Source organism: Peromyscus californicus, unplaced genomic scaffold (genome assembly GCF_007827085.1).
Source record: "Peromyscus californicus insignis strain IS unplaced genomic scaffold, ASM782708v3 Scaffold_20__1_contigs__length_68692818, whole genome shotgun sequence".
Classification (NCBI taxonomy): domain Eukaryota; kingdom Metazoa; phylum Chordata; class Mammalia; order Rodentia; family Cricetidae; genus Peromyscus; species Peromyscus californicus.
The window spans coordinates 43,497,481-43,567,888 of NW_026294503.1; the positions used below are offsets into that span (position 1 = coordinate 43,497,481).

The 70,408-nt window shown below is 56.7% G+C and overlaps 1 protein-coding gene and 1 long non-coding RNA gene across 7 annotated transcripts; one reads left to right on the forward strand and one right to left on the reverse strand.

The window, feature by feature from the left end:
• Positions 1-6,465: 6,465 nt before the first annotated feature.
• Elfn2 (extracellular leucine rich repeat and fibronectin type III domain containing 2) lies at positions 6,466-59,419 on the reverse strand. 6 transcript variants are annotated; one of them, XM_052748285.1, is made up of 2 exons: positions 58,957-59,419; positions 6,466-13,916 (listed from the first exon to the last, which is right to left on the reverse strand). In XM_052748285.1, exon 2 carries the CDS (start codon positions 13,497-13,499, stop codon positions 11,007-11,009), a length of 2,493 nt encoding a protein of 830 aa, XP_052604245.1. In that variant the 5' UTR covers positions 13,500-13,916; positions 58,957-59,419; the 3' UTR covers positions 6,466-11,006. The 6 variants fall into 6 exon arrangements, with proteins under 6 accessions (XP_052604245.1, XP_052604248.1, XP_052604249.1 ...); XM_052748288.1 differs by lacking the exon at positions 58,957-59,419 and adding an exon at positions 58,535-58,698; XM_052748289.1 differs by lacking the exon at positions 58,957-59,419 and adding an exon at positions 57,828-57,850.
• On the forward strand, positions 22,360-35,798 carry LOC128116728 (uncharacterized). Its single transcript, XR_008220577.1, has 2 exons — positions 22,360-22,470; positions 28,747-35,798. It is a non-coding gene; the product is annotated as an uncharacterized LOC128116728 (long non-coding RNA).
• Positions 59,420-70,408: the final 10,989 nt, after the last annotated feature.

A 70,408-nucleotide genomic window follows, 5' to 3' on the forward strand; every position in this document is an offset into this window, starting at 1 on the left:
CTGGGATGTACAGGGAGAAATAGAGGGTTCAGGGAACCCCCCTGGGAGAAGAACAGGTACCCAGAGGCTATGAAGACAAGCAGATGAAGAATATAGCCAAGCCATGCCCGGTAGTGCCCATTGGGCCATGGAGACTGACTTAGTGTCTGGGATGGTTCAGAAGGCAGTTGGGGGCTGTCACAGCCACCTAGGGAAAGGTGGTGTGGTTTGTAGCCTGGGGCCAGGGGTTCCCAGAGGGGTCAGGTGGACTCTAGAGGGGTCGCTCTTCTGGGAGAATTTCCTGGGAGGTGCTGCGGCATAAGATTTGGGGAACAAAAACAGAGACAAGGATGGCCCTCAGCGGCTGCTGGAACTTCTGATAGAGGAGCACGCAGAGGCTCAAGGCCACTCTGGCCTGGCGACCTGAGAGCTGTCAGCCTGTGGGTGGTATTTAGAACCCAGAGACTTTAGAAAGCCAAAGAGTGGCAGCAGCTCCTGCAGGCATCCGAATGCCAGCTGCACGGAGGCCGTGAAAGCAAATAGTGCAACTTCGAGGCCCGAGCCATGCAGGAGGAGGGAGGGAGTCCATTGGGTTCAGAGCTCAGAAAGGACAGGTGGGAGCAGGGATGTCCTTCCAGGACATCTCCCTGACTAGGCAACAGAGTCCCCTCCCCATCTCCCTGTATTACTTGTTAGTACTTTGTTTCATTTTGGCAAACTAGCCTAACCCTAACGTGGGCAGTGCCCTCGGCCGGCTTTTGGAACTGCCTGGTGAGCCGTGCCTAGGGGACAGGCACCTTGGCTCTCAGGTCTTCACTTCCACACTACAACTTGGCCAGAGGACGTAGCTGGCTCCATTTCACAGATGTGCAAACAGAGGCTCTGGAGCTCAAATGGGCAATCCCAATCCTCACCCTTCCCTTTGCAGGTCATCCGGGTGGGTCAGCCAAACCCTTGGTTCATAAACCAGTGGGCAGCTCCATCTGTTTATGGGAGTGGATACAGGAGGGGCAGTCAGGCCTGAAGAGGTCTAGTGTGGTGGAAGTCAGGAAACCCAGCACTCTGCTTGGACCCTCAGCCAGCATGGCTAAGCCCAGGGTCCCTAGGGAAGAATCAAAGAGTGAAGTGCCCTGGAGACACTGCAGGGAGTCTGGTAGCTACCAACACAGGGCCCCGCCTCAGGAGCCCCATTGCAAGCTGAGCCCTCCAAGCAACCAGCATTGGGCCTGAGTGGAGAAGCTTTTTTTTTTTTATCTTTTTTTTTTTTTTTTTATCTTTCGGTTGTAGCCCCAAAAAGGTCCTTAGACCATAGAGACTGGGAGACCAGGGCTGGGGTGGAGGGTTGGGTGTGGGGAAAGGGGAGTGGAGTAAAAGAGGCCTAGGCCAGCCCAAAGGTGCCCCGAATCCTGCTCTAACCCAGATTTCCTATGGTTCCCAGGAGACTGGGCTGTGTGTCCCCCAATGGCATTCTCAGCAGAGCCTGGGCCACAAGAGGCCTGCTCGGGGCTCCAGGCATCAATCTTGAAGTGTGTGGGAGGGCTTGACAAAGAGCTCAGAGGTAGCCACAGAAAAGCCATTCCTGGGGCTGGGGAGGCAAAGTCCCGCCTGTCTCCTTTAGGTTTCTCCATTTCAGAGGTCAGCTAGGATGGATGCCTGGAGAGCACACAGAACAAGGTTCAGTCTCGTCTTAGAAAGCCAAGGAGCCTCTGAGCTGTGTACCTACCTCACCTTAGCAGGAGGTCGTGCTCTTTATTCCACTGGGAAAGGCAGGGGGAAGGTGTCTCACAGGCTAAGGGACTGCCTACCTGGGCTTCCCACTCTCTCACCCCTCCCCAACTCCTGGACTCAGAGGCTGGTCTCATCCAGCTCCTGGGTCCTAGTACTATCCGTTCTCCTAGGAACCCACTCTCCTCCACCGGGGGCATGGCTTTTAAAGCCATCTGCTCCTGACCAGACATCTAAAGGCAAAAGGAGGCTCCCAGCCTATGGCCATATCCACTTCCAATGTGTGGACCACCCACTTCATCCCACTGAAGTCTCCTCACCCCAGGTCTAGCCCCAAGGTGGCTACATATCACGGTAGAAAGTATTGAGAAGATAGAAACCACACTAATAGATAGCACCCGCCGTCCCCCCCACCCCCACCCCACCCCACCCTCTTGATAAATACACCTCGGCAGGGCCTGAAAAACCTCAAGTTCAAATTGGCAGACTCCCTGATGCAGTGGTCAGGGGAAGGTAAGCCCCATTCCTTAGCCTGTAGCACACCCCTTTTCTGCTCTCCGGACACATCCCACAACTTAGGGGACAAGTGTTTGCACACACATAGTGCTAAGTTCTGTCGGCAGTTCTCTGTGCAGCTGCCCCGGGCCATTACACCCGCTGAGGACACCCCACACACATGGGCACAGGCCATCCTCGGGAGGATAGACCCTGGATGTGGACCTGAGGCCAACTGAGAGACTGTCCTGGGGTCCCGGGTCTTTCAAGAACGGTCAAGTGTGGAGGCTCTGAGAACACGCATGTTAGTGCCGTGGTGAAGAGCTGGGGTGGGATTGGGCCCATGCAATCCCTTCTTGTGTACACAGCCTGGGTGAGGGCCATGCTTGACCCAGGAGACCCGATGCCTCCTGCTTTTCCCATCTCAGGATCATGGTGCCATGTCTGGACACATTGAAAACTGAAGAAGCCACCTACCTCCTTGTGGTGCTTTCTAGAACCCAGGGTGGACCTCTCAACCCATAGTTCTCTGCCTCATTCTTTTCATCTTTGGATGAAGAACTTATCCCAAGAATTTAATCTTAGAAAAATTTTAAGCAGCTTGAATCAAGGTCCAGAATCCAAGACCCAGGGCTGTCACAGACTAGTACCCTTCGACTTGTTGCTGGCCTCCAGATTGGCGCATTCTGTAAGGACGTCCCCACTGAAGGGATGTCAGAATGAAATTATATAGAAGAACAAAAAAGCCTTGGGGTCAGATGAGGTGGACTAGCTCAAGGAAGCAACCTCTGACCTTGTGTAGCCTCTCTCCTCCCCCTCTCAAGGCACAGCAGAGCTGAAGGACAGGAGGCCTTGCCCCATCCTGCAAGGGCCCCTGGTAGGCCCAAAGCAGGTCCAAAAACTTGCTCACACCTGTCATATTCCTCATAAGGCCAGGGTTGGGGCTTCTTTGTGGTGGTATTTTATGTTAATAAATAAAGTTGCCTGGGGTCAGAGCTATTAGAGCCATAGCAAGTGCGTGACAGTGGTGGCGTACGCCTTTAAGGACCTGGAGGGCGGTACATACAGGCAGTGACGAGGCAGTCACATGATTGGGTTTACAACCAATGAGAAGGCACAACAAAGAAAGTACGGAGACAGACACACAGGAAGTAGGGCTCTCTTTCGGAGAGCTCTCTTGGCTGGGGAGGATCCCTGAATCAGGAAGGGTGAGGCTCTTGCCTCTGACCTCTTGGCTTTCTTCTCTGAATCGGCTCTGTGTTTTTTATTTGATAAAACCGTTGGCTACATCTACACTGAATTACATCTACACTTCTTGTCTATAGATCAGGTAGCCTTTGAAAGACCTGCACTGTTTGGTTCTACCCTAGGTCTCTAAGCCACGTAGCTTCCAGGCCCTGGCCATCTAGGCAGTGTCAGGCATGGACTCCCTCTTGAGTTTGGGCCTCAAGTTAGACCAGTCATTGGTTGGCCACTCCCCCCAGCTCTGAGCCACCATTGTCCCAGCGCATCTTGCAGGCAAAACAGGAAAACATGGCCCACAGAATTAACTAAGCAGGGCTCAGAGGGGCAACCACGAAGCCTGTATGGCGCTCTGTGTATGTGATGTGGTTGTTCCGCTTGGGGTTTTTGTTGGACTCCAAATAGTGGGAGTGTGTGTGTTGGGGGGGTGTCTCTGACCCTTCTGCCTGCTCGTGGGACCCTTTTCCTCCTACTGGAGGAAACTCCAGCCTCCAGTCTAACCTTGATACGCGTTTGTACCTAGTCTTATTGCATCTTGTGATGCCATGTTCAGCTGATATCCCTGGGATGTCTGTTCTTTTCTGAAAAGGAGAGAAATGGAGGAGCAGTGGATTTGGGGAAGAGGGGAAGTGGGGGCAGCGACTAGGAGGAGGGGAGGGAGAGGAGGCTGTGGTCCGGATGTACTGTATGAGAGAAGAGCTTTTTTTTAAAAAAAAAAGTATCCTCTTCTGAAATGCAAGGCCCAAGGACACATGAGTGAGAGTGAGCCAGGAGTGGGGGGGGGGGCGCTAGAGGGCAACCCGCCCACAAAGGCAGGGGTGGAAGTCCAGATCCTTCCTCATTCTGGCCCAGGCTCACCTTCCCGTGGTTAAAGGGCCTAGGAGGAACTGGGTGCTACCTCCGAGAGAGAGCAGGCCTCAGGAGCTGCAGACAAGGAGGGAGGGAGAGGGCAGGGCCTGAAATTCCCAGAGGCCCAGGAGAAGGGCCAGACCCCACAATGAGGAAGAATCTGAAGAAAATGTGAACTGGCAGGTCACCCATAAAGCCATTGTGGAGGAGCAAAATGCTAGGCCCTTTCCTGAAGGAGAGAGCCTTTGGACCCCTGCTCATGGATGGGCCAGAAGGAACCCCAAGGCATTCAACAGGGCAGGCAGCTTGCAGCTGGAGAAAGCTCGGCCCAGGGGGGAGTTCCGAGGACCATGGACTTTGGCAGGACCCCAGCAACTCGAGGGCCAGGAAGCAGAGATGGTCAGACCAAGATCTTCCCATAACCGCCTACAAACGGCTTCCCCAGGATGTGTGAGGTCGCTCAGAGGGGGATATGAGCCGGCAGGGCTCAGGGCCCTGAGGCAGGAAGGACAGGTGAGATGGATAAAGCCAGGAAAGGTGAGATGGATAAAGGATATTCAAAAAAGAAGGGAGCCCCTCGCCCTCTGAGCGAAGCCTCTCACCAGCTGAAACAGGAATTTGACACAATAGAATTTACTGTGAGGCTCGCCCATATAGAGACGATGTTGCTCTCACATACACTTCAAATAAAAACTCTTAGAACAGGCACGCACGTGGTGCACAGACATATATGCAGACAAGCACCCACACACGAAATGATCCTAACACAGGAGCAAACCGCGCGTAAGGCCAAAGGCCCTCCCTCTCCCCACTCTGAGAATGGCTTGAGATTCACACAAGCTGTGTCAGCTTTCTCGTGAACTAGCCTGGTAAGGGTTCCCTTGACCCTCGTGACCCATGGCTTCACCGTATCAGCCTCCTGTCCTATACAGCGTCCCTCAGAAACCACCCGAGGACCTCATTTACTAAGAGAAGAAAGGTCCTTGGAAACCCCTTGAACAATGTAACTCCAGAACTCACCAAAACCGTGTTCATGGTTATTGTTAAGACTTTAAGTGAGACTGTTGTCGGAAGCTCAGAATGTATGTACTCTCCTTTTCTGGACTCTCTCCCTCAATGCCCATGCTTAAATTGATACTAAAACCTTTTTCTTTTTCTTCTTTGATCTCATCTATCCCAGGCTGGCCTTGAACTTCCCAGATAGCCAAGGCCTCCCCCTTACAGAGTGCTGGGATTACAGGCATGCACTGTCACGCCCGGTGTGAGCGATTGAACCCAGGGATTCGTGTGTGCTAGGCAAGCACTCTACCAACTGAGCTACATCCCCAGGCCTTCCAACCTTAATAAACTCCAGCTCCGCTTTGTACTGACACACCCTGAAGTTCTTTTCTGCAGTGAAGTCGAGAATCTGGGCCACACCTGAGTGGAGGTCTCTAAGAGGAAATGTCGCAGCCTCTAGGCAGCAATTCTGGACTGTCTGCTCTAACAAGAGTACTGTAATGCGGCATCCCTCACAGGAACTAGCTCAGTCCCGGGAGCCCACTTAAAAAGGTCTTTGATGATCCAGCCCAAGTGGGGTGGGGCACACTTCTGACAGGGGGAGTCAGAAGTGCCTCTGGGAGGCAGGGGCTTGAGCGGTGGTTACCCTGGCCCCAAAGGTTTCACAGTTGAGCCTGAGGCTCCACCGAGCATGGTAACCCAGGTTCTGCCTGGCCACCGGAACCCATAAGGAAGTCTTAGTTCTTCAAGGCAGGGATGGTCCACAGCTATTAGTGAAAAGCAGCAAATGGTAAAGGATGTCAGGGTCCAGGGATGGGTGCCCAGGCCAGTCTAGAGGTCCCATCTTGGCAGGAGCAGGGAAAGTGGCCTGGAACAAACCGGGCTTTATGACCACTGTCTAGGGCAATTTTCCTTCTGCTGCCCACGTGCCTCCCCAGGGGTGTGCCTGAGGGAGGCCAGAACTACAGGTTAAGGCACCAGGTCACCGTGCTGAGTGACCTCCAGGTTCTTGTGACAGGGTGGGGTGGCGGGAATGCATGGCATCCCGACATTCCCTGCTAGGCACTCGATGAGGGCACCACCACTCAGCTCTGTTTGCCAGGAAAAGAGGACGTGAGCAAGGGACACCAGGAACTTGAGACGCTGGGGATGCATTCAATGCAAAGCTTGGCCCTGTTGCTTTAAATAAGAAATTTATTGCAAATATAGAAATTGGTTCTCTCCATACAGGAATCTCCAAGGTGAGGAAAACGATTTCGTGCCATTCGGTTTAAAACAGGAAGGTTGGGGGAGGGGCAGATGGAAGGAGGAGAAATAAATGAAGTTACCCCCCGAAAGAAGAAAAGGAGAGGGTCCAAGGCCCCCAGGAGGAGGCAAGTTCCGTACACAGCGAGGGGTCACAGGTTCAGAGTCCAGGGCCCCCGAGCCCAGCTCCGCAGGGCTCAAACCAGGTGCCAGGCTGCCGTGCCCCGGGGGGGGGGGGGGCTGGCAGCTCCTGAGGAGGGTGGAGGGTGGGGGGCAGGGAGGGTGGTCATCATTGCCTGGACCTCCACCACAGCCCTGTGCTTGCCTGGCAGAAGAGGAAGGAACAGGAGGACACCCCTGTGGATCCCTCTATTCTCCCTGCTGTTGAGCAGAGGGCAGCCGGCAGCCGGGGGGAGGGGCACACTGAGGCAAGCTGGGGGAGACACTGGTTCTTAGAGGTGGATGTAGGTCATGGAAGATGTCAGCGTGTGACATGAGCCGGATGACTGGGAAAGACACCGTCTCCTGGGGCTGAGGGGGATCCCAGAGAGCAAGCTTTATCAAGAGGGACAAACATCTAAGGGATGAGGTCACCCTACAGGTAGCTAGACACCCCATAGCGTCCCCCCAATACCTTTTCCCACCCACCCACACCCTGGAGAAGAGGCCCCCAGGCGTGTCAGGACTTGCTGGGGGCTGAGTGATAGGGTGGCCAGTGAAGAGGCTTGGGGACAGCCAGCAGGTCCAACACCTCTCCCTCCTAGTTCATTTTCAAAGCATTGGCTCTTCTTGTCTGTCACCTGTTCGTCTCCTTGAAGGGACGAAAGACCACCTGCCCGCCGCCCCCTCCCCCCCCCCATCCCTCATTTCATTCTCTGCAGGGGCCTAGCACTCCCGGGAAGCCTGCAACTTCTCCTCAGCTTCGGCCCCCCTCGTGAACTGGGAGGGTGGGAGAGTTGTCGCTTCTGTCCCAGTCTGTCCCCCTCTGGGCCTGTCTAGAGGTTTCCCTGTGCTTCTGCCCATGTCAGCTCCTTACATTTTCTGGATTGTGGGCACAGGTGACTTCTAATCAGGACCACGAGAGCCGTGCACCAGCCCCAGGCATCACTACCTGCCTCCCCTGCGCCACCCAAGGCCTCCTGAGGCGGCCAGGGCTTTCCTTGACAGGCCCTCCGGCCCTGCATTGTGCTCGAGGGAGTACAGCGTGGAAGGGCCGTTGGTGACAGAAGGGCCCTTTCCTAGGAAGTGGCCAGCTGACACAGGCTCCCTGAACCTGCTGAGATGACGCTTTTTATTTCTGGGAGGCCACACACTCCGAGAAAGGAGGCTTCACAGGTTGTTCTCTACCAGGACGGGAAAAGCCCGTTGTGACTTCCAACTGTGTCCCCCCGAGATGACTCCATGAAACCCCTGAGTTCCTCCTCTTTCTGTGCCCCTAATCATGGCCTGCCCTCAAGCTTCAGCCCAAACCTCATTGCTATTACAAAGCCAGGGGATTTGCTTGGACCCAGGGAGTAAGTATGCACTGGTCTTTCTCCACTACTCTACTTCTGCCCAGGGACAAGCCATCCTAGATAGTACACAGGACATGCCAGAGGGAAACTCCAAGGGCCTACCCTGGAGGACTGGCCAGGGCAGCTGGAGGGCCGGACAGTGGAAGTGCCTATGCCTTGGACCCTTGCTCTGTCTCAAAGATCCCTATGGCCTGGGCCCCACTGTTGAAATGGACCCTCTCTTCTTTGAAGTCCCCCTGAGTGGCCTCTGAGGTTTATAAGTTGTCTTCAATGAGGAATGACGGCCAATTGTGAGGACAGAGCCCAGTCCACTGTGGGGATCCTCCCTGGGCACGGCAAGGCCCACTCCCCTCCTGCAGGGCCCCGAGCTTCTCCATGAAGCTCCAAGCTCTTGGCCTCCTGGACTCAGTATGGCGGACAACCTTCCCCATCCCGGGTGGCTGAGCTGCCTGCCAGACAAGGTGCCTCTTCAGAGGGCCCCAGGTTCATTTCCAAATGGGAACAGGTCGACAAGGATCCTCCCACAGCCCCTTCTACGAGAACATGGCCTTGAGAACACTCTTCTGAGACTGCCTTGCCTGGTGGAGAGGAGGGAAAAGGACCAGCAGGGACAGAATGGGACTGAGATAGGAAGGGGCGGGTAAAGCAGACAGCAGGCAACCCCACGGGCCGAGGTCGGTGCCCAGAAAGATGGGAGAAGGGGATGGGGGCGGGGGCGGGGAGAGCAGGGCTATGTTGGTGGCACCTGTTTTGGGTCTTCTGCAGAGCTGGCCCTCCCTGGGTTTCAAGAGCTGCTCGGATCACATGGAGGGGATGGGGGTGGGGAGGGGAGTCTGGACAAACTGGCACATACACGACAGATGTTTGCTCAGAAAAATACAGTAAAATCGTCATGCAAAGAAAACAGGGGTCTGCTTGCTCACACCCCTGGCCTCTCGGCCTGCCTGCTGTTCTCAGGGTGGTGGGTATAAGGTGGGGTGAGGGCAGGTTTGTGGCTGGGGGAGCTCTGCTCTTCACATCCAGGCTGGCCAGTCCCCTCTTCTCCCCCAGGGGAACAGTCTTTCTTCTTCTTCTTTTTTTTTTTTTTTTTTTTTTTTTTTTTGCAAATGTCACCCCTGAGTGAGCCCTGGGCTCGGCCCACCCCAAAAGTCGATGTGATAGAGGCATTCAGTCAAGTCTCCCCACCCCAGTCCTTCCCTGTACCCCACCCCCAAGGATAGCCCTAGCTTTCCTGGTCAGAGCCCTCACAGGTAGAATGAGACGCCACCCCCATTCCCGCCCATCCCTCACTCCACAGTTGCACGGTCCCATCTCAAGAAGCCCAGAAGAGTGACAGGAGTGAGGGGGTCTCTGGAAGGGTTGGAGTAGAGCCAAGAAGGTGCCTCCCTATCTCAAGGACAAGTCAAAGGGCAACACAGGCGGGGAGCAGAACTGCCTAGAACAGCTGCCCCCGTGGCCCACAGGCCCACTGCCTACTCAAAGGCAAAGACAATGCCTTAGCCGAGTCTCAGGACTCCAGAGTAGCCCCCAGAGCTTGTCCCTGGAAGCTCCTGGATCTTGAGAGCTCTGCCGCCCGGCCAGGCCTCCTCCACCACCCTCTGCTGCCAACCACACTGAGAGAACTCCAGAGCCCAACGGTTGGTCAGTTGGTCGCTCTGGGCACCAACTGCCAGGCACTGGGTTGCCCGTGGCAACAAACTGGCTAGGGAAGAGGAGGGGCCAGGAACCTGGCCCGCTCTCTGACCAGGGCAGTAGGGGGCACCTCCCTGTTTGTGCTTTGATTGGTGTTGGGAGTGGGTCAGAAAGAGGACTTGTGGCCATCTCCATGGAAACATGAGAGCCCCTCTAGCCAAGGGGTCAGACAGGGTGGGGTGGGGCAGATGCCCTCCTGGGCAGGCCAAGATGCTGCACACAGCAGGGGCCAAGCAAGTGTGGGTGCAGGGTGCAGGGGAGGACTCCCTACATTCCTTACCATCTCCACACCGGCCCCAGGCCTTGACATTCACTTTTGCCTCTCTGTCGTGGGTAGGGGACCCGGAGACCCAGAGAAACTAGGGGCTGTGGCTTGGGGGCCTGCACCTGAGATACCAGCGGGGAGCGGGTCTACCCACCACCCCACCCCCAGGCAGCTCCCCGGGGCTACTTGGAAGACACTTGAAGGGGGTTGGTGGCACCCTTGCCTCTGCTACTCTCTGGTCAGCAGGACATTCCTCACGCCTGACCACCCAGGGCTAGGGACCATAGCCTTTCACCTTGTGGGTGCCCATGGACTTTCTAGAGAAGAGAAGCACCTGCCTACCTCAGTCCCTAGACCCCTGAGACCACAGCTTTGGAAGGGGTAGTGGGCGGAGGGGGTGGGGCCCAGAGGAGCAGCTGGAGGCAGGGCCAGCGCTGGGCCAGGAAGCTGGGAGACAGAGCTGTAACCTGTTGGGTGATACCCCCCGGGGGGGGGGGCTTCTTTTCCTCCTCCTGGGCCATCCATAAAGTGGGAGGAGAGGATGCCCAATGTCCACATGTTGCCAGATCTCCAAGGGAAATGTCTCCCCCCAGCTTGGAGGATACCCTCTCTGAGCAAGAGGGCTCTCTATGGTTTGCGTCTATTCCAGTGAGTCCCAGGCCCCACACCCTCTCTGGCCTCTTTCCCCAGCCCAGTGAGTCCCTTGGGCAGCACAGTAGAAGACAACTGGTTTCAGTAGCAGGTTGTAAACTTTAAGGAAAATGTTTGTTTTCCTGTCCGTTATTGTTGGGTGTTGGTTGCTTCACAGTCAGGTGGTGGTCAAGTGTGTGTGTGTGGGTGTGTGTGTGCGGGTGTGCGTGTACGTCCACTCCTAGGCCCGGGGCCCCTCGGGCCCGGACCCCTTGGCCTGTCCCCCGCCTCCCGGCCACCCTTGGCGGGGCCCGTCCCCCCCCCAGTGCCCCTGCCCCTCCCCCTCACCTCACCGGTGGGGGAGGAGAGGGTCACAGCTTCTGCTGGGCTGAGACCCCCTTCCAGTAATCAAGGATGTCATGCAGGTCCTCATCCTTGGCGAACTGGACCTTCTTGCGCAGGGCATGGCCGGCAGCCATGTACACCTCCTCGCGGTGGTGCTTCTTGTAGGGCCGGAAGCGCTCCCAGATCTTATGTGTGCTCTCAGACGAGTACTCGGGGCTGGAGGAATACCCTGAGTAGTAATGTCTTGGGGAGAGCTGCGAATAGGCGGAGTCGCGCTTGGAACGGGTCAGTGGCTTGAGGAAGGACACACGCTGGCTCAGGCTGTCGGTGCCCTCCTCATAGTAGAGAGCAGGGAAGCTGTGCCGGTGTTCGCTGCAGTGGTAGGCCGGCTTCACCTCCAGGTGGTGAATGCCACCACCACCACCACCACCAACACTACCACCACCACCACCACCGCTGCTACCACTGCTGCTTGTGGGCACCAGTGGAAGCCGGTCCAGCGGGCTGTTGAGGGGGCTGCCTTTCTCTATGTACTTGGAGTCGCCCTTGGCCAGCCCGGTGGGGGTTGGATGGTCTGGCACGTCCAGGCTGAAGACCTTGGCGCTCTTGATGGAACCACTGGATGACACACTGCAGGTCTTGCGGGTTACCGCAGCATCCGCGCTCAGCTGGCGCTGCAGCGGGTGGTGGGAACTCTCCTTGAAGGGGGGTGACAGGAAGCTGGGCAGCTCTAGCGCCCCAGGGGTGGCAGCTGAGGAGGCGACAGTAGCTGCAGGGAGGGACTGGCACTCGAAGGCCAGCTCAGAGTCCCCGCCCCCACTGCCACCCCCTAGGAAAGAGGCCGAGTCTAGCTTGAGGGCATCGATACAATTGTTAATGATCTGGTTGACCTTGTCCACTTCCTTGGCAATGGTGGAGATCTCTGCAGCCGAGCCCTGGCCGTTTTCGATGTCTGGGAGCTCTTCCTCGGGCCGGGCCAGGCCGTCCCCTGCAGCACCTGTGCGCACCTCAATATAGTTGCCTTTAGTAGCGACCTTGGGCGTGTCTAGCCCGGCCTCCAGCCCCTTGGAGGCCGGCAGCTTCTCCCCGATTATGGAGGGAATAGAGGACATGCGGGCCACAGGCAGTACAGGAGGCTCGACCAACTTCTGGGCCGCGTGCACAATGGAACCGGCATCCACATCGGCACCATAGCGCATCTCCAAGATAGTCTTCTTGACATTGACGGACTTCTGCTTCTCCTCTTGCATGCGCCGCTTGCGCAGGCAGTAGTAGACGGCCCCCAGCACAATGACCATGCCGAACAGGCAGCCCAGGATGGTCATGATGTAGTGCGTGGTGGTGGAGGTGCTGGGGGCCAGGTCCCCGGGCACAGGGTCCCTCGTGGTGAAGGTCAGGCAGGTGTGGTTGAAGCGGCGGCTGTTACGTAGCGAGGTGACGCAGAAGGTGTACTCGGTGTGCGCCCGCAGCTTGTCCAGCGTCACGATCTCCTTCTTGTTCTTGAGCGTCATGACGTCGGAGAAGTAGCTGTTGTTGTACTGGACCAGCACGTACATCTTGCTGTAAGGGTGCGGAATGATGACAACCAGGGTGGCCGAGGTGAAGGTGACCTGGTGCAGCTTGATGGCAGGTCCCGCAGATGCATCTGTGGTAGATGAGGCCGGCGGCTCCACCGAGAGGATCTCGTCAGGATTGAAGCCTGAGTTCTCATCAGGCTCCCTCTGGGCATCCGTGGAGTAGGGTGTAGGGTGACTCACGGGCCGGGCAGGCATCGAGCCATTGCGGCACTTGGCCTGCAGGACGGTGATGGCATTGAGGCTATGGTAAGGTCGGGGCACAAGCAATGGGTAACCAGCAAACTCCCTCGGTGACTCACACTGCAGGCGGTCATAGTTCTTGGTGACATTGTTGAAGACCACGAGCCAGGCGAGGAAGCCGAAGAGGTCACACTCACAGTTGAAGGGGTTGCCGGCCAGCTCGCACACCATGAGGCTGGCGAGGCTGGCAAAGGTGGCGCCATCAAGACGGCTGAGGCGGTTGGAGGACAGGTCGATGCTGATGAGGCTGGGGCACTCTGAGAAGGCGGTGGGCGTCACCACCTCGATGAGGTTGTGCTGGACAAAGAGGAACTGCAGGCGGCTCATGCCACGCAGCATGCCCTCCGTCAGGTTGCTGAGCCGGTTGTAGCCCAGCTGAAGGACCTGCAGGCTCGTCTGGCCCAGGAAGGCACCGTCCTCAATGTAGGAGATCTCGTTCTTGGTGAGGTTGAGGTCCGTGAGGTTCCCGAAGCGATTGAGCGAGGAGTAGAGGACGGCCTTGAGCTTGTTTTCATTGAGCCGCAGGTCATGCACAGTGCTGTTGATGTGCTGGGGGATGGTCTCATAGGGTGGCTGGTTCTGGCTGCAGATGGCCAGCCACACGTAGCCCTTGTCTCCCTCAATGAGCCAGCAGTCGGCGTGCACGGCGCCCGGCTGGCACACACACAGCAGCGCGGCCGCGCACAGCCCCAGGCGCAGCATGGCCCAGGCTTCGACCCCTTGTGGACCCAGCTGGGGTGAAGGGCCAAAGAACGGAGGGGACCTAGCAGCCAGAGGATGGGGCCGGTAGCACAGTCCTCCCTGGAGCCACCACCATCTTGGGGGTGACCTCCAGCACAGGAGTGGGGGGGCGGGGCCTGGGCAGGATGGATACAGCTGGCGCCTGCTGCTGTTCTGAAGGGCTACAAGCAGGCACTAGGCGTTGCCGCGGCTCTAGGTTCCTGCCGGAAGCGCAGGCTCCCAGGCTTTGACTTCTTGCTCTTCTCCTCCTTCCCCTCGGGTTCCGGGATCAGAGCTTCAAGCAGTTCCCACGGGAGCCAGGAGCGCAACACGACGGCGGCGGCGGGACGGTGAGCGAGCTGGAGACAGGAAGGAAGAAGCCCATCTGCCACCTAGTTCCTGAAAGGTGGTATCAAGAGAAGTGAGAGATCAGTGTGAGGGCCCCCGACTCACCCCTTCAGATCCAGTGTAGGCCCCCCCACCCCTCTTTGACGCCCCTTTCGAACCAGGGACTCTGCACCAGCAAGCACCCCAGGGCCCCTGCTCCCTTAAAGCAAGGGAGGGCTGGGGTGTGGCAAGGTGGGAAAGAGAGAACCAGGGAAGAGTTACAGTGGGGGGCGGGGGTAGTCTGAGCACCAAGACAGAGAAGGAAACCCGGCGAGGAACGGGTGGGCACAAGTGCGTGGACACCCTCCTGGGCACACCCGGCACACTGTGTCCACAGGCCACTGCCGGCCTGCACAAAGCTCACAAAACCAAAAAAAAAAGCTCCATGGGATGCACATGGGAGGGACACACACACACCCCTAACATCTGTGTACATGACAGACATGTCCACACATCCAAGTGGGCACCCCCAAATCCGGATGAGAATTAAGAAGCCCGGCAAAACGCCTCATTCTCCATGCCCAAAGATAAATAATTCATTTGTTGTGTAACTGCTCTTTTTCCAAAAATAATTCCCTTGTCTCAGCTTCCGTGGGGGAGGGGAGCAGAACAGGCTGGCGGTGGGCCTCCCTTGTGGTGGAGCGCAAGGGCCAGGGTCTCTGCAGAAGGAGGGCTGGTCCTATGGGCATCACTGAGCTAAAAGAGGAGGGCCAGGAGTTTGGGACTCTAGACAAATTCCCTAGTAGAGTTCTCCCAAGGACAGCGTGCTGCCCAAAGGAGGCTCAGGACTTGGGACCAACATGGTTAAATCCTTATATCCTCTTCCAGAGTCAGAGGCTCAGAGAAGGACAGGGCTTTGCCCCAAGTAACACAGCAAAGCCTGGGTCAGGATCAAGGTTCCTGAGACACTCAGAGTCCCCATGGAGTCAGGAATCAGGAGGCCCTTCCTGCACAGCCTGACTAGCTGGGTAAATCATGGTGTCTCTTAGCTACTGCACTTCTGTGCCGAGTGGGGGAATCCAGCCCTTTCCTGGGCCATTTGATGGGAAGCAGCAAGGTGACTTGGCTGCTCACCCTGAGACACAGAGGACAGGACAGCAGCAGGGGGTCACAGCCCACAGCCCACAGCCCATCTGATTCATCCTTCACTTTCCCATGAGGAAACCAGGCCCCAAAGTTTGCCCTGGGGAGATTTGGCTGGGTCCCCTACAAGCTGCATACCGCCAGACCTGGCTCCGGCCCACACCCTGGGCTCCAGGCTCCAGAAACCATAAGGGCCCTAGACAGTTGTGTTCCGACAAGGACACAAGATGGTCAGAGAAATCCACATTTGTCCAAAGAAAGCCGGAACAGTGTCCACAAGTGCCACCTCCGCCCCTGCCCCTCCCCCGGGGAGACTCCAGGAAAGAGCACTTTGGAAAAAAAAAAAAAAAAATGTCTAGACTGTGTTAAAGGGAAGCCAATTTAAAGCTGTGAGCGGCAGAGGAGAAGAGGGAGGGAGCCAGGGGGACACACCGAGAGGAAGCTCTGGTGGCACGCGCTGAGGTGCCTGGTGATGAGGTCCAACCTGGGTCAAAGGCAGGATGGAGACCTTTGAGGCCAGACTTTGTCCCCACTGCAGGGCCAGTGTGGGTGTCACAAGGCTGCCTAGGCAGCCGACAGCTCTTCCGTCCCCACCTGCACCACACAAAGCTGTCACAGCTGGAGAGTTCGGCTCCTGTGACACATGGCCTCAGTTTCCCCTCCCACGGGCAGACAGACTGTCCCGGAGGGGGTAAAGTCCTCCCGCTGGCTGTCTTGAGAAGTGGGGACCAGCCCGTCCGAGAGCCCTCAGTCTGTAACGCAGGCCCTCCTCAGTCTGGGGACCACATTGGTATGCAGGTGCACACACAGGTGTGTGACTGGCTCCAGTGCGCAGATACAAGGGCTCTGACGCGTTCCCCAAGACAGCATGCAGGCAGGCACATAAGCACGAGCGTGTGTGCACCGGACAGGTGCAGCTGTGATCAGCCACAGGGACCCATGCCGAGGGGTGGCAGGCATGCACGTCTGGGGCCTTGGAAAGGAAGGCAATCACCCACCCCCTCTATGACGCTTAAGCACATGTGTGTTGCTCACACGTGTGTGTGCGCGCGCACACACAACCAGCCACACAGAGTCGCTTTCCCCTGCTCAGATCTGAGCTAAATCAGTGTCACCTTAGCCAGGAGCAGGCTGGCCGGAGCTGTGGAGGACACCGTCAGGCAGGGGATGGGAAGAGGCCAAGGGAGGGGGTGGAAGGGGGCCCTGGTTTGGAGAGGTGCCGATCCCACCTGGTCTTGCCCTTTCAAGATAGGCCAGGGTAGGTAGAGGCCCCGTGGTTCCCCCAAACCCACAAGGTGACCCTGCAGTGGCCCTCTCCTCTGCTCCCCAGGACGGCTTGGGCTGAGGCCCAGCTCCTACTCTCCCTGTGACGCACAGTGGGGCGGAGACTCCCATCACTGTGTCCCGCATGCGTCAGTTGCCCTGTCCCCACGCTGGGCTGTCTGCCCACCACCCGTGGAGGCCCAGTACTGGCAGGGAGAGGACAAGGCCACAGAGATGCTGACAGTAGCACTCCCCCCCCCTCAACCCCCACCCAGCTGCTCGCCCGATCAAGGTGCAGGTGTGCGGGGGGTGGGTGTGAGGGTCTCAGGGGTCAAACAGACAGGCCACCCTCCCCTGCTCCCACGAGGGTGCTCTACACACACACACACACACACACACACACACACACACACACACACACACCCCTGGGACGAAGGAGAAATAAAACCACAGTGACGGGTGAGCAGGGAGACAAAACAGAGAGCGCCTCTGCCAGAGGACTGACCACGGGGACAGAGGGGACAGGCTCGGGTATGACAATGTGGCACAGGTACCTGCTGCCTACCCCCAAGGCCCAAGGAGACACAGGAGACCGGACTCAGCTAAGCCCCGAAACACATCCTGCAGCATGTCAGAGGGAAGACGGAAGCATGCAGGACAGCCGGCCAGACCCTGAGATGGTGATGGTGCCGAGCCCCGGGGGCAGCTTGGGAGCCGTGCAGCAAAACGGGCAGGGAACGCATTCCAGATCTGGGCAGCACTAGCAAAGGGCAGTCTAGCCGGCTACAGGCCGAGTCCTCGGACAGAAAGGAGGAGAAGAGCCAGCAACACCAGCGGGCACAGGCTACTGGGGAGCAGAGAGGGCAGGTCAGAGCTGGAGAGAGAGAGACTTAGCCACCTGGGCAGTGTCCTCCTTCTGTCTCAGGCTTGGCTTCAATGGCCAGGTTAACCCAGCTGGGGTTATGCCCCTGCCCTTTCTCTCACAGACTCAGAATCCTAGCATCCCCCAAATGAAAAGACAAGCCCAGACTCAGCTGGATTCCAGGCTTCCCGTGAGGAAAACGGGGGCCACCACGACAAAAGCGGGAGCGTGGTCCAGGTCCCGCACAGCGCTGGAGCAGGTCAGACCCAGGACCCAGGGTGTCGAGCCCAAGGCTCCAGCAGGATCCTCTGCTCCTGGCAAGTGCTCACTCCCTGGAGTGCAGGCGTTGGCCTGAACCCTGGTTCCCTCACACATGAAGCTGAATGGATGCACCCCACAGGCCTGACAGGGGCAGCAGCGGGTTCCCACAGGGGGCAACCCAGGCCTAGTATTACGGTTGGTGTGGCTTCTAGCATGACATCAGCCTGTGGCGGTCTGGATGAGAATGGCCCACTCTGAGACTCTTGGTGAGCCACAGGCCTTCTCTGAGCCTCAGTTTCCCCTCTTATGTGGCAAGATAACCAGTGCCCGGGCTTCCAGGAACCTCCAGGACACAGCAGGGGGCATACCAGAGAGAAGAGTTGTCTCAGCTGTGCTGACCCAGGCTTCCACCCCCATGGGGACACCGCTTAGCTCAAGGGACCGGGACAGGACATGGAAACATGTGGCTGGCGTCACGGCCACCCATGAGCGACGAGGAAATCAGCCGGGACACATTGCTTGCAGCGGCTCAGCCCTGGCAGACTCTTTTTCAGGGCCAGGCTGGCCAAGCCTCCCCCAGCACCGTCATAACCACTTGTGTCCATGCCGTTGCCCCAGATGAGAAAGACAGGGTGCCTCAGGCCCAGCCAGAGCGCTCAGCCCTCACAGCAACATCACCACTCCTCTCCAGACGCTAGCGCAGGGCCACCCGGCCACTGCCCATCCGTTCACCTTCAGGGACAAAGCTGGCTACCTTCTGGGGCCAAGGGAATGGACACTAGAGCTTACTGCTGCCTTCACCTTCCAGGGTCTTCAGGGGGCACACTGCTTCCCCGGGCCTCTGTTCCTCCTCGGGGAAGCGGAGCATTGTGCCCCTGCCGCTAGGCCACCCAGTAAGTTGATAAGTTACCTGGGTTTCAGGGGTGACGTGTCTGCCCCAAGGGAGACAGGCAAAAGTGCAGGCGCTGGAAATAAGAGGTTCTGGGGTCAAACACAGGGCTGCGCCGACACAGGCAGGCTCACCACCCTCTGGGCTCCAGTCTCCTCCCCTCAGTCCTGTGTGACTAATGCCTCAGTCGGCAGATGACAAGACTGGAAAGCTGGACTCATGGTAGTGGGACACACACACACACACACACACACACACACACTGACCATCTTACGGGTTTTCTGACCCTGGTATACCCCCACCTGACAGAAGGAGCTGTCCCCAACCCCCGGGAGGCTAACTTATCAGTCAAGAAGTCCTTAGTCGACACCAGTTGTGCGTCTCAACCCCAGGACCTTTGCACATGATTCTGCCTGGTGTGTATTTCCTCAGCACCTCCGCAGCCCACTGCTTCACCTTAGGTCTCTCCTAAACTGCTCCCTACCTTCACCCCTGCTTTATCCCCAAACCTGAGAGAACCCCCTTGTCACCCAACCTAGCTTTTGTCCTCTCGCTGTGCTCAACCATGACATCTGACTCTCCCCTGCCACCTGCTCCCTCACTCCACCACCCAGCACAGCACAGTGGGGCTCTATCCTGTTCACTGGTGTAGCCCCCTACGCTTGCGGCAGGCTCAGACACACCGGGTGCTGGGGCTGCCGTGTGCAGGAGAGATGGGGGGGTGGGTAGCAGCAGGAAGAGGGTCTTCTCAGGGCCAAAGTATCAGAGGTCAGAACTCACTGCCAGTGGGGGCTCACAACACGGCAGGAAATGCCCTGAGCCTCCTGGCCGCATAACCCCTTACACTTCTCATTCCAGACAAGGAGACAGAGAGACTCAGAGAGGCGTAGCCCTCTGCCCAAGGTCACACAGCCAGGAACGGAGGCCAGCCTGAGTGCTTGCTAGGGTCTCTGCAGGTACTGCTTCCCACGCTTGCATGCGTCCACCACAGGACTCTCAGTGGGTGCCTGCTGCTGTATCCTCTCCATCTCTCCCTGATCCGTGATGCCAGCTCCTTCCTGCCCTGGGTTCAGCCACCCCAGGTCACTCCTACCATCGGGCATCCTGGAACCCAGCACGAAGACCAATGTTGTCCGAGCCGCCACCTCCACCAGGCTTGGCTTCCTGCTTCCTGCCCGTGCGGCGGCGGGAGCGTGCGTCAGTTGTCCTCACCTTGTCCTAGATGTCACCCGGGGGCCCCGGGGCCCCATGTGCACACTGTCAGACACCCTCAGAACGTCCAGGACACCTGGGGGCCATTCCGTCTCTGTCTCACCCGAGGTGCTGGGTTTCATCCACCCCATTCAATCACGTCTCATTAATCTCAGCCCACATGCCAGCTGCTCTGCGTCCCCGGGGAGCTGGCCTCTGCCCTCTGCCTCGGCACCCATGAGTTACCCCGTGCTGGGAGCCGCCATGGCTGTGCATGGCACAGGGAGGAGAGAGCAGGCCTGGGTGAGGAAGACACCATCCCTGCAGCTACACTCAGGCACCACACCTCCAACACCCCCTGCCGGGGGGCTCCTCTTGCATCTGCTCTGCCGCGGTAGATACAGCTTGCCATCTCTGAGCTTTGGTGGGCCTCCAGAGCCTAAGAAGACCCACACACACATATGGAACGTGGAACTCTTTGGCCAGAGACACAACCAAGAAGGGCCTGCCATAGGCAGAGCCTTGGCATGGAAGAGTACCAGCTCTGAGGCAATGAGGCCTGCCAGGCTGGTTCCTCATGTGAGCCCTACAATCCAGGGCGTTTTGTCTCTGGGCCTCAATTCCTCCTGGGTTCAGAGAACAGCAGCGTGCACGGGTCTCCCGGTCTCTGCCCGCTGTATCAACCTTCCCAGCTCATGGGTCCTCTACGTCCCTGTCCCCAAGGCACCCCAGCACTAACCACAACTAATCCTCCACGCAGGAAGTCAAGGACCTCGATAAGGCCTTGAACCTGGCTACTGCCCACAGCCTGCCAGGGAGGCCCAGCCCTGGTTTTGTTAAGCAGTTCTGCAACACCTGGCCTGGCCCAGCTCCTGCCCACCCCAGCCCCAACCAACCTAAGACACCAGGCACAGGGGCCCTTGGGGGCCCACCTTCAAGGAAGCTCTGAAAGGAGGTCCATCCTAGCACCACTGACTCTTGCAGAGCCCCCCCTGCTCAGGGAACTGTCTTCCTCCCCCATCCTCACAGAATCTCTCCTCCCCTGGAACCCGTATCTAGTACTGACTCTCCTCCCCCCCCACCCCTGCCGCCCCCACTGTATAATACCCTCCCCCCACCCGACCCTGTCCTTTCTCTGCCTGACCTCTCCCCCTCCAGCCTCCTCTCTCCCCACCTGGTCTCTTCCCCTCTATGACTCCTGCCCTCTCCTGCCTGGCCTCTCCTCCCCCTCTTGGCTCAGCGGCAGCCCCTGGGCGCTACTCACCGGTCTCCACTGGACCCGCTCTGTGCCTGCGCGCGCACGCTGCCTCTGCCTGCATGGCCTCCATTCATTCATTCAATAAACATTTATGGAACACCTACTATGTACCAGGCACCGGCTAGGCCCACCCTCTTGGTTCTGCCTGCTCCTCTTCCCGGGTCCCAAGGGTGGGCATTTTCCTGCCTCCCAGTATCCTTAAGGGTCATCCCCAGGCAGGGCAGTGTGTCAGGGGACCTCTGGGGAGAAGCGGAGGCTCCAGGTCTGAGCATGCAGCCCACTGGAGCAGCCTGGCCTGTCGGGGGGGGGGGGGGGGGGGATACATGGGCAGAAAAGGCATCAGTTGGGCCTGGCAGCTTCCTGGGAAGCAGCCTTTGAGCCAGTGCCCTTCTGATCACTACTATACACAGGGAGGGACTAGTCTCCAGCTGCTCTGCAGTGGCTTTCTCCTCCTCGGCCTCAGGCTCTGACTCATGCAATGCCAAGGGACCCTGCTTCATCTGGACAGTAATTAAATTTTTGTTTTTTAGCTAGCTGGCAATGTGGAAAGCTTGGGAGCTTTTGTCTTTAAAGCATCCCTGTTTCTGGAACCCAGGAGCACCCCCAGACAACGGGGTAGCCATGGCACTGCCCTCCCTGACCCCTGGGCAGCGAAGTTTATGAGGCAAACAAGACAGGGACTCTCGGGGGGTGGGGTGGGGGAGAGGGCAGTTCCGCCAGCTTTCGTGGAGACCCACCAGCAGGCTGCTCCTGGCCCACACACTCAACCCTTGCCTCCAGCCGCACCCCACACCACCCTGCCCTGCACTGGTTCTGGGTCTCAGAATGCTGGGACATTAGCAGCATGGGTCTGTCCGTTTTGGAGTCTCCAATGATGACTCTAGGATTGTGGCTCTTTGGTCCCATCAGTCTGCAGCTTCTAGGCCTGGGCTAGGAGTCATCCATTCTCCAGGACTTTAAACTCCTCCCCTGGCTTCTCCTTGGCTTTTAGCAGGGGAACCCTCATAGAGTTCCCCCCCCCATACCTGCTGCCCCTCTGAGGACCCCCAACTTCTCGCCTGCCCTCCAACTGTGCTCCCTGGATCTCTGGGTCACACTAGGAGTTCCAGCTGAATTTTCAGAACAAGCATCCTACCCTGCCAGCTGGCCTCTGCTGAATTCCTAGTCCAGGTTGCGTGGACATTAGGCCTAAGTCTGACTCCAAGTTTGGACCAAACGTATGTGGGGTCCTGGGCAGCCAGACTTCAGGGTACTGTCCCCTGACTTACTGCCTCCCACCTGCCTCTCCCAGGCCCCAGCACCCAAGGTTCCTGCTACAAAGCACCCCCCACCCCCACCCCCCCGCAAGGCTGGGCTGAGAAATTCCTCCCAGGACAGAGCCAGCTGTCTGTATCCTTCCTACCTCCAAGCAGGTGGTTGCAAAGACCAGCATGGGTGCCACCAGAGATAGTATGCAACGCCCTCTCCTGGCCCTGAGGGCAGTTGTTCTGGGGGTTGGGGGCCAGACTGAAGGCTGCCTTGGAGGCCGCAGGGGGCCTGCAGCTGCAGCCCAGAGAACAAGGAGGCTCTGTCCGCACCCAGGGCCCCGGAAACGCCACTGGGGGAGGGCCACCCGTGACCGTGGTGATGACATGCCTTAAACCATGGAAGCTCCTGTGTCTACCCCACTCAGTGGGTCCTGTCCCTCAGGCTACCCTGGAAGTTCAGAGCCATACTCAGATCACATGGGACTCTGCCAACTGCCTACCCGGTGGTCCTGGTAAGCTACCTTCCTGGGTGTTTCCTCTTCTGGAAAAAAGAGAGAGAGAGAGAGAGAGAGAGAGAGAGAGAGAGAGAGAGAGAGAGAGAGAGAGAGATGGAAGGGGTTCTGGCTATAGGTAGCAGCTAGAGGAAGCAGGGTCTGGCACATAGTAACTGCTCAATAAAGTTAACTGCTCTAGAAGGTTCCGGCAACCGGCTCCAGGAGCACTGTGCCAGCTGGCCTTGTCACCTCCATGCTGACGGTGGCTGTGCAGAGGCTGCGGCCTGGTCCCTGCCCTGCTCTTCCCTCTAGTCCTGAGAGCCCAGCACCCCTCTCGGCCTCTCTCCCTGCCCCCTCTCTGAGGTCCTGGGCCCTCCCTCAAAGGGCCACCCCACCCCAGCCTCAGCCTGTACCCAGCCTCGGTTTCTCTCCCATTGCCAAAGCACAATGGCTGTTATAATTAACGGATTATCTCAGCGCGACAGCTGTGCCCCTTTGAAAATTAGGTTGAATAACAAGATCCTGATGTATGGTAATTTCCTCTCCTCGCCCAGCCCTGTTACGCATGCAAATATTTTACTCCATTCCCAAACACCTTCCCTTGCACGGCAGCCTCCCCTTCCTAGGGCCCGGAGCTAGGCTTCTGCCTTCCCTGCCTCCTCAGGGCCCTCCTGCCACCCAAGACTTGACATCCACTATCTCACTCTGGGAAAACACCGTGGGCGGAAGGAAACACAGCCTTCCCAGCCTGAGGAACCGCACGGCTGGCTTTCCTCCCCTGTCCCTGTTCCTCAGAAGCCTTCCCGGGGTCCCATTCCAGCTCTCCGCTCCCCTTAAGCCTACTTCCTGCCCCCAGAGCACATCTTGGTCCTCTCCGTGGTTCCTAAGAGATGGCTTTGTGCTGACCACCATCACCCACGCCCTCTAGCCCTGTCCCAGCTGCCTGTCCCCTCCCTGGCACCTAGAAGGACTCTCTTTCCCACCTTACTCCCTGCCTGGCTTCTCTCCAGCTCCCCACCCTAGGGATATCCTGCCCAGCAGCCCCATTGGTCCTTCTCCTTCAGCGTCCTCTCTGATCTGCCTCCAGGTTTACCAACCTATCACATCTCTCCTCCACCCAGCAGAGGGAGAACTTGCTAGAACATTCATCTGAGAATGGCTTCTTCCCCTAATAGAAAGGCTTCCCTGGCTCCTGGCTGATCCGGGGAAATTCCAGCACAACCCAGAGCCCAGCCCCTGTGGTCCTTTGGGATCTGGAACCTACTCTCCTCACCTGGTTAGGGTGCTCCTTATGGGTCCCTACAGCCCCTGCCTGGGCTTTGTCCTTCTCCGTCCCTACCAGAATCCTAACCACCCCTGGCCTTCCCCTTAGACTCAATTTCCCAGGGAAGGCCCAATCCTGAGCCTCCCCACCAACCCAGCCGGCACCAGGCCTCAGTAGGTGCTCAATAAATATCTACCACTGCTAAATGGATAGGAAAGCCAGCCCTCCCAGAAACAAATAAAGAAACCGAGGCTCAGAGTGGCTAATGTTCTCTCACCATCACAGTCATGCAAGGCAACACCAGGACTTGAACCCAGATCTGAGATCTGAGTCCGTGGCACTCCCTGACGAGGCTGTCTGGAAGCAGCTCCTCCACAGTCAGGGTGGGGCAGCTTCAACATCCCCAAGGCCTCCGATGCCGCTAAAGAGATAGGATCTTAGCCCAGGCTGTCCCTCCCTGCGTCTAACCTCGGACCCGAGCCTCAGGCTGCTCACATGTGAAGCCAGGAAGGAGCCCCCTCTGGGCTGGGCTCTAAGGATGACTGCCAAACCCACAGTCTAACTAGTGGCTTCTGGGTGTCTTCCTGCCATGACTCTTGGGAATCCCTTGGGACACTGGGATAGACAAGATGGGAAAGGCCACACAGAGCACAGACCCCCTCAGTGAGAGGTAATAGTAGGAGCATAGGGGATTGAGGTCAGATCGCACCTCGGACAAGAAGTCTCCCTCTCTAGGCCTGGTGTGCTACCCTGTGACCTGGGCCCACGAATACCCACCTCCGGGGGCAGCAGTAAAGACTGACAGTGGCATGCCCAGCACAACACAGATGCCACACTAACTACATGGCTGCTGGGTCTATGGAAGTTCCAAGGACAGGAGGAGGAGAAGGGTGAGGCAAAACAAGACGTGTCCCTGACTCCCTCAACAGCCCATCACAGCTGCCACTGCCCCCAAACAGCTCATGCCCTCAAGCCTTCTCGCCTTCTCTGAGCTCACACCATACCGTGTCCCTTTCTAGACCCGCAGAGCGTCTGGGATGCCCACCCTCACCCCACCCCCACCGTGTCCTCCAGGTCTTTGTTCATGGTGTTCCTGAGTCTGGGAAACCGTTTCCGCCTGTCCCCCCGCCCCCAACACACCCTGGGGCCCAGAATTTTGCCCCGTCTCTGAGGAGCCTGCAGGAGAGGGATGGCCTCCCTGCTCTACCCCACCCTCAAGGAGTGGCCTGTGGAATCCTGGAAAAGCCTCGCCTCACCTTGCCCTCCCATGTTACGGGTGGGGAAACTGAGGCATAGATAAACAGTAGCCCTCCTGTGATGCACTTGATCCCCGGGCTCTGCTGCTCCAACCCTCCACAAGGCTTCTCTCTTGGTACCAGAACTATCTGAGAATAAAAGCCCCCACTCTCCTGTCTGTGCTCCCCAGTGCCTAGCCTAAGGCCTGGCGCATAGTAGGCACTCAGTAAATGTCTGTTGAATTGAATTGCACTCAGGGCGGCCAGTCGTCTCTGCTCTGGAAGAGAAGCATAGAGTTAGTGGAACTGTTTCCATGGCAACCAGGGGCCGGACCACGCTGTTGGGGGAGGAGTTCAGTCACCCCCCCCCCACACACACACACCAAGGACCCCACGGGCCCTGGAGAGGGGCCTGGGTAGAGGGAACATTCAGACTTAGGTGAGTCTGAATTCAAGTCATGCTGCCCCTAGGTTCTCACAGGTTCCATCTACAGGTGACACTTTGGTTCCTCCAAGCACGTGACAAGGCCTGCAAGAGATGCAGGAGGCATGCACATAGTGGCCTCCAGCTTAGGAGCTGTGACTGCTTGGCACCTGGTGCCTGGGAACTGCCTGGGAATCATGCTCATCCTACAGCTGCGAGGACTGAGGCTTGGGCCAGGGGCAGGGCTGCCCTGGATCCCAAGCTGTATAGGCAGTCTCCCCCGCAGAGCTGGAAGAAGCAAGGCACGACAGACAATCCTCAGGTGAAGATACCAACCCCACTCCCACCCCGCCGCCGAGGGTGGCCCCAGTCCAGCCCAAGCCGCGAAAGACTGTGCAAGCCAAGTCCCCAGCAGGAACCCCCAACCACAGAAGGGGAAGGTGAGAAGGGGGCTCACCCCTGTTCGCCTCTCCCCAGGGGATGAGCTCAGATACAGCAGCCCCCCCAGAGGGTTCAAAGCAGCCCTCAGATCCCAGGCTACCAAAGCCTGAGCAGGCCCAGAGTTAATATAGATCAGTGTGGTCTATAAATACACAGCCTGCAGGGCCCCAACCCCAGCCCTGCCCCATAGCTGCCTTCCTTCTGGGCCTTGGTTTCCGTGGATGTCACAGCAAGCTATATCAGGACAGGGACCACCAAGCTCAACAGAGTTCTACCCCAGCAGGGCTGGCTGGCAGAGGCCCTCGGGGCGCAGGCCAGAGCCCCAGGAAGCACAAGAGAGAAATGAGGTTTCCCTGAAGCCAAAGGTGTCCAGGCAGTGACCCGCTCATTGCCTAGGAGTGTGGAGCCAGAGTCGAAGAGGCCTAGCGGCCAGAGCTCCGGAGCTCGCTCTGACAGCCTCTACAGCCAGGAGCTGGTAGTCCCAAGAGCTAGCCTGGGTGGGCCAAGCCCTAGGCGCTCTTTGTCCTCTGGGTCCATCCTAGCTTCATGAGAAGGAGGCAGGGCTTTATTGGGAATGAAGCTGGGGGGACAGTCTGAACCACCCTGCAAATCTCAGAATGCAACAGTGCCCAATGTGGCCGCCATGCCCCCTCTGGATCCGAAGGATGAAACCACGGGCTCATTCCAAGGGTGCTGTGCCCACAGCCAGACGTGGGTCAGAGAAGGAGACATGCCCCCTGGCACCTCACTAGCACCGGGCCCTGAATGCTTAGGATATCACCATACTGGCAGGAAGGGTAAGACAAGCAAGGCTGAGAAGGGATTGTGAGGCCCGGCGCCCACTGCTCCTGGGATCTAAGACAAGCGCCCACGAACTCATAAACCCGGTTCTGAGCAGCAATGGCTGCTGAGTCTAGGAGCCACGCATGGGGAAGGAGCAGGGTCTCGTGAAAATCTCAACTCAGACGGACTCACACAACAGGCAGAGGAGCTGAGGAGCCCAAAGGCAATCCCACCCCCACCCCCGCCACCCCCTAGGGGCTCTGTCTTCATGTACTCTGAGTGAGTCACAGGATGAGAGCAGCAAGCCTGCTTCTCACTCGCTACCCCTCACTGCCTGGACAGTCACCAGACCTCCCTGAGCCTAGGCATTGCGGCATCCCCCAGGGCACCTTCTCAACTCCATGCAGCTGCTACAAGAAGCTAAGGGTAGACGGAGGGCCCCTGCCCACTTATAAACTGTAAAGTGCTGTTCTTCACTGGTTTCTATAATCCAGTCTTTTCCAGTCTTTTCTTATCTTTTCTCATCTACATCGCAACTCTCTTTTCTAGCTTCCCCTCGCTCAGGTTTGAACCCAGGGCCTCACAGGTGCCCGCCTAGCTCCCCTCACAAAATCCTGCACCAGTTTGGATCAGCTGGGCCCCCTGAGTCTGCCTCAGCCCACAAGGCTTGCACACTTGCTCTTCTGGGTCCCAGGAGCCAGCCACAAATTTGTCTGTCTCCTCCTGCTTCGAGGGCACAGAGGCCCCCCAAAAGTTAACTAACTTGCTCAAGACAACTATGCAAGAACGTGAGACTGCTTGGTCATGACCCGGAGGATCTGCCTGGGCGTCTCCAGTGCTCTGGCCACTGTGGTCCCCCCAATTCGTTCATGCCCACCTGCTCCCAGTCAATACAGCTTCCCAGATGTATGCAATATTCATGTTTCCACCAGAAACAGCTCAACACCTCCTCTCCAAGGCCTTTGGGAGCCCCATTAATCATTCAGACACACCTGCATATTCATTAACTTCTGAATTAATACAGGGTCCTTTATTACCTCGGGCCTGCTGCCTGCATTAGAGACACTTCGACTTCATTCATTATTAAACTCCCCTGATAAACGATCGCATCTCTTCTTCACAAAGGAGGGGGACAAAGCACCCCGACCCCCCCCCGTCGCCCCTCCCCACGAGCCAACAGGTCGGTTCCCATCACCAGCTGCTGTGTGACCTTGAACAAAACCCTTACCCTCTCTGGGCTTCCCACATGTTGACCTGGTAAAATCATACAGAGGTCAGCTCTGTCAAGGTGGGGTTGCCCCACAATGTGTCCCTGCTCTGTCGGTTTGGACACACTCATTCCTTGTCCTCGAGAAATGAAGTGACCCCACAGACCACCCCTAAGTGGGCTCTGTCACGTAATAATAATAACGGCAGAACTGATGGTCACCCCCAGCACCTCCTGAGCCCTTCCCAAGTCTTGTGCTAACCCCAGCACCCAGTCCCTATCCTCGCAACAGTGTATATACTTTGTTTTGTCGTGGGGAGGCAGATGTGGAGTGACAGAGGCCAGCGAGGTCACGGTCATCTCCCCAGAAAGGCAAGAGCTGGCTGTGAGCTCAGGTAGCCACAGACCACCTGGTGCAGGCCGGCTCCGTCCAGCGCCTCCCTCCCTCCCTCCCCAGCCGAGCCCCTCCCCAACCGAGCCCCTCCCCAGCCCAGCCCTTCCTTCCACATCCATGCTTGCCTGCTGGAGCTGCACGTCCACCGGTTCCTCGGCAGACATCACATTAGTCTCCATTATACCTGGTACCCAGTGAGCCCTCGAATGAAGCATGAGGATGCCTCCCTCGGGGCAGCGTCTCCCCCGCCCCACATCCCACTGGCTGCAACCCGCTCTCTGCCTCCACTGTGCTCCCCAGGCAGCTCCAGGCCGAGGGCCACCAACATCAGCAGGGCCAGCTGCCCTCGTCCTCCCACCCCCCCACCCGCCTCCGCCGCCCCTGCCCAAACTGAGATGCAGCCTGAAGCTTCGCACTCGCCCTCTGATTGTATCACCATGGGCTCCTTCCCAAAGCTCTGGGTGCCTCTGCTCCATCGTCATCCTCATGCCTGGCTCTGGCCTCTCCCTCATCCCTCATCTCCAATCTATCGTGACACCTGTCCAGGCCTCACACCTGCTGCCCCGCTGTTCAAACCAGAAGCAGCTCTTATGTGGATAGCAGCAGGACCTCTAGCATCCTCTGCTTCCTCCTCTCCCTCTGCTGGGCTGCCCAAGGACCACCCATCAGGGCTTCAGAGACCATCGGGAGCTGTCTCAGGTTGAAGCCAGAAGCCATCCTGAAGGTACTATCCCCAACCCCCAAGGGCCTGGCTGTATCTTCTGTTCCCCTGGATGACTCTACCCACCTTGTCCGAGTATGGGTTCATCACAGGCCTGTAGGGTCACGTGGCTAGCAGCCCCAACCCACAGCCCTGGTAATAGGCAGTGATGCACCTGGTACCCCATAAAGAAGCTTCCTGTGGTCAGGCAGCGGTGGCGCATGCCTTTAATCCCAGCACTTGGGAGGCAGAGCCAGGTGGATCTCTGTGAGTTCGAGGCCAGCCTGGGCTACAGAGTAAGATCCAGGAATGGCACCAAAACTACACAGAGAAACCTTGTCTCGAAAAAAACAAAAAAAAAAAAAAGAGAGAGAGAGAAAGAAAAGAAAGAAAGAACGGAAGGAAGGAAGGAAGGAAGGAAGGAAGGAAGGAAGGAAGGAAGGAAGGAAGAAAGAAAGAAAGCAAGAAAGAAAGAAAGAAAGAAAGAAAGAAAGAAAGAAAGAAAGAAAGAAAGAAAGAAAGAAAGAAAAAGAAAAAAAGAAGCTTCCTGTGGAGTCCCTGGGGCCACTCAGTGGGCCATCCACTGCCAACAGGACCCCTGCTTAACCAGACCACTTCTCAGATGAGATCAAGGCCCAAGACAAAGTGGCCTGGCCAGGACCAAGAATCTGGTTAGAATCTGGTTACGGCAAGATCAAAACCAGGCCCGGACCACATGCCAGATTGTTCATTCACTCACACCCTAAGGGGTAGGCCTGGCTGCCCTACCCATTGGAGAGATGAGGAAATAGGCCCAGAGCAGTGAAGCCACTTGCCCAATGACACACAGCTAAGAACAGGAACAGGAATGAGATTCCCGAGCTGGACCTCTACCCACCAGCTCTGCTGAGATTGCTGGTGTGCTTGGTGGTGGTGGTGGTGGTGGTGGTGGTGGTGGTGGTGGTGTGTGTGTGTGAAACATCCAGCAGCAGAGACCTGAGCATGGCCCTCCCTCAGCAGACATCAGCTTCCTTCTTCGTCAAAGAGACCTTCTCCTCCCACAGCCACAGACCCTGAGCAACAAAGACGCAGGGAAGAAATGGCGGAAGCATGCCGGCCATCGCCAAGGGATGGGAGACCTAGGGGACCAGCGACCAGGAGCTCGTGGGGCAGGCAAGGCACAGGCCCGGCACCACAGGGCCACCAGGAGACTAGAAAGACAGGCAGAAGCCAGGCACCTCAGAGGCCTGCGCTCTGCCAAGCAGACCGTCCACACACCACGGCACCTGCCGAGCTCAGTAGCTGCCTGGCCTAGGACACGGACAAACAGAAGAGAGGGACAAGGAGACGGGAGCTCGGGACACCCACGAGGCCCAGGCAAACCCAAACCCTCGCAAACGCGCCCAAGCTCTGGACGAGTCTAAGGATACCTTCCTGGAAGTTATTTTGTAAAGTAACTAGCTCCCAACTCCTCTTAGGAAAAGCCACATTTTCAGACTGGGCTTGCGTAAAGCGATGTGGCCCTCCTGGCTCTCTGGGTGCATCTGTGTCGTGCACCCGCTGTGAGCACCGCAGGGGTAGGGGGAGCTTGACTGCAGTTCCCCACCCCCCAGCACAAGGCAGGTAGGTATACAGTAGGTGGTCAGTAAATGCAGCAGTCAACGCCAACTGTCAGTGCTCACGTCCCCGGGTCCGTGATCAGGCAGCAGGCACCGGCTGCTGCCATCTTCAGGCCTTCTGAGGAACCTCCTCGGTGAAGGTCAGAGCCATCGGTGGCCACAGCCCTGAGAAGGGAAAACTGAAGCCAAAGAAGGCAATGGCCTGGACCGAGGCCTCAGCACACCCCATCGCCTTCTAGAGCGCCCCTTCTATCCAGACTCATTGACTGCTGCAGGTTCCCAGGCCCCTCATCAGGGTGCCATCCTCTGCCCCCTCCTCTCCACGGTCCGACATGTGCTATTCTCCTAGCTCAGTGGTTCTCAACCTTCCTATTGCTGCAACCCCTTAATACAGTTCCTCATGTTGTGGTGACCCCCCCCCCCAACCATGAAATCATTTTCATCGCTACTCCATAACTGTAATTTCGCCACAGTTATGAATCGTAACTCAAACATCTGATATGTGACCCCTGTGAAAGGGTCATTTGACCCCCTCCCTCCCCCGAAGAGGTCGCGACCCACAGGTTGAGAACCACTGCCCCGGGTGCTGGCACTTCAGGCATCAGCTTGCAAGGTGCCACCATAGGCTGTCCAAACATGCTTCCAGCTCAGCAGGCCCACACTGCTGCTCCGCCTCAAGCACCCCCACATGTCAAGGTCACCATCGCCTGCCATCTGGTTAGCTTTATCGACAACGCTGCCTCTCCCACCGGGTGATGAGACCCACTTCACGGTCCAGCCCTTTGCTCTCCACCTGCAACCTCTCGACACTGCCTGCAAGACAGAGCCTTCCAGAAGGCTGCTCTGGGGCTGCCTGAGCCTCTCAAAATCAACTGGGGTTCTGCAGTCCTGGGGATGGACCCTCGCTCCTGAAAGTGATAGGAAGCATCTATGATAAGAGCCTATGTCTTCCTCCGACCTCTGCTGTGAACCTCCCCAGGACCGGCCCCGTCACCGCCTCCAGGATGTGTTTCCCCAGCCCAGGTTTCTCTACTGAATTGTCCCGCACTTGGCAGCTCAGCACCCAAGGCCCACGGTTTCCCCTCTAGAGGGCCAGGGCAGTATGGGTGTGACTCTGTGTCGCAGCATGAAGCCAACACAGAGAAGGAACCCTGGAGGGGAAAGTGAGAAAGCAAAAGGACCACGTGCCCTCTCCGGCAGGTCCCCACCAGTCCTACCCTCAGCACAGTGGGCGTTCTCACTTCTTCTGCACCCGACAACAGGCTCCATGTGGTTCTTATCGCAACTCTAGGGCCTTGACCAGCATGCTGATCACGTGCCAGCCCGGCTTGGACCTGCTCAGGACGGACGGTCAGGCCAGGTGGGTGCCAAGGGACAGGGAAAAGAGAAGGACGTGGAGAGAGCTTCTGAGATGAGCTTCGTCTGCAATGTGCAGCTGACACAGCTGTCCTCTCGTCCGTGGGCCCCCACTCACACACGGGCAGGCAGAGGCTCCGACAGCAAGGCAGGCAGCTGTCCCGGAGCTAACCCCTGCCTGCATCTGCTCCTGAGAGGCACAAGGGCCTCTGAACAGAGGAGGGAAAGAACATCGGATTGCATCCCAGGAGCCACGGGCTCCGAGACAAGGACAGCAAGCAGGCACCTGCAACCTGGACCCACACTCTCGCTCCGAAACCTCCAGCTGCGTGACCTTGGGCAGCCTGGGCAGCTTCTCTGGGCCGGCTTCCTCGTGGGTCTCTAGGGACACAATGTTAGATGAAATCAGAGCAGCGCACACTGCCGAGCACCTCGTGAATCAGGCCCTTTCAGGGTCCTCCTCACAAAAGCCTGCTCAGAGCCCTGCAGCCGTAAACTAGGGCAGCAGACCTGTTAGCCCGTGCAGTGCCCTGCATGGCGACCTCAAGCCTTGCACAATGACCTCACGCTACAGGTTCCCCCTGGCTCTGCCCTTGCCTTCCACCCTTCAAAGGCAGCTGGGCTGCTCGGCTTCTAGTCCAGCTGTTTCTGCACGTGAGTCTGTCGCAGCAGCAGCAGCAGCAGCAGCAGCTCCAGACTGCGGCCTTCCCTTCCGCTCAGAGAGCAAGCCCTCACCCTGGATCCGACCCGCCCTTCCCTCCCCGTGTGCCGCCACCTAACAGCGCCACCGGACTGCTGCAGCAGCTGCCCCCAGGAAGCCCCCTCCTGACCGCCAGCCTCAGCCTATCCCCGCCCCCAGCAGTCGCCTGGCACCTCCCCAGCTCCCTGGGGATTTGACAAGCCCCCGTGGCTGGAACCTGGATGAACTGCATCCTCTCAGCATAAACTACCTCTCACTACACACATACACAAATGCTTATGTGCCACGTTATGCATGTACACGTGCCACACAAACGTATACATGCAAGCCTGTGTGTGCTGTGCACATACATATGCATATCCATGTACACATACATGTCATACATATGTACACGTATGCCACATACACTTGTGCTCACCTATACATACATATACACCATCCCCCCACCCCCCGCTCGTGCTGGGCCCTCTGGATATGGCCCTTGTTTTGACCCCTCTCTTGACCCTGCCCTTCCCTACCACTCTCCCTCACTCCAGAACTCTCCAGAATGGCGTCAAGCCCCCTTTCCATCCCGCTCCTCTTCCCCTCTGCATTGGTGTTTGGTTCCGAAATGCCACACCCACACCACAGCTCTCGCATGCCCAGCATGTTCCCTACGGCTAGAAGACACCACGGAATCCTGACTTCTCCTCGGGGCCTTCCTCACGCTCCCCTCCAGACCTCCCCAGTGCTGCGGCCTTGTAAACATCTCGCTGTCTAACGTTAGCGTCTGCTCACACCTCTTGGCCTACCCAGAGATTGCCACAGCCCATTGGGCTGGCAACTGCTGTTTCCCACCAGGGACTCCAAGCTGCCTCCTACAGGAAGTCCTCCAGCCCGGCAGGCACCAGTCATCCCAGAAGGCTTGGTCTCTGAGTCTGCCCTCCTCCTTGGCCTTGGGAATCCTGGTCTCAGAGGCCTTGTCTTTCGGCCTCTGGACCCAGCTACCTGCACGATCTCCTTCCAAATAGGGCCCAGAGCTGTCTCTCCCGTGCTGTCCCAGCTTTGAGGGGGCTGCTCAGTCTACAGTGACCCTCTTAGCCATCACTTCTTCCATCCCCGTGAGCACTCAGAGTCACACACCTGAGCTCCTGCCCCGTCCTCAGAGCCCCTGACTCCCGTTGGTTAAAATGAAAACGCACATCTATCTAGACTCATTACTTCACCTCTCCCTGGTCCCAGCCACCCTGCAAGGCCTTCCTCGGTGAAGCAAAAATATAAGGGTTTAAAGACACCACTGAAACCTCAAAGAAGCCCCAAGGTACAGAGAGGGGAAACTGAGGCAGAGAGGTGCTCCTCCAAGCCACTGAGGACAGGGCTTATGACCTGGACTGCCTCCCTGCCTACTAAAGCTAGACCCTGGGGGCGGGGGCAAAACCCACATGGAAGGGCGGGGGCGGGGGCCAGTGATGGTAAGAGAGGTGGGTCATTAGCCTCCCTGGCCAGCAGCCTTGACCTAACCCCCCCGAGAGCCCCCATGTGGAAACCCAGAGGAAGGTCCATGGTTGGCTGGCACAGATCCCACCCACACCTGGGGACAAGTGCATCTGCCTTCTCCCTCCCTAGGGACCTGGGCTCCTGGGACTGAACCACCTGAACAGGCCAGGGCCTCTGAGCAGGTCCCTGGTGGCGAAGTGTGAGCTGCCCATAGCCCAGAGACACAAGGAGAGACTCTCTGAGTAGCTGTCTATTCCACAGACAGGAAACTGAGGCCCACAGGCCTGTCACATCTCCCCAAAGTGGCCCAGTGTCCCGATCCTCTGGGGCTACCCCTGGAAGAAAGAATACCCACTCTTCCCATGAGCCCCACACCTAACCAGAGCAGACAGCAGCGAGGGTCGGCTTCCAAACCACAAGTTCCCACACCCTGCCCGTCTCTAGGCCTGTCAACATGGCTCCCAGCCCCTGCCTTTCTTCTTCCTGTCTTGGGGAGATCCAGTGAGGTTTGCTAAGCCAGAATCACTCTCAACTCACAAATCGCCATACTTGCAAGGGACTGCCGGTTCCCAAAGCGAAAGCCACCACGGTAAGTCACTCATCATTCTGCTCCTCCAGGCCCTAGTCCATGCCTTGGGGCAGGAGTGAGGGACCCGTGGAGAGCAGACAGGCATGGCACTGCCCTGAGGAAGCTCACGGCTTCTGGGGAGACCCGCAGGAGACCAGACGTTTGTCTGTGAGACATGGTGCGTGGGGGTGGGGCTATGGGGCTTCGGGCTTCGGGACAGCATCCTAGAGCAGGCCAGGATGAGACTCCAGAGCAAGGATCACCTCCTTCTCCAGCTCATGGAAGACAAGGAGCTCAGGGGACATGACTCACCCAGCGAAGGGGGGCGTGGCTGCCTGACAAGCCAGGGCCATCCCTACTGTTCTTCACAGAGCTAGGAGGTGGGACTGTCGCTGTCTCTGCTCTAAAAGTGAGGGAACTGAGTCCCAGAGGTCGGAAGCAACTGGCCTCAGACCCTCTCACTCTCAGGCAGCAAAGCTGGTGGTCTGTAGGCTTTCCTATCCGTCCCGGGGTCTCTGAAGTGGCGGATGGCAGTTGCTAGAACACACTCCCTCTGATCTAAGGGCTGAGTGACTGCATTGAAGCCAGAGGCTCCCAGAGCCAGCAGAGCAAGAGGAGGCCCAGCCACAGTTTTGGAGACCCGAACCCCGCAGGCACTCTGGAGCCATGGCCACAGCTGGGTCACAAACTCACCTGGAATCAGCCACCGCAAGCCAGGACTGGGCAGGAGCAAAGGCCAGCCTTACCCGGAGGCACAGGGAGGGTATTTCTGTGTCACCGGGCAGAGCCCACCTCAGCCCTCCCCGTAACACACGCCAACGAGGGGTATGAATTTCTGCATCCTTAACTTCCCAAATGTTAACAGGCTCATAAACATTAAGATATTCTTCCTCAGCCCCACGACACCCTGCATTTGTTTAATTTTGTTTTTCCTCCCTCCCTCCCCCAGCATCCATCCGCGAGCGATGGTGAGAGACATGAAAAGCTGCAGACTCCAGTGTCTGCCTGCCAAGTGGGTCTACCATTCCCTCCCCACCCCCTGCCCTGGGTGGGGGGGAAAGGGGAGAGCCCCCAACACACTCATACACACACACACACACACACACACACACACACACACATACACACACACGTATGCATGCACGCATACACACACACACACACACACACACACACACACACACACACACACACACGAAATCAGAAGGCCCAGGGGCAGGTGCTACTACCTCCCTGCTGCTACTGTGTGACCTCAGGCCCCAGACTTAACCTCTCTGTGGTATAATTGCCTCCACGACAAAGTAAGAACAGTGATTGCACCCAGCCCGCCTCAGGGTGGGTGTGAGGATCAAGGCAGATAATCCCAGTAAAGTGCTTAGTAGTCTCCTGGCACAGAGCAAGCCCTCGATAAATGTTAGCCCTTGTTATTATGTAAAGGAGGGCTAAATACCTCCCCCAGTTAATCCATTTGTAGAGTTCGCCTTCTGGGGCAGGCTGGCAGTTCCAAACACAGCCCAGCGCGCAGTTTGGTTGTGTTGGCTAGCTCTGTGGATTTAAACTCCAGCTTCCACGCCATCAGGCAGAGCTGGCTGACTGCTGCAGCTGGCCACAAGCCCCACCACACCCTACTGCCTGACTCAGACCCCATGGGCATGGCACAGCCCCTATGGACAGCAGTATTCGTCAATCAGTGACAATCTCTAAAGCTTTTTCAGAACCGGGCACAACAGCTGTAATGCATGTAATCCCAGAACATGGGTGTAGAAACAGGAGGATCAGGAGTTCAAGGCTAGCATTGGCTACATAGCAAGTTCAAGGTCAGCCTGGGCTACATGAAACCTCTACTTTAGGGGAAAAAAACTTAAAAGATCATCATGGTGACCCACACTTGTAATGAATGTCAGCACTCAAGATGCTGAGGCAGCAGGATTGACAAAGTTTGAGGCTAGCCTGGGCCATGGTGTAAGACTGTCAGAGAGAGAAGGGGAAAGGGGAGGGAGGGAGGGAGGGAGGGAGGGAGGGAGGGAGGGAGGGTGAGTGGTGTGTGTGTTCATCTTGGTAATTTGGTTGCCACAGAAGGCAGGCTAACAGCTGAACTTGGTAGCCTGCTCTGTGGTCCTAGCACTCAGGAAGCTGAGGCAGAAGAATTGCCCGAAGTTCAAGGCTACATAAGGAGTTTTAAGTCAGAAAAGCAAAAACAAAAACCACAGGCAGGCCCAGCTGAAGGATGAGGAGAGCAGTCTCAGAAAGGGTGACGGTAACCAACCCACGGGTCCCAAGGGAGGGGACCGAGGGGAGAGTGTGGTCACCAGACCTGGCTCATTTTCTCCCTGTCCCCCCAGGCCATGCGGAGAGGTGCCGCCCTGTACCCAGAGGAGCTGGGCAGGCGACAAGGATGTGGTCTGCAGCCTCCAGCAGCTCGGAGTATTTGGGGCCAGGAGGGTGGCCAAGCAGAAGCCGGTACTGCCAACTCAAGGTGGCACTCCTGTGTGCCCAGCCCATCACTGGGCACTTGGAAGATAAGAGCAGGGGGTAAAGGTGGCCCCTTCTCCTTGGAGTCCCCATATCCTCGGCGCTGAGTGTACTTCCACAAACAGCCCAAGGCAGTAACCGTCCACAGTGCCTGCCTCCATGGACCAAAACTAGACCTCACAGTCCAGGTCTGTTTCAGTTACTACAACACCCTCCTCCAACTCCCAGCCCTCAGGAGAAGCTACAGGTCCAGGCAGTAGATTGTCACGGACGGAGTCACTGAGAAGCCCCAGGAGCCTGGCCCTCAAAACCCTGGCTGTGTACTTCAAACCAGCACCTTCCAGCAAGAGGCAGGACATAGCATCCAGACCCTTTCAGGACAATCACTTGTCTCACAGCTCTCCTCCCAGGCCAGGACCCCGCTCATGGAGTACCCACCCCTTGGCTAAGCACAAGAAATAGTCAGTGTCAGACAGGCAGCGGTGGCACACGCCTTTAATCCCAGCACTCAGGAGGCAGAGTCAGGAGGATCTCTGTGAGTTCAAGGCCAGCCTGGTCTACAGAGCGAGATCCAGGACAGGAACCAAAACTACACGGAGAAACCCTGTCTCGAAAAGAAAAGAAAAGAAAAGAAAAGAAAAGAAAAGAAAAGAAAGAAAGAAAGAAAGAAAGAGAAAGAAAGAAAGAGAAATAAAAGAAATATCCAGTGTCTCTACTAGGGACTAAGGTCAGGGCTGGGTGGCTCATTGCGACCCTGCAAGGTGACCAGTGGTATACCATGTGTCAAGAAGTCAAACATCTTCCCTGGAGGGAGAATCAGAGCTGGACACACCCCTGGGCAGAGATGAAGAGCACAGCTTGATGACCAGAATCCAGCGAGGCTCCGGGGGGAGGGAGGAAAGAGAAAAGAGGTGGGTTCCTCGGAGAAGTAGCAAGGTCAGGACGAGCCTATGGGTAGGGATAAGGGCATCCCAGAATTGTCGCAGATCACGGAGATGCTAACTACTTAGAGGGACCCATCACGGCCCACTGCCTGGGTGTCACTGTGGAACCTACTGTATCCCGTGACACCTTAGGCTTATGTCACTTCCGCTACCCCCTCCATCCCTCAGTGCCCTGATACTTGCCACCCCAGGCAGGTTCGCCTCTCCATTCATAGATCCTACCAAACCAAATATGGCTGACAGCTGTCCGTAAATTTGCCCAGGGTCCCACCAAGCCAAGAGTATCCAAGCAGAGACTCCAAGCCTGCTCACAGACACCCTCATCATTGCCTCCATGACTTTGAAAGAGGTCCCTAGGCCACCCCAGCTACCGCAGGGGTGAGCCAGGGCCACAAGGGGTAGAAACATGAGAAGGGGGGGGGGTTTGAGGAGGGAGGGGCGGGCCCAGGAAGAAAACTGGATCCCAGTCCAGGTCCCCGTTGCCTTGGCAACAGGACTAATTAATTCCAACTTGGGCTCCATCTGTGCCTTGGCTGGATGGGCGGTTTGGGCTGGCGGGTGTTTGTTTTGAAGAGAAGGAGAGCGAGAAGCGAGAGAAGCTGGGAGGCTGTGGTCCCAAGGGCTGATGGGGGGCTGTGGCACTCCCCCAGGTTCTCACATAGCATCCCCACCAACCACAGCACAGGCAGGCTCAGCCCCCAGAGACAGCCTCCACTGTCCTTTCCCGGAGGAGGCTCAGCAATCCAGCCCAAACATGGCCTTGTGAAGACAGCAGCCAGAACCTCCCCACCACCACCACCACCACCACCACGTGTGTGCGCATGTGCGCACACCAAAGAGAACACAGGACAGAATGGCAAAGGCTGGGGTCCCAGAGCTGAGATACTTGAGCCTCAGTCTCTCCATCTGCAGAGTGGGCAGATACCACCTGCTAAGGGAAGCCCTCTTCAGGGTCGCTTGTGGACATTGTCCATCCTAGGGTCAGAGAGGGTGTCACCCAGGAGGAATCTGGCCAGGGAACCACGGGTATAGCAATATCCAGAAGGTATTTTTGAAGAGCTAGGCCTAGACCACAACTGGATATGTCGTGCATACGAGAGGGAGAAAGGGCCCTGAGGAAGTCACAAGGCTGGGCCAACTCCTGGCAGGTCTCAGGAGCTGCAGCAAGACATCTGGGTCTTGGCCCAGAAACGGTCAAAAGCCAGTGAAGTGCTGGCGAGCTGGCGCTGAGGAAGGGTGCAGGGGGAGTAGGGGGCTGCTGTGAGGATACAGGCAAGGATGGGGTGAAGTGCCAGCAAGGGCGGCAGAGGGGACAGACGCACAGAGATGAGAGGGCAGGGATTGGTGGTCTGTAGGATGGAAGCCCAGAGTAGGATTCAAGGATGCTGACCAGGCTGCAGGCCAGAAGCTGAAGTGTCCAGCCTGGAGCAGGGGGCCTCGGGAAGGGGCAAAGGGCAGGGTGCGGAGGGCGAGGCCAGCAAGAGATGTGTTTTTAGGAGTCAGAGGTCATGTTCAATCGGCAGGTGGTCACAACTGATGCCTGACAGGCAGAGGCAGGTCCCCGGGGTAGAGGATAGAGATTTGAGTGCCCCCAGAACTCTGCTCTAAGAAACTCTAGGGGCATGGAGCATGGAGCACTGCCTAGGCCATGGCTGAGGATGGGGACTAGGCTAAGGGAGTGCTCTTAGAGACAGGCATAGTGACAGCTCACACACGCTGGTGCCCTGGTGCCTGTTACGTAACGGTTCTTAGAGTCAGACCCCTCGGGTTCAAGTCCCCAGCCTCCCCCAAGCCTTGCAGAACAGCTTGATGCTGAGCCTCGCCTTTCCTGGTGTCGCTGGCAAGTACAAGCAACACCGGGGGGGGGGGGGGGCTGGGATGTCGCACAGGCTCTGTCCCACAGCTCCCCAGGCTCCAGGTGCGATGTGTTCAGGGAGCCGGCAAGACACGGAGCTTTGGTGAGCCTCTACTGTGTGCCAGGGACCCACCATGCGCTGAGCACCTGCCACATACTGGGCACCTGCCATGTGCTGAACAACCACCACGTGCTAAACACCTACGATGTGCCGGGACCCTCACCTGTACTATATAGACCATAGTGGGGAGGGAAGGCCGGGGCTCCTCAGTTACCCCCTCACCTCCCTGAACCACCCACTCCTTAAACACCAGATGGAGAAAGCAAAGGCATGGAGCACATGGCTCACAGGGTCACTGCGAGCATGAAACAAAGCATGTGAGTCAGGGGTGGTGGTGCACGGTGGTGATCTCAGCACTCGGGAGGCAGAGGCAAGAGGAAGGCTGTTAATTCAAGGCCAGCCTGGGCTACATAGTGAGTTCCAGACCATGGTCTCAAAAAAAAAAAAAAAAAAAACTGAAAAAAAAAAAGACAGGGAGAGAGAGAAAGGGGAGAAAGGGAGAGGGAAGCCTGTCCCCTGTCTGCATACAGCAAGCGCCAACTCATTGAACTCTACAGTCATTGTTAGTTCCGTCTTCATCTCTCCTCCCGGCAGCTCACAGGACGGGACTACTACGAGGCCGCAGAGATCTGGGCTCTGCCCTGCCTCTTAGCTGTGTGACTTTGGACAAGGTACCTTCCCTCTCTGAGTCCCACACCATTGTCCTGAAGGCTGGATGATACCCAAAATCCTGCTCAGTGCACACAGTAAGAACTCAATAAATGATGGCAGTGAGAATCAGTGATGGGCGACGGAGACAGGAAGAGGAAACAAATGAATTCACAATGGAGGAGGTGCTGACGGTGGCCCCCTGACTCAGGATCTCCCACCCAGGAAAAGGGCAGATGGCTTGGGGTCCTGGAATCGCACCCCCATCCATGCCTGCCCTCCCCTGACTCCCTTCAGGCAGCACCCAGCCACGCTTACCACCCCCCAGCCCCGGTTTTCCTAGTCCAGTGACCAGCCACAGTCCCTCCTTCACCCCTCTGCATCTGCTCAGGGGACTGGGGACGAGAGGGAATCAGAGACTTGATTCTGTCTTCCGTCCCTGTTACCATCCTCCCTGGCATCAGGGATGGTGTCCTCGGGCACAGTGAGGGGGGATACTGGTCCTGGGGAAGGTCACCCCCCCAAAAAAAAAAGAAAGCTTGTGAGGGTCAGAAGTGGCAGGGTGGAGGTGAAGAGCAAGCAGTGAGTCTGAACTAGTGGGATCTCTGGATAATGTGACCAGAGGCAAGACAGAAGCTGCCAGGCACCAAACAGTTTATAGGTGAGGTTGAGGGTTCCTCTGCTCCCCTTTCCCGGGACCCTCTCAGGATTCCTGCCCCATCCTGAGACGGCCACAGGCTGGGAGGGCGGGGGAGCAGGAGGCAGTTTACCACAGCTGGTTTCCAGCCCATGGACTTGGCAGAGAGATGGATACTTTTAGGCTAATAAAATGGGGAAGCTCTCCCATCGGCATAGTGCGTGAGCATTCTCATGTACACGGGCACACTCATGTTTGTATTGAACAAAGATGAGGGACAGGTCCGAGGCCTGCTGGCACTCTGGGAAACCCCTGGGACAGGTCCTAGGTCAACCCCTGCTGGCACTCTGGGAAACCCCTGGGACAGGTCCTAGGTCAACCCCTGCTGGCACTCTGGGAAACCCCTGGGACAGGTCCTAGGTCAACCCCTGCTGGCACTCTGGGGAAACCCCTGAGACAGGTCCTAGGTCAGTCCCTGCTGGCACTCTGGGAAACCCCTGGGATAGGTCCTAAGTCAACCCCTGCTGGCACTCTGGGAAACCCCTGCTCTTCAGAACCAGCTCTGCCAGGAGGGAGTCTAAGGCAAAAAATCACCCGACAAGTGGCCGCAGAGTACTGTTGGTTTGCTTATTTATTTGGAGACGGGGTCACACGTACCCCAGGCTAGCCTGGAACTTTCTACGTAGCGGAGAGTGACCTTGAACTTTTGATCTTCCTGCCTTCCCTCCCAAGTTCTGGGGTTAGAGGCCTCCCCCACCATACCTGGTCTATGCACTGCTGGGGACAGAACCCAGGGATTCGTGGGTTCTAGGCAACCACTCTACCAAGTGAGCCATATCCCCGACCCCGGGTCATTTCTTTATCTACAAATGCTGGTGAAGCGCCTTACATCACAAACAGCAGGCTACAGTCCAGGCCAAGCCCTGGCCTCACGGCAGAGGCACAGGTGGGCATGTGGGCAGCCCTGAGGAGAAGGTGCCAGGTGCCCACTAGACTCCCTCCACCCCTAGCTACAGCCCTGTGTCAAACAGTGCCGCGCATGCTCAGTTCTACCATGTCCCTCTCCTCCTGTCGAAGAACCATCACAGTGCCCACCATGCGCTGAACACCTACTGTGTGCCTAGGGCCTCCTCACACAGGCCTCTTTGTGCCAGATTCACATAACAACCCTACTAAAGGACTACTGTTATCCCATTTTACACATGGGGAAACTAAGGCTCCACTAAGTTGGTAAATGGTAAACTAAGGACTCAGACATAATCTGGTTGCAAGCTGCCACTCCCACCCATGGTATGGCCTTCTTCCCAGACACTTAAAGCCTGGGTCATGGGCTGGGCTGACCTCTCAGCTCTCAAGAGCACCAAGGGTACTTAGAACACAAAGTGGTCCAAATCCTAATTCCACCATTGATTCACTGTGTGATGATGGGCAGGGTCCTTAACCACTCTGTGCCTTGGTTTTCCCTTCTGTAAAGTGGGCCTATAATAGTATCTATTTTGTTGGGATACTGAGTGACCTTCTCAGAATAGCGCCCAGCGCAGGAGTTACTGACGCAGTTTTAATAAAAATAAATGATTGCCCCTGATTCTTGGGTGGCCCAAACATTGGGTCCTACAGGGGGTAAAATCCTACAACTCAAACCCTGGCTCTGGCCTCCCTGCCCAGAGCAAATTCCCAGGTTAGCCTAGTGAACAAAAATTTCTAAGACCCACCCAGTTCAGACCCCAAGAAGAAAGGAGAGACGACGGGGGAGGAGGGGCCGGGGACAGCATGGGGCTAAATCCCTAGACCCTCTCCAGCCTCCTGTACTCCCCCCTTGGGACTACCACTCATCTTCCCTACCCCATCTCAACTGTGGGAGACCACAGCAGAGCTCTTCTAGGTAGGTACACCCCGTCACTGCCACCCCCCCCAAAAGTCCCCTGGGCACCCATGAGCCTATGTGAGAGCGGGCAGGGACTGCAAAGGGACATCCAGCACTCAGGAGCTCTGCCTCCATGGCACCCTTCTGCAGAAGCAGACAGGTCAGAACCCCATCTAGAATGGGGTTCTGCATGTGCTCAGCCAAAAGGCACCAGGGGAGCCCAGATGCCCACACTCAGACCTGGAAGCAGATCTCCACCTTGGTCTCAGGGTGCATCCAGGAAGCCTGCCCTAGGAAGGAGGCAATGATTGGCTACCCACAGCAGAGAGGGAAACAGGGCACAGGGAAGTTAGGGGATGGGGCAGCTCTTGCTGTGCCTGAGGGGAACAGGAACAGGGACTCCCAGCCAGCTTTGTGGTGAATCCCAACCAGGAAAAAAAAATTTGCTGTGAATGGGTTTGGAGAGACTGAAGACAGGTCCAGTGGCAGGCTTTGGGGATCTTGGAGACAGCAGCCTAGTGCTTTCTATTCACACTCTAGGAGCAGGTATCAACCCTTAAAAGGGGTTGTAAACCCATACATTCTTTGACCAGGATACCCTCCAACCCAAGTCCACCCCATGGCAAACTTCCCAGGCCACACACGCATCACAGGCCAAGAGCGAGAGAGAAGGCTGTGGGACCCAGATGGGACAAGGCGTAGATCTGGGGACCAGACAGAGCAGAAGGAGAACCCAGGAGACGGCAGCAAGAAAGTTCTGCTCAGGCCCCTGTAGCCCAGCTCAGAAGCTGCTCAAGGCCGCTGCCATCACTCAATCAGAAAGGCCAGACGCAGACAGTCACAGGGAATGGCAGGTGGGTATCCAGCATGTGCCTGGTGGACAAGACGGAGACCACATTCCTATTTTATCTGCCCAGTCCTCCAAACAGCACTGGCCCCCTTTACAAATGGAGAAACTGAGGCTGGGAGTATGATCTTCCCCGAGCCTCAGAAGGGCAAAGAGCTGGAATAGAACCCACACTTCTATTCCAAAGGCAGAGCCTTTGCAGGCCCTTCTCCACAGGCAGTGAGCAGGGTGGGAGGGGACACAGAGGCAGACATCCCCACATTTTCTGGCCCTGGCCACCAGAGGCCATGCCCAGCTTCCAACCGCCTCAGAACATGAAGGCTGGAGCCTCACTTATTCCCCTCAACAGGAAACTGGGTACAGAGCCGGTGTTCAGGAGCCCTTACTGGGTCAGGGGTGGGGCTGGGCACTGAAGAGCACCACCTCAGGCTATTGAGGAATGGAGACAGGAAACTGGCATGTGGGCCCACGTGCCTGACTCCTCCAGCATCACCACACGTCATAGCCCAGGAGTTTCTCAGCTCTAATCTGTCGCCCCTGCCAGCCCTCCTGAGTGTCTGGCAGAACAGAGAAGACTCGCCCGTGGAGGTTCTGCTTAGATCCGGGACTCCTGAGCCAACACCTCTCCTCTGCTACCATCCCTTCGCATCCATGCCATCCCAGGATGGGGCTGTTCCAGGAGAGCTCTGCCTCCCTACCCCATCCTCAGTGCCGAGCCCCTGGGTAAGAGGGGAAGGTCCGTGTCTACCCATTAACTTCAGTCACTGTTCTCAAGGGCAGGAGCTGGGTCTCATCCTGAGGTCCAGAGACACTGTGGGACTAGCCAGCGTCACACCGCAAGGCAGAAGGCAGGAAGGAGGCCTACAGCCCCTCCCCACGCTCTCCATGCCTATGACCATTAACACAGAGTTAACTGGGCTGTGACTCAGTGGAGACACAGGTGGGTGAGAGGGTAGGTCTGCAGCAGCTTCTAGAAGTTTTCAGATGCAGGTCTTGGCAGCCCTGTGGATCTAGTCTGTGTGTGTGTGTGTGTGTGTGTGTGTGTGTGTGTGTGTGTGTGTGCGTGCGCGCCCCTCTGCCTCCTTTCATCCCCTTCCAGGGCAAGTCAGGCCCCCATTTCACAGATGAACAAACTAAGATAAGACTTGTGACAACTCTAAAACGGATCTAAAAAGTACAGTGTCTTACTTTCGACGGCAGAAAACCTGCCTGCGGCCTCTCTTCCACCACCCCCTTCCAGTCCCTAGGGGCCGCCTCTTGCAAGGAGTCTCCCCAGAATTCAGCAAGACTACAAGCAAGGGGACCAGCCTCTCCTACACACGTAGAGCAGGCCTAGCACAGAACACCCCCAGCACCTCCGCCCTCAGAATAGGGATCCTAGAAGAGGAAGCCCTACCCCCTCACGCCGGGAACTCCCTTTCCTCAGACGAGAAAGCCAGAGTGGGACGCCCACCTCTATGCCTGGGCTCTCTGTGCACATGGCCCCCTCCTTGAGTGCAGTATGCCACACCCAGTTCCCTCCTCTCTCGGCCTCCCTACTGGCATACCTCCAGGCCGGGCCAGTACCAGGCAGGCCACCCTCCTTGCCAGGCCCTATCCATGAATCCCACCTCTGTTGGGTACCACAGACCCCCCTTTCTCCTCCCCAAACAAATGGGGTCTTGAGCAAGACATTGGGACACTGCACACAAGGCCTGATCTATTCCCTGACTGGCGTGGCTGCCAGTGGTGTGGGCAGCCAAGCCAGGGAGCCATCTGTCTGCTTCACCCCACCCCTTGTCCAGGCTCTAAAATGGGGCTGGGCACTCAACAACCCATACTAGCAGCACTAAACCCACAGTCCATGACCTGGGTGACCAGGCCAGACCTCTCCACAGCCCAGGTGACCAGGATAGACCTCTCCACAGCCTGAGTGACCAGGATAGACCTTTTCATGCCCAGATGACCAGGCTAGACCTCTCCACAGCCTGAGTGACCAGGATAGACCTTTCCATGGCCCAGGTGACCAGGTTAGACCTCTCCATAGCCCGGGTGACCAGGATAGACCTTTCCATGGCCCAGATGACCAGGAAAGACCTCTCTCACACCTGGACTGTTCTCTTCTCTTCCTATAGGAAGCTCTGAGCTTTGCTTAACCCCCTCCATGCCCTAGTAAAGAACTGCTCAGATCTCGATGCTCTCAGATGCATCCCTATGCTGTCTGGACTGCAATAGCCATGGGAGGGACTCAGGCAGGAAAGTCTCTGGCATACAGTAGGAGTTCAATTAAACCAATCTCCTGCCCGGTGGTGGTGCACGCCTTTAATCCCAGCACTCAGGAGGCAGAGGCAGGTGGAGCTCTGTGAGTTCGAGGCCAACTGGTCTATAGAGCCAGTTCCAGGATAGCCAGGACTACACAGAGAAACTCTGTCTCAATAATAATAACAATAATAATAATAAAAATAATCAACAACCAGCTTCCTTTTCTCTCTTCTTTGAAATTCTCTCATTCTCTCACCTCCTCCCCATCCTGAGACAACGAGGCACAACCAAACCCAAGCTGGTAGGGTGGAGTGTGGCCTGTCCCATACACTTAAAATGTCCCTTTTCAGAAACCAACACCTCGGGCTGGGGGGATAGTTCAGTTGGTAACATGCTTGCTGCATGAGGACCTGAGTTCAATGCCCAGAACCCTCATAAAAAGCCCTGCGTGGTGTCTCTGACTTATGATTTCAGGGCTGGGAAGGGAGAGACAGGCAGATCTCTGGGGCTCCTTTCTGGTCAACCTCGCCAAATTGGTGAACTCCAGGTAAAATGAGAGAACCCATCTAAAAACCAAGGTAGATGGCACCTGAGGAATAACACATGATATTGACTTCTGGCATCCACATGCTTTCTCTCTCTCTCTCTCTCTCTCTCTCTCTCTCTCTCTCTCTCTCTCTCTCTTCCTTTTGCACACAGACACACACACACAAGAACTCATACATGCACAAGAAAGCAAAATTTCAGTTCCATGCAGGGCAGCTGTGAGGACTGTTGGGTGGGTAGCTCACAGGTATTATTTTTCCACTCTGGGGAGGGGTGTGGTGGTCTCAAAGCCAAACTTGTACATCAAAGCCAAAAGTTGCTATACCCTGAGAGAGGATCCCCATTTTACAATCACATAAACTGAGGGCACAGAATGATTCCATATGCCTAAGGTCACCCAGCTAATGAACTGCTGACTTGATTGCTTTTGACAGCTCCGATTGCTAACACAAACTCTTGTCTTAAGCCTTCCTCACCCAAGAGCTTTCTGTGATCTTGCCCCTGGAGCCGAGGTCAAGTCCTAACCCTCCAGCCTGGGACACACAGGCTCCCAGCAAAACTATGCAGTGCAGCAGACAAAAGCCCCGGATCTAGAGTCCATCAGCCCAGGGCTCAAATGCAGGGCCTGTCACCAATTGCGCAGGCCCAGCTAGCCTCACTCTTCCCATGTGTGAAATGGGATTACAAAGACCGACCTGCTGGGTTGACGTCAAGGTCACCCTCCCTCAGGCTCATCACATAGTTAATGAAGTTCTGTGTGCCAGGGCCCCATGCAGGCACTGGGACAGAACAGTGAGGACACAGAGACTTGCTCTGGGGAGCTCATACACCACAGCATCAGGAGAGCAGAGAGTAAACAGGTATCAGTGGGGGCGGGAGAGATGGCTCAGTGGTTAAAAGCACTGGCTGCTCTTCCAGAGGACCTGGGTTCAATTCCCAGCACCCACATGGCAGTTCACAACTGTCTGTAACTCCAGTTCCAGGGGATCTGACACCGTAATGCAGACATACATGCAGGCAAAACACCAATGCACATAAAATAAGAATAAATAAGTCATTTTTTAAAAAAAGATATCAAAGCCAGGTGGCACACATCTGTGTTCCCAGGACGCAGGACATGATGGCAGGGGGATCTGGAGCTCAAGGTCACCCTCACCTTCATGGTGAGCCTGGGCTACATGAGACCCTACTTCAAATAGTGTCTTAGGATAGAGAGATAACTCACAGGGAGGCATTTGCCTCCAAGCAGAAAGACCTAAGTTCGATCCCCAGGACATACATTCAAAAAAAAAAATTCAGCTATGGTGATTAATTGCTGTTAAAGACAGGAGGGTGCCTGGACCTCACAGGCCAGCCAGTTTAGCCTACATGGTGAGTTCTAGGCCAGTGAAAGACTCTATCTTGAAAGGAAGAGGAAGGGAGAAGGAAAGTTGAACAGTGTCTGAGAAATGACATCCTCTGTTGATAATGATATCCTCTGTTGTCTACGCACAGCCACACACCAGAACACACGTGTGTGTACACACACACACACACACAAACACACACTTAAAAAGTAAATAAACAGGGCCTGGAGAGATGGCTCAGCAGTTATGAGTACCAGTTGCTCTTCCAGAGGATCAGAAATCAATTCTCAGCACCACCAGTTATAGATGGTGGCTCACAACCATCTATAATTCCAATTCCAGGTGATCCAACACCCTCTTCTGGCCTCCTCGGGCATCAGGCACACATGTGGTGCACATACATACATGCAGGCAAAACACCCCTACCCAGAAAAATGACGATTTTAAACAGTAAACAAAGCACTGTTGGTTGTGTTCACAGCCGTAAGGAGAGAGAGCGAGGAGGTTCCGAGAGGGTCGTAGGGAGAGCTTTCCCAAAGAAGTGACAACTGGAACAGCCAGCCATGAGGCAGAAGCGACAGAAGAAACAGCCATTGCAACGTCCAGGGAGTGAGCTGAGACTTGGAACCCAGAGACACACCTGGAGACAGCAGGTACTCAACACCCAGGAGCTAAGTCACCTGCCTCCGGGCAGTGTCCCGACAACTAGCGATGTCTTCCTCGATGCACTATTTTAACTCCCATTTTACAGGCATTGCAGCTCCCCAGATCCCACGGAGGAGGACCACCTAAGCCTGGCCATCCCCAGCTCTGGGCTCCTACCAGCTCCCCCACCCACCTCACATCTGCTTAACCCTGTCCAAGTCCGGCATCGTGCCCCAACTAAAGTCTGGGGGTCTTTGGTCCATCTTAACACCACTTGAGGTCATCCAGCCTTCTGCCCCCTCCCCAGGCCAACCCGAAACGCAAAGAAGGCTGAGGGGGTGGGAGGGTCGGGGCGAGGGACTCTCCACTGTCTCGGGGAAGCTGGACATCTCACCGTTCTAGACCAGAACCCGAACCAAGATCCTTGACACCTGCAAACAGTCATCTCGGCTGTGACTCCAGAGTACCCTTCCGTCACCCCTCTCAGTCCCTTGGGTGCCATAAAAGTAGAAAGGATAGACATTCCCTAAGTCAATTAGGGGGGCGGTGCCCCAGGCCAGGGCTGGTTTAGAAGGCTAAGAACACAGAACCCCAAGAAGGAAGGCAGAAAACAGGGATTTGGGCAATAGCTGTGGGCAGGACCCCTTGGTAAGAGCGCACCCAAAGCAAACAGGAGAAGCCCCAGTCAGGGAGCATACAAGTACATGGAGTTCCATGCTGATTGGCCACCAAGAGACCCTGCTCCCATTTCTAGAGAACTAGGGAAAAGGATACCAGGAGACAGATCTCTGGGGACAAGACAAGACTGGCCTCCCATGAACAGCAGAAAATCACATTGAAGTCACCTTTAAGAGGACAGTAATGGTGTCCCCTGCTGTGAGTCAGCTATGACCCAGAAACATGCTAGGTATGCTAGGTATCCACACCGCGTCCCCAACACAGCCATCCTGTGAGACAGACACCTCTTTCCCATTGTATAGAGGGGTAAACAGAGGCACAGGATCACAGGACTCAAACCCAGAAGTTCAACATTCTTCTCAACTACTTCCTGTTATCCTGCCGAGGAAATGTTGCTTTCAGGGAATTCCTGGGGAGTGGGAGAGACAGAGTCAGGTCCCCCAGGGAAGGAGGGGCCTGAAAGCTGGGTGTTCAGCAACCAGGGGCCTGGGCCTCTTGGGTGACCTCAGTCAATGAACTTCCTCAACTAGGACCTCAAAGGCAGAAATAATGCCAGATGCCCAGAGCACCGCACTGGGTTGGTGGGTCTCCAGCATGTACAGGAACAAGAAACGAACATGTGTCCAGATGGGGACCTGGAAGAGCAAAGGCCCTGAGGAGCGAGAGCTAAGAGAGTCCCAGGCAGGCCGTGGTCCCCTCAGAACACAAAAGAAAGCTTTGAAAGGAGAGTAGCAGGGACAGGAAGCTCAGGCCTACCCATGGGAAAGCACCACCACCCCCCAAAACCCACTTCAGCCCGTAACAGCAACGGTGAGTTCCCTGAAGCCCCCTCCCTGCTAATCCTCCAACACGCCTTTCTGCAGAAGCCCCTTCTGGGACCCGCACATCTCAGCAGCCTCGGCCCTCCACGTGGAGACCACCACACCTTAGAGACAGCATCTCTCTCTGCTTAGCAACCACCAACACTCGAGCCCAGCCAACCAGCCTCCTCCCTGTCTCCTCCTCTCTCCATGGAGACCACAATGCCACAGCAACTGCCGTCACTCAGTGCCCGCCCGCTTGCCTGGACAACAGCTCCCTCCACGTGGCCACCACCAACACAGCCTTGCGGACAGTGACAGCCTCTCCTCTCCAGGGCAGCCACCAACCATAGCTCCGCTGGAACAGTGCCGGCTGCCTGCCTGCCTGCCTGCCTGCGGCCTCCTCATACCAGACTGCTCTCCCCTGCTACCTCTAAAATTCAATGACAGACCCCACATACATACAGGCAGCATCTTCTGTCCTCAGCTCTCACCTAGACCCTCCATCAGCCTCTTCCTTGCTGAAAAACCCCCACTGGAGGGAAAAGAAGCCATGTTCTCCCAGACTTTCCCAGAGGCTGGCCCCCGACTCCCAGCAAATGCAGACATGCCCTGCACAGGCCAGGGAGAGTCAGCCTCTAAGCTAGACAAAAGGGCTGGAAGTGGGGGGTTCCTTCTCACCCACAGTGAAGGACTGTCCCAGCCCCCAACAGTCTGCCACTTTGCCAGCAGCCTCTGAGGCCTTAGGGAAAGGGAGCCAGGAAGAGACAAGGTTGGGGTGCCCATGGCTGGGGGCAGGGCCTGGGACAGGCGGCAAGGGACTGAAGCTGGGCTACATCACAGGTTTGCAAGGCCGGGTCATGTGAGCTGTGCTCACAAACAGCCACACACTCACAGTCATAAGGACCCTGTCCTTACCAGATGTCTGCCGGCAAAGGGGGCCCCTGCAGCCAGTGAGGCTTTGTCCCTGACCCGGGTCTCAAGGAGGTCCCCCAGGCAGCCCCAGCGGCAGGCAGAGGTGGCAATAGGGTCTTGGGTCCTGGCCCAGTGCGGCAGCGGCAGCTCCTCAGTCCTCTGCTCTGCCAGGAGGCGAGGGGGAGAGAGGGAGGGAGGGAGGGAAAGAGGAAGAGAGGGAGGGGACAGCAGGAGCAGGGAGGAGGGAGGATGCTGAAGTCTTGAAGGGTACACTCACTTCTTTCTTAGGTTTCCCATGGCAACAGCATATACCACAAATGATATCAGTGTGAGAGAGAAGAGGCCGAGGGAAGGGAGGGTGGAGGGAGAGGAGAGAGACGGAGACAGATCTAGAGACAGAGACGGAGGAAGGTGGCGACTGAGACACGGGAAGAAACGGAGATGAGGAGAGACATGGAGAGAGACAGGGAGAGGAAGAGACTGAGGAAGACGGAGAGAGGGGAGAGAGGGAGAGAGATGGAGAGCTATGGAAAGAGATGGAGTGAGCTGGTGAGATGGAGAGAGAGAACGATGAAGAGGTGAAGACAGAGACATATGGGAGGAGATGGAAAGAGACAGAGATAGAGAGATGGGGAGAGAGATGGAGAGACAGGGAGAGATACTGTGAGAGAAGATAGGAAAGGGGGAGAGAGTATGGACGAGAGATGGGGGCGTGAAAGATGGATCAATATGGCAAACTGGTTAGAGACAGAAGTGGATGTCAGTGGGGGAGGAGTCCTGGAGGGGAAGAGCCTCAAGACACAGAAGGCAGACCGGGGACTCTCCAAGCTATACTGTGGGGCTCAGGGGCACAGCGAGAGGCCAGGGGCCACCAGACATCTCTGAAGCCCAGGGGCAGAAGAGTGATCAACAGATGGATGGATTTTCTGTGAACAGAGGGACTCCCAACTCTGCCGCTGGATTCCCGACCCTCCAATGGGCATGCTGGTCTGAAGGGACCTCTCAAGTCACCTCGTTCACGGTCAGGGCCACACATTGTGCATACTCACCTAACGCCCAGGGCCCACACATACAGCCTTCACCTCCTCCCAGTGCCCACCTGCGTCACCTTCCAAATCACCAGCTCATCAACTGGAGCCACACCCTGGGCACTGCCAGTAAGGAAGAGCCCCCTGACCCCGCATGCCCTCTCTCATGGCTGGCACACACCCTTGATCCAGTCCTGCCCTACCAGCCTCCAACCATGGCTTACATACCTATCTGCCCTCCACCTGCATAGACACACTTGGGACAGGGATGGCGGAGGCCAAGCCCTGCCTCTGAATGTATACACACGTGCTGTGCACACACACACACACACACACACACACACACACACACACACACACACACAGAGGCCCCTCGCCTGTCTGGTCCTACATCCTCCATCAGCCCAGATGGCACTCCCAGACCTCCCCCGCAGGCAGGGGCTCACACCTCACCCCCTCACCAGTGCCATTCACAAACATATGTAGACCCACCCAGCACTGGCAGCCAGCGCCCTCAGAACATAAACACTGAGGCCCTGCCTGCCTGGGTTCCCTCACCCCCACCAGAGGCAGGAAGGGTGAGCAAGAGTCGGGGCTTACAGAACGGCTCCCAGCCCTAGCAGAGGCCCACTGAGACCCTCGGCCAGCAGGACTGCAACCACCCCGTGGGGCACACTCTAGACACACACCCACACAGTGCACCCAGACAGAACCAACACGCCCACAGAGCCTGGACAGGGGCGGGGGGGGGGGGGGCGTGCTACACAGGAACACATCCTAACACACAGCCCCACAGCTGTGTCAACACGCCTGGGAACACTGCAGAGACACACATCAGCACACCCACAGACACACACTAGCCCCCCTACTGCGGACTGCTCGCACATTCAGACTTGCCAAAGGCACCCAGACAAACACGCCCCCGTGCACAGGACACCCTACAGAGTTTCACACGCCAACACATACATGTCCGCAAGCCTGCCTACACAGGGAACCCCTCCCAGGTACCGGGACCCATGCACACCTGCCGCGCACAACCCCAGGACCCTCGACCATGCCTGCACCCTCTGCAGCTCTCCCAGGGGCTGCGCATTGGATCCTGGTCTGACGGGGGGCACGCTCCTGCCCCATCACCTTGTGGGCCTCGCTGTGATCCCACCCCCACCCCCACCCCGACCCGCCCCCGCCGGCTGCTCTCCATCCTGCGCACCGAGCCGAGCCCAGAGCCCGTGAAATTGGCTGCGAGAGCGTCAGCGGCTGCGGCTGCAAATTCTAAGCACAGGGAAGTAAGGCGGAAAGCGGCGGCCGAGCCGGGGGCGGGTGACGCCGGGCGGGGACGAGAAGCCGCAGGATGAGGCTGGGGCGGCGGCGGCGACCCGCGGGACCAGCCCCGGCCCACCGGATACATGCCTCCTCTGGGACGCCTTCCTGGCTCCGCACCCTCCTTCGTGCGCAGCCGCAGGCCCAGCTCCGTGCAGGAACTGGTGCTCTGTCCAAGGTGCTGGGGCAGTTCCTCTCCAGCTCCTTGCCTCCGAGGCCTGGCTTTACCAGCTGTGCCACCTCGAATCCGGGACCACAGACTGCCTCCTCTTGATCATCTGTGCAACAGGAATGCTACCAAGGGGCATCTGGGGACTGTGTCAGGGGCTCTCAGAATCCATGCGGAACAGCAACCAAAGCACGCTAAAGATTGCCCATCCATATCCACCTGTGTCACCCGTGGCAGGGCTCCTTGGGAGGACCAGAATGGCCTTGCCGCCTCCTCATAGTCTGGGAAGAGTCCCAGAAAGCCAAAGGAACATGCCCCTTCCCCTTCACTATCACCCAACCACAAACATGAATGAATTGATCATCAAGGAACGCGTTGAAGCGGGGTTCCTGAACCCTCACACCACCCTATGTGAGCTGAAGTCATACCATGCAGGGCTTTAAAACCTGCATTTTAACAAGCACCAGAGCTCTGCCCAGCACTCACAGGCCTGTGTGGCGGGTCCTCAAACCACAAGTCTAGACTTGCCTTCTCAAAATGCACTCCAGGCTTCCCTACCTCCACGGCCCTGGCCCACACGCTCACTCTCCACCTGGCTGGGCCCCCACTCCCACCACCAGAGGCTGGCAGCCAAAATCCTCGAGCCAAAACTAAACAAGCAAAAGAGTCTCTATGCCTCTCTGGCACAGAGCAGGTGCCGGCTCAAGGGAGTTCTACATTGCCCAGAACAGAAGGCAACCCAGCCTCCCCCAGCCAGCCTGGGGCCGCACAGCACCTGCCCGTCCTGATCAGAACACTCACTAATGAGGACCAGCTGTCAAGCAAGACCTACTATGTGCCGGAGGCTTAGAACTCGTCTCCAGAGGCACTTGTCTGAGCCCCGGGGCCTGCTGTTCTCCGTGGGTGCACAGCGTACATATGTGTGCCCAACCTAAATGAGAACCGTATCAACCATCCTCGGAGAGATGAAAGGAATGTGTGTTTGATGAGAACCTATGGAGTTCGGCAGGCAGTGGGAAAGACAGACCAGAAATGTCTCAGTAAGCAGGCAGATCTGCGAAGTCCCTCCCAGGTCACGAAAAGGGCAGGGAGAACAGGCAAGCAGGCCTCACATCTGTCTCTCAAAGACCCCAGGAGGACCGTAGTGGGAAAGAGACAACACTCAGGAGGGAAACTGAGTCAAGTCTGAGTCCTGGAGCTGGCTCGGAACAGACAGACCAACAACCCTTGGGAGTCACTTTCCACAATCCCTAGAGAGAGGGGGTGACAGAAAGGATGTGTCTTGCCCTCTCCCAGGGGGGTAGAATGTAACTCCCAGACCCTCCCCACTTCCTGAACTGGTTCCTGCGCAGTTCAGGGGATGAGAAGGCAGGAAGTATACACACACACACACACACACACACACACACACACACACACACACAGCCAAGTACCCACTAACACAATGCTGGAGGCACTGGGGAAGGCCGGAATCAGAGAACTGCCTTCAGGAATGTCCCAGGCCTGGGGTGGAGACAGAGAGAAGAATGTTGGGAGAGTGAGACCTGGCAGCTGGCCCCAATGTCTCCTCCTGGCCCTTCTTTCCCTACAACCGTCACACAAGGACCCCACCACCTACTTCCTCCCATAGAGCCAGGTCCCTGTCCCCATTTACAACTGTGTGACACGAGGCCCAGAGAGGGTTCTAGTAACAGGACATCCCAAGATGAAAGGACCCAGGCCCACTTGGCAAAGGAGTTTAGCGATACATGGGAGCTGGTTTCAGAGTCTCCCTGTGAAGTTCCAGCCCTGATTCTACTGCTCTGTGTCCCTGGGCTGGTCTGCAACCTCTGTGTCTTGTCTGTGAAATGAGGAATAGCAGTTGCTCTTACTACACAAGGATTCTGTGGGATTAAGCAGGAGCCAAGGGCAAGTTATAGATTGTATCCCAAACCAGACCCTAGGCAGGGGCCGGAGGGACCTTCCCTGATATACGTCTCCAAATCACCACTGTGATGGCCACTGCTTTCTGAAGCCAACCCCTTCCTCTGGCCTGTCCAGGTGGCTCTCCGGTCCTCAAGGCCCCTCGAGGGCTCCCTGGGAACTGTGTACCGGGCTGGGCTAAAGGGAAGGGAACTCTATTATCCCAAGTCCACAGGCACGATCCCCAGTAACAATGTCAGAGCCTCTGCCCGGGGTGTTCACTGAGCCAGGAGAAGGTTAATTTGATCAGGGATCGTCTGGGACAGCTGGAGGCAGATGACTGCGTTAGCCTTCTGGACTGTTCTCACCCAAGCAGCCTGATGGGTACGGAGGGAGCGGCAAACTTAGAAGCAGTGGACTTGGGCAGTGCAGCGCAGGGGGTAGGGAGAGGCTTGGGGCAGGGAAGGACCTGGATTCTGGAGTCTTAGCAGGGGCAGGGGACGTGCAGGGTCTGACCTCACTTGTCGGATCCTAAGGTAAGCAGTCACTCCTTCCTCCTTACAGAGCCTGCGCCACACACAACCAGGAATGGCAGCCGTGGCCCTAACACTCCAATCTGCTTCCAGAACAGTGCTGGGGTGACAAGAAGGCCACATGGAGGAGAAAGCATGGGGATACAGAGACCTTGGACCCTCCCCGCCCCCCCCCCCCCGGAGAAGGTTTGGCAGCTGGGTGTGCCTGTCTCTATCCAAATCTGTGGAAGCCACAGGCAGCCTCTGCCGTAGCCAGTAACCTTTCAGCCCACCTGCCACCCTGACTCACCTCACCCCTTGTGGCACAAAGGTCCCCTTCCCTGCTGATCTGATGCAGCCACCCTGCAGAGGAAAGACTTTGTTGATCTCAGTTTGCCCGAGCACAGCCCTGCGACCAGTAGCCAGTCCACCCACCTACAGGACAGGCTGGCGGCGGTGAGGACCCCAGGAAAGAAGAGAAGCAAATTCTTTTGCAAAGTTCGACTTAACCAAAACAGCAGGGGGTGCCGGAGGAAGGAGGGAATGGAAGACAGAGCTGACGTGGGCTGAGCTCCACCCCATGTGCCAGGCGCCAGAAGGCCCACTGTAGTTCCTGGGACCCCATCCTTCACCTCTGGCCCCCTCCACAAGTGACAGGTGAAAGACCTGACAGGGAAGAGGGGAAGAGAATGCCCAAATCACAAAACTCAAAAACTGGCACATTGAGATCAGAACCCAAGGCTCCAGGCTCCCTCAGCATATGCCCATGCAGCCACATGAACATTCACAAACATGGGTGCCCAAGGTTTGTGAGCAGCTGGGACAAGGCCAACACGGACCCAAGAGGCTCAGAGGCTAGGAGGTGCCCGTGTGGCAGAGGATGAGATGCATTCTTCCTGGGGAACAAGAGTCTTAAGGAAAGGAGGACTGCCAGGAAATGGGGGGCGGGGGGCTCCTTGGGAGAGGCTGCTTGCTCTGAGGCTCCGTCCCCTGCCTTTCTTCTCCCTTTTCCCAGGAGACAGGACCACACTCGACCCCACACATGCACAGTGATATCACATGCCCAGGCCCATGAGGGCAGCCCTCACACTGCTGTCCCAGTGACATCACCAATAGCCTGAAGCTGATGTCACAGCCCAAGATTCTCACTGACATCACACACGCACTTCTCTCTCTCCGGTATCTCCCTACTCTTCTTTTCCTGCCCAAGGGCTGTTGGCCCAGAGGTCCCGCTGTCCACCATGTGTAGCAGGAGGGCCCATAGGTAGCCGAGACAGTGTGTGTTCACCCAGTGTACGTTCACCCACATACCAGACGATGTTCACAGGCATGTGCAAGCCCACATGCCCTGCTGCTGATCTAGACATGGCATGTCCCACAGGTGTCCACAGGCTACAGAAACCGTGGGAGACAAGCAACCACACACAGACACAGGCAAACACGCCCAGCCCCCATGATGCAGCTCCTGGTGTTGAGATGCTCCTCCTCCGTCACTGAAGCCAACTGGCCAGAGGGGCAGCCTCCACCACATTCCTCCAGGTACCGCCAGCCGGCTGCCCCTTCCCCCAGCTTCTCCCACAGCCTGGCCTGCTGACAGTGACATCCGCAGCCGGACACAAGAGCACACACGTGCACACACATGCACCAGCACACACACACACACACACACACACACACACACACACACACACACACCAGTCCAACACCTGTATCTCTCCACAAGGGACCAGTGCCTCTGCCGACGCTGCAAGGCAGGAAGAGTCCGGAGCCCTGGGGAAGTGCCCTTAAGTACCACGTACCTCCAAAGCTGACTGAGATTCCGAGCAATGTCCCTGGCTCATTCTCCTTGGTCATGCCTGACACACCGAGGCCTGGCAGCCTACATCCTCCACACAGTCTCCCCAAGTGCGCAGATTCACACACACCGAGACATACAGACACACACACACACACACACACACACACACACACACACACACATACACACACACATCCCAGCTCTCTCCCCTCCAAACGTTCTGAGGAAGCCCTACTGGGCCACAGTGTGTGTGTGTGTGTGTGTGTGTGTGTGTGTGTGTGTGTGTGTGTGTGTGTCAGCAGGGGTCTATTCTGAGTCAATACACACCCCTTCCCACGTGCATATACCACCCCACCAGCCAACACACCCACCCTCTGCCCCTCCTAGCCAGCTGCGGTCTGAACATACACACACACACACACACACACACACACACACACACACACGCGAACACACACACACCACCCGGCAGTGGCAGGGCCCAGTCAAAGCTGCAGTATGTCGGTTTATGCTGATGCCTCCGTGCTTGTCCCACACCAGCCCTGACGAGGAAAAAATCCAACCCCCTGCAAGGGTCCCCACGTACCCTAACTCTGAACCACCTACTAAATTCACAGTGCCCCTGAAGAGAAGGGGGACAAGCCGCACCCCGGTCCCCTCCCCTTGAGCCAGCCACCTAGCCACCCCGTCAAACCCCCTCCCCCTTACCGGTGAGAAGATGAATTCCTTGACCCGCCAGGACTCAGTGAAAGGGGGGATCGGAGCCTCTGGTTTGCCAAAATGGGGGCCAGAGAGGTGCGATGTGGCACTGGCTAGCAAAACCGTCCTCCGCCAGGCTTCTGCACCACAACCCCGAAAATGCTCACCTCGACGCTCGTCCTCCCTGCCCTCCCACCACGCCTCCGCCCAGCCTCACCCCCACCACCTCGCGCAGGGTGGTCCCCTGAGGGTCTCACGGGGACTCCCAGATCAGGAGGAACCCGGAGTGGCTCTCCCTGGCTCATCCTCCCCTCCCGGGTCCCTTTCCAAGCCCCACCCCCGCTGGCGGCCAGGGCACCCTCCGCTCAGCCCGGATTCCCGGGGTCTCCGCCAGCCGCGGGCAGCTCTCGGCTCCGGAGGAATTCACTCACCTCCAGTCCCGGCTGGAATCCGAGCAGGATGCCACCGCCTCCGGGCAGCGGCTGCTGCGGGGCCTGCGCCGGAGAGCGAGCGTGAGCGCGGGTGCGAGTGTGCGCAGCGGCCGGCCGTGGGTCTGTGCGTGTCGTGTGTCTGTGGCGTGGCCCGGGCGTGTGTGTCTGTGAGCGTGCGTGTGCGCGCAGACACTGCCACCCCCCGCCTCCCGCCGCGCAGGGCTGCTGCCCGCAGAGGGCCCGGGCGCCGGGCGGGGTGCCTCAGGGGCTGGCGATCACTGTGTCTGTCGATCGGTCCGGCCCTCCGGCTCCCTTCACAGGCCTCTCCGCTGCAGACCCTCCCGCCCCTCCGCCGGCTGCTTCCACGGCCACAAGCGCGCTCCCAGACACACGCCACGGGGCGGGGGCCGCGCTGGGCTCCAGCCTGCTGCAGCTGTGGCGCCCTGTGAGGCGGCGGCACCGCGGACCGCCGAGCCCCGGGCACCCGCCGAGCGCGCCCCCCCGGCCCCGCCCCGCCTCGGGCACCTCGCACCCGGCTGTGTCTCGGTCCACCCCACCACCGCCTCCACCAGTTCATTCAACAGCTGGAGGCAAAGTTGCCCCAGGTGTAGCGCCCGTTAGAGGACAACCCCATCCCCGACCCTCTTCCCCCAGGTGCACCCCTTTCTATCCTGTGCCCTGACCTGGGGTCTCGAGGGCAACCGCTGGCGAGCCCTGCGGCGGGGCTGCTGCGTTCCCATTTTGCAGGCGGGACAGATGAGTGCTTGCCCCAAGGTAACACAGCGAGTTCACAGTCTCCAATTCTCCCTGCCTCCAACCAGGGCACTTGACTGTCTCTCTCTGCCTTAACCTGTCCCCGGGAGGATACTGGGATCTGTGGCTACCCAAAGAAACTTCCTAAGGCCTTCTTGGCCCCAGCTCAAGCTGCACTTCCTACAAACACACACACACACACACACACACACACACACACACACACACACACACACACAACCTGCGCCACCTGCAAGGGGGTCTTCCTGCACGGTAGCGGTAGGGAGAGGCTCTGCGCCCAGAGCTGGGTACATGAACAGCTGGTGGGGAGTCTGGGCTGGTGTCAGGAGCCTACTCCAGCCGCTGTGACCGGCAAACCCAGACAGTTGAGCTCGGCCGCCGCCGCCGCCAGGCTTTGTGCTTCGCAATCACTTTTACGGGCCGCATTCCCAGTGCCTGTCCTCAGGTGGTGCCCAGCAGTTCAGCCTGGCTGCAGGAACTCCTAACAAGGGCATCTCATGCAGGCCTGAGCTGAGTCTGGATGGATGAATGGGAACTGATGGATAGGAGCTGCTCAGCTGAAGGAAGTGGAGAAGGGTATGTATCCCAGGCTGCGGGAACAACATGTGCAAAAGCATCCTGGAGTATTAACTACAGAGGGACCCACGGAATTGGGTATTACTAGAGCAGAAAGAACTGCTGTTCAAAAACACCTCCCTCTTGTCATCTGAGGACAGGAAAGAGGCTCAAGATAGGACCAGAAGGGTAGACAAGCGCTGAGACGCAGGCCACCTCTTGTGCCACGGTACAGAGAGACTGTTGGATGTCTCACCTCTGGCCCCCAAACCTTTATCGTTGGCTGGCAGGCACACTCCTACCTACCTATCCTCAGGTCCCTCTTTGCAGACCCAAGGAAGCCATTATGCTGCCTCCGCCCTCTAACCTAATCCCCTTCCCCCTAGAGAGATCGGAAGAGCTCAGGGTTCCCCACCCGGGGCTGGGCGCCGGCCTGGGTCCCGTTCCAGCACAGCGGTCCCCAACTCCAGGCCCACTTCTGGCAGAGACAGCTGCCCCTGCGCCCTCTGGCGGATCTGATGCGCAACGGCAGAGTACGCCCTCTGGCTCGCGTGTGCTGAGGTGGGCACTGGGAGAGGCCTACCAAGCAATGACCTCAGGGAACACCAGGCACTGAATGGCAAAGTAACACTTCTGGTTCCATCTGTATGAGTCCCCCAGAGTGACAGCCACCCCACCCCAGCCTCAGTTCGCTCCTGTAGGAAATGGGTAAGTCCTGGCCAGTCCTGAAGGCAGTGCGTCCTTATTTGGACACTCCCTTCTTTCCTGGAGCCTGCAGAGCTGGCTAGACTCACTCAGGCGGTGGTTTTGAGCTTTCATCATTCCCATATTCCCCCCTTGAAGACTGCCCCACCCCCACAGAGCACAGAAACTGTTGCCAGTTTTCCTCTCTGAGCCCAGTTGTTACACCACACAGAAGATGATGGCGGGGTTGGCCTGGACTGGGGGTCATTGTGGACCACACCATCTGGATCCTTGACTGGGCTTTCTCTACACCAGCACTGTCCACTGTACCTTTCTGCCATGGTGGAAATGATTTAAGTAGCCGCTAACCTCATGTGGCCATTGTGTGGTTAAAATCATGGCTTCTACAACGGCAGAATTCACTTATCTTTTTTATTTTGATTGATCTTAAACGGCCACATGTGGCTTGTGGCTACCATGTTAGTGAAGATTTGGGTACACAGCAACCTCCTGGTTTAAAGGGGGTGGGAAAGCCTAGAGAGAGAGCTCAGTGTGTGTGTGTGTGTGTGTGTGTGTGTGTGTGTGTGTGTGTGTGTGCACGCGTGCGTGCGTGCATGCACGCACCAGGATCCTGAACAGGGGGTCATGGGGGTGGCGTGAGGCAAAGGTGGGCATTAGCACGTTCCAGGTCTAGGCCAGGCCTTTCCATTCTTCACCCAGTCTCCTATAACAGCTCCTTCCTACCGCTGTCATCTGTTGAAACCCTCCAGAGGTGGCCCAGAGCCCAGGCAGGCATGCAGACGTGTTCTCAACATTGCCAGGTGATTGGCACCAACTGCCTAGGTGCTCACTCTGTATGAAGTGTCTGGATCAGCGGGAGATGTCTACCTCAGGTGTGGCTGCTGGGGCATACTCTGGATCTTCTCTTCTAGAGAATGAAATCCAGGCTCCCCGCTTTGCTCTCTGGGCAGGCTAGTTTTATGGCAATGACACCAGACAGAGCTATCTGAAAGGAGGGGATCTCAAATGAGAAAAATGCCTCGGTAAGATCCCGACATTTTCCTAGTGATTGATGGGGGAAGGCCCAGTCCATTGTGGGTGGGGCCATCCCTGGGCTGGGGCTGGTCATCCTGGGTTCTAGAAAACAGGCTGAGCAAGCCATGTTGAGCAAGTCGGTAAGCAGTACCCTCCATGGCCTCTGCTTCAGCTCCTGCCTCCAGGCTCCTGCCCTGTTTGAGTTCCTGTCCTCAGTGCTTTTGATGAGGAGGGGTTATACGGAAATGTGAGTAAAATCATAAATCCTTTCCTCCCCAACTTTCTTTTGGTCATGGTGTTTCATCACAGCAATAGAAGCCCTAGCTAAGACATCCTCGTAGGTCCTGGCAGCTGGCACCCCCTCAGCATCTCTCCAGCACCAGCACATGCTCTAGGAACCAGCAGCACGAGGTGAGCCCTTTCCAGAGAATGCCATGACTCTCTCAGCCCAGACTTTGTCCTTCACCTGAAAGAACTCCCCCTACCCAGACTCCCTGCCTGCCTCCTGCCAATCTATCCAGCACAGGGCACCATTCAAGGCCCACCTCCTCCATGAACCCTGACGACCTCTACTGAGCTGGTTCTGTTACTTCTTCCTTCTTCCATTCCCAGAACATTCTGGAGGCCGCAGTGACAGCATCCATCACGTCACGCTGTCTGTCACTCCTGTCTTGTCCACTGCTGAGGCCTTCCCTGTTATGATCATTCTTGTCTGTGGCCCTTCCCCAATTCACGCCTCGCTTGAATACCTCTCTCCAGGAGCCCAATGCTCTTTTCCTATGTCAGTGTCATTAACAGGCTATAAAAATGGCCATTAAGGGCTTGTCTTTTAGGCAACCAGCCTCTCTCCCTCTTCCCATAACACCCCAGTTCCGTGTCTCCCCACGGCCACGGTCAGTCTTAATGGGATATGAATCAAGGTGCCCCTCCCCTAAGCTGAGCTAACAGCTCACAGGTGGAGTGATTGATATGTGGGCAGAAGGAACAGCTGTATGGGAACCATTCCAGAATCCCAGTGTCCAAGATAACACAGAGGGCACTTCCAGCTGCCTAGATCCCTGTCTTACATCCCAGACCTCCACCCACCTTGGGCTCTTGTTATGATGCTGAGCAGTGGTCCCCACAGCCCACCAGCAAAGTGCCCTCCATTACTGAGTTGACCAAATGTGGCTCACATTCTAATGACCCCACTAACTTGGCCATATCATGAGGACATCCCGCCCAACCAAGGTCTTCTTTGGGGGGCTTGGAAAACAGTGGGAAGGGAATCGTGGGAGTGCCGCCTACCATGTGCGCTTAGCTGCATGGCGAGATGCACCCTTCAGACATACATGAATTCTCTTTCACTTGATTTTCATGCCATTTTGAGTTGATGCTAAGAAATTAGGTTAAGCGATTCTCAAATCACAGATCCATGCATACCGGGTATTAGGTGTCACACTCCCGTTGGGCCTCCGGCGCTGGGGCAGAATGCTTGACTCACTGGAGAGGAACCCCGAATGAGAGGCAGAGACTAGAGAGCACATGTGAGTTTAGGAGAATACCCCATCCTGTGCACAACATGGATGCCCTCCCCCAAGAGGCATGGAGCAGGATGAGGCAAGCACAGGAGACAGAGAAGCCTTCTCAGCAAGGGGTCCTCCCGATAGGAAGTCTTGTTTTCCTGGACACTGTGACAGGGCCAGGAAGCAAGGTTGAAGGCCAGGGCTAGGGATCAAATACTTCCGGGTCCTAAGAAGGATGAGAGACCTTGGAGGCTGGCTGGGGAGATTCACTAAGGGGAAGAGAATAAAGATGGGAGGCCCTGGGAAGCTAAGCTCCCTCCCCACCCATGCCCTCCCCACTTCTCTGCCCTACTTCCTTCAGGAAAGCCTGTCTGTTGGCCGTATCCATCCTCTGTCGTGCAATGAATTATCTCCCAACTCCACAGCTGAAATCAGCAAAAACAAAAATCAAGCTTGCCACTCAGGTCCTGGGGTCCAGAGTAAGAGGGAGGAGTATGTTCCCATAAGGCCATCCCTGCCCTCTGAGGCCAAGGCTGAGGACCCGCTTCATGATGCTGGCTATGGATGACAAGTGTAGGCTGAGAGGTGGAGGGGGGGCTTGGGGAATGGGCTCCTTGTCCCTGTAAGACCACATGTGCACCCGCATGACACAGTGACTGTTTCCCCCACAGCCAGACAAAGGCAGAAGCCAGGATGACTCTCATAACCTGTCCCCAGATGACACCATGGTCAGGGCCACACTGACTCCACACAGGGTGTGGGTTCTAGGAAAAAGATTCCATCAGGCCATCGCAAGGCCAGTGGGTCTGATGTCTGACACCAGGGGAACCCGAGGAAGTTCTAAGCTCTGTGTCCAGATAGACAAGAAGAAGATAGCCAGGGGGTATCAAGCATTCATCTGATCTCCATCACAGGAGAGGTGGATTCTGGGAATCTGTGGTCTCTGGTTCAAGAGCAGCCTTGGAACTGACAGGAACGAACGTGAAGTTCCTCATGAACCTAGCAAGAGTGAAGGAGGTCAGGGATACGGCCCCAAGGGGAGGTGCTGACAGGGCAGAGGCCAGTGTCACATTCTGCTGTCTCCTGGAGTGGGCCATCTGACTCAAAGAGCCTGTTACAGAGGGAGCCACAGCAGGGGTGCGGATCGCCCCCTGCTTGCCTGGACTGAGGCTGAAGTTACTGGATGTTAAGGTTGCCAGGCTGCTTCCCTGCAATGAGCCCCAGGACAGGGAGGGCATAGGAGTGTCCTTGGTGGTACACGCAGAATGCAAGCGAGTCCACATGTGACCAAAGCCAGTGCCCTAGCCAGGAACAGAGGGGGTGCTGGGGAGAGAGTGCCCTGATGAGAGGCCCCCTGATGGTGCACATGTTAGATTGAGACTGTCCATCAGCCCTCCCCTGAATACTCCTCCAGAGGGGACCTCTGCAGGGTACTAAGGACCCCATGGCAACCCAACCCTCCCTCAAGACCTCCCAGGAAGAGCTGGCTGTGGGGACAGGAAGCTGGGCTCTGAACTGATCTGATATGTGCTGTCTGAGAGCCAAGGCTGTCCATCCCCGGTGTCAAGTACTTGCCACCGTGCCTGAGCCCTCTGCACAGGACCTACAAGACTGCTGCCCTGGGTCCCACGGGAGCTCCATCCGCTGAAGGAGGTCCTTCGAGCCAGGTCACAGGTCCAGCCAGCCTGTGTTATTAGGCCATCTATCTGCCTGCCTGGAGGCTGGGGATGGTAGCACTCCCCACTTTTCTCTCTGGTCCGGAACTGGGGCAGTCAGGGTCTCCAGGGAACTGGAGGTCACTGGCTTTGTGGCCAGGCTTGTGACCACTGACCCGCTGCTGGCTCCGGCCCCAGGTGCCTCAGGGATCGGGAAAGTGCTGAGTGGCTGATTTCTTCAGCTTCTTTCTCTGCTGAAGAACACCCAAACTCGGGCTGACAAGATGGCTAGGCAAGTGAGAGAGCGCTTGCAGCCAACCCCGATGACCTGAGTTCAATCCCCAGGACTCACACGGTAGAAGGAGACAACCACTGACTCCCACGTTTGACCTCTGACCTCCACACTCCGCACACTGTGGCACACATGCACATACGCACGGCACAGTTAACCAAAATGTAATCATTTACATAAACAAATAAGTAAACCCTTTCCAGGCTCCTTGTGAATCCTCGCGTTCAAGCGCCCATTCCTTTCCTTGGCACCAGGAGCCTCCCGCAGCCTGGCCCTGCTCCACCTCAGACAGTAACACTAGCTAGTCATGGAGGCATTCCCTCTCTTCTAGGCTCTGGCCCAAGCACGTCACAAGAACCAAAGTCTCTGTGCTCAACAGAAAGGATCCTGCGCAGATCGCCAGACGAGTCCCCCGCTTTCTTCGTGTGGCTCAGAGATGTTAAGCGATGCCACCACGGTCACACAGGGAAGGGGCAGTGTGGTTCATATAGGGCTTTTTGCTGACAAAGCATGGCCCAGGGCTTCACGTTTTACCCGAGTCTCATCCCTAGCCTCACTCACACCCAGTCATCCCCCAGGGCCTTGGCTTTCTGACATTCTCTCCGTCTTCTAGTGTCTGTCTGGAGGTCCCTGTAGGTGGGTGAGTAGCTGAGCATTCCCCCCAGCTAGAAAATGTGGCTGCCACCTTTGTGGCTGCCACCCAGTTACTCAGTGATAAACCCAGTGGCCAGCTGGACGCCCGCTGGACCCCCGTCCCTGCCACCCATCGGAATTCCCACTTATACATCACTGCCACCCAGACTCCCCTTGTTTGACCACCCCACCCCCACCTCCGCTTGTTACTCACCCCGCGCTTGTCTTCTCTTCCAGGTCTGACCCAGGACACCACACTGCGTTTAGTCGCCCTGTCCCCCGGGCCCTGTGACAGTTTCTTATTTTTTATGGCCTTGAAGTTGTGAGGGACCGGCCAGGTAAACCGCAGAATGTCCCTCCGTCTGAGTTTGTCAGTCCTCTTTGTCATCCGTCTGGACTGCAGAGGACAGAACGGAGCTGGAGAGTAGGGGTGACCAACAGCACAGGTCTGTGGGTAAATAACGTTCCTCACTGCTGTCCACCGGGGTCGTCTGGTTAAGGTGGGACCTCCCTCCCCTCCATAGGGAAACTGGGAATAGAGAGGAGTGTTGTAGGCGGGGAAAGCGAGGTGAGTCCCGAGCTCTAGGGACAGGAGGGTGACACAGCTGTGCCATGGAGTGTCCATGAAGGCGGAACCCAAACCTCTTAGGGGACCAGACCCTGTGAACATTGACCTGGACACTAGGAAGCCACAGAAGGTATTGCCAAGCTTAGCTGGGAAAGGAGACAGAACTGGCACAAGGGCCTTGGGAAGGGGACTGGCAGAAAGAGGGACTGGCAAGCTGAACTGAGCTGGAGAAAGGGGGCACAGTGTAGGGGACAGTGATCTCAAGCTCCAGAGTGCCACAGCCTGGGTTCAAATCCCCGAGTTCCTACTTCCCAACACAGTGGTCTCAACAAAGTCGTTACTCCCTAAACTCATTGTAGATTTTCCAGGTCCAAGCTTGGCCACCCTGTACCCACTGGACCCTGGCCACCCTGTACCCACTGGACCCTGGCCACCCTGTACCCACTGGACCCTGGCCACCCGGTACCCACTGGACCCTGGCCACCTGTACCCACTGGACCCTGGCCACCCAGTACCCCTGTAGCCAGCATCACCTCCCAGCCTGTGCCCCCTACAGACCGTGAGGCCAAGTGAAACTGAAACTATGGAATCCCGTGTCCACAGCATTAGGAACTCAGAACATCCGCAGCTAAGCCTCACCCAAGGACGGGGCCTCCAGGCTGGGGGCTGGAGAACTCCGCACAGGGCACAGGACTTGTCTGTGCTTCCCTGCCCAACCTTAGGGCTCGCCTACTCCTATGGTCCGAAGCCTGTGCTACCCCACAGCCCCATCACCATTCCCGGGCCTACCCTGCTGCTCCAGCCGCCATACCCAGTGGCTGACACTTTCATGTGGCTGTTCCACATCCTGCCCCAGGTGGCAGGCAGCACGAGAGCAGCCCAAGGTGCTGCCTACAATTAAGCTGTGTGTCCTTTAAGTTTATGGCTCTAATATCTTTGCCAGGAAGCTCTGAGCACCGAGGTTCAAGATGTCATGGAGTCAGCGGCCGGGCTTCCCCAAGGGCTCTCAAGCCTACTGTCCGCCCACAGTTTGGATGTTTTATATGAAAGGAGAAGCCTCGTTAGAATTTCATCCACTGGTTCTTTTTTTTTCTTTTCCAAACATGAAATGAAAAATTAGAACCAGTGTCTTTTTCTCTCATTCGTGTGTGTGTATGTGTGTGTGTGTATGTGTGTGTGTGTGCATGTGTGTGCATGTGTGCTCTAGGGAATTGAACCCCCAGGGTTCAAGCCTGGTGGGCAAGTGTTCTGCTGCAGAGCCCCGCCTAATCTAGAACGCTTCAAATGCACATTTATTCACTTAGCCCTTTGTTTGTATTATTTTTTAATCTTTTGGCTTTTTTTAAGACATATCTTCGTGTAGCCCAGGTTGGTCTCAAACTCACCATGTAACCAGGGATGAGCCTAAGCTCCCAATCCTCCTGCCTCCACCTCCAGCGTTCTGAGTTGCAGGCATAGGCTGCCTCACCACTGTGGTGAACTGTAAGATGTGAGGTTTTCCTCGCTGGGTCCCTGGTGGTGGACTGTGGCCTGCAAAGGAAGCAGGCTCCCCTTTGCAGGGTGGAGAAAGTGAACCTCCCGTGTGCTAGCCTTAACTGTGTCTTCTCCTTACCATTCTCAGAGGTGGAATGTCGGGACCCTTCACCCTTCCCTGACTCTGTGTGAGCCGTGTGCTCAAGTGGCCTCGTCTCTCTGACATAATGGAAACTCAGGGAGTTCATGCCTGCTGGTATTCACCATGAGAGACTCTCCTGTTTCAAAAACGATAGACAGATGGATGAAAGATAGATTGATAGATAAATGATGGATGGATGGATAGATGATTGATAGGGAGAGAGGGGAGATAGGTAGGTAGATAGATGATTGATTGATTGATAGATAGATAGATAGATAGATAGATAGATAGATAGATAGATGATTGATAGATAGATAGATGATTGATTGATTGATAGATAGATAGATAGACAGATAGATGATAGATAGATAGATAGATAGATAGACAGACAGATAGATGATAGATAGATAGACAGACAGATAGATGATAGATAGATAGATAGATAGATAGATGATTGATAGATAGATAGATAGACAGACAGATAGATGATAGATGATAGATAGATAGATGATAGATAGATAGATAGATAGATAGATAGATAGATAGATAGATAGATAGATAAACAGACAGATAGAACCAACCATTTTATTCCACTTCCCCATTTTGAGTCCCCATGACTTCTGGAAGAGTTTAGCTTGGCCATGTGTGGCCCCAGGCTGTCAGCTGGAGTTGCCACCATCTGATAGCTCAGCTGGGTTGGGCATCTGGGACAGCTCAGCCACACAATGGCATTAGCTGCCCACCGCTGACCAGTGGGTTTGCCAGAGCTGGGAATGTCCTCCCCACAGGATGGCAGAGAGTGAAATGAGGTTTTGTACAGACAGAGGCCTCCCTGTCAGGCACTCCCAGAGAGCAGGCCAAGAAGCGTGGCTTCAGAGGCCAGGAGACACTTGCACTGGTTTGGGTTGTTTGGTTTTGTTGGGACCTATGTAGTCCAGCCTAGCCTTAACTCATGGCAATTCTCCAGCCTCAGACTCCTGTGCCTTGGGTGACAGGTGTAAGCCACCATGCCTGGCACTTCCTCTACTTTCTCCTGCCTAGCCAGCCGGAAGTAAAGGGAAGGGACAGAGACCCCATTCCTCAACAGGAAATTTTTTTAATTGGGGGGTTGGGGCTAAGCGTATGGCCCAGGGGAGAGTCCTCAGTACCACAGGCATGTCCTGAGCCTGGGGTTTTTAGATTTCACACAAGCGAAGAGGAAACACAAGCATAGGAAGCAGTCACAAGCCGCTGAGAGAGAGTCATGACATCTGTGACTGGTTCAGGCCCCTATGTCATGTGTGTGGGGGGGAGCCTTTCAATTTTTATCTTTTCTCAAAAAAAAAAAAATGTGTCCCACAGGAGACCTTCAACAGAAAGTATAGAATGAAGGCCTCAGGTATAAAACTGACGATCTCTGTGACTGACAGCAGGAAAGAGACCAAACCAGAGGTATGCATCCAAGTGGCTTGATGTGCAGAAAAGCCAGACACAGAAATCTACTGCAGGGACACACCGGAGTAAACAGGTTATGCTAGTGGCAAAATTGTGTGTGTGTGTCTGTGTGTCTGTGTGTCTGTGTCTGTGTCTGTGTGCCTGTGTTTGTGTGTGTGTGTGTGTGTGTCTGTGTCTGTGTGTCTGTGTGTCTGTGTCCATGCATGCAGGTGTGCAGGTGTGACAGAGGAGGGCATCAGGGGTCCTGCTCTCTCACTCTCCACCTTATTCCCTTAAGAGGAATTCTCTCACTGAATGTGGCACTAAGCTGACAGCCAGCAAGTCCTAGCAATCCTCCTGTCTCCACCCCCCACTCCCCACCTTCCACCCCCCACCATAGTGCTGGGTGACAGATGTACACCACCATACCAGCTTTTTACACGCTGGGCATCTGAACTCGGGTCCTCATACCTGCACAGGGAGCATCCTTACCCACAGAGCATCTCCTCAGCCCCGGGGTTTCCTTTTCTACCAAGTCAGAAGCCCACACAGGTGAAGAACATTTCCCCCGCCATTTTCTGGTCCCCCCGTCCAGCCAATTACTGCAGCCAGCTGTACAGCCACATCATCCCACCCAGTGTTTCCAGTCACGTGAGGAAAGCAGCCTCCGGCAGCAGCTGCACACCTCTGCACCCAAACCTTCCACCTTGGCTCCCATCTTCC

Bases quoted from the DNA above. Each gene is read 5' to 3' on its own strand.
- Elfn2 (XM_052748285.1), bottom strand. From the start codon at position 13,499: ATGCTGCGCCTGGGGCTGTGCGCGGCCGCGCTGCTGTGTGTGTGCCAG.